This window comes from Cryptomeria japonica, chromosome 10 (genome assembly GCF_030272615.1).
Source record: "Cryptomeria japonica chromosome 10, Sugi_1.0, whole genome shotgun sequence".
Taxonomy (NCBI): Eukaryota; Viridiplantae; Streptophyta; class Pinopsida; order Cupressales; family Cupressaceae; genus Cryptomeria; species Cryptomeria japonica.
In genome coordinates, this window is record NC_081414.1 from 738,500,403 (window position 1) to 738,572,491 (window position 72,089).

General features: G+C 33.5%; 1 protein-coding gene across 1 annotated transcript; it reads right to left on the reverse strand.

Moving 5' to 3' along the window:
* Positions 1-24,373: 24,373 nt before the first annotated feature.
* Positions 24,374-25,999, reverse strand: LOC131859171 (uncharacterized). Its single transcript, XM_059212731.1, has 3 exons — positions 25,804-25,999; positions 24,956-25,181; positions 24,374-24,812 (listed from the first exon to the last, which is right to left on the reverse strand). The coding sequence occupies exons 1-3, from the start codon at positions 25,997-25,999 to the stop codon at positions 24,374-24,376; spliced, it is 861 nt and encodes a 286-aa protein (XP_059068714.1).
* Positions 26,000-72,089: the final 46,090 nt, after the last annotated feature.

Genomic DNA, 72,089 nt, shown 5'->3' on the forward strand with positions numbered 1-72,089 from the left:
GATTTTACCCTTTCTATCCTGAGATTTTTTTAAAATATTTTCCCTTACGACCTCTTCAAGGGCACAACAGTTCTTCACTTCCTTAGAGTCAGAAACCCTCCCCTGCTTATCCTTCAAAATATCCTCATGGGATAGCAAGGGAGAGGGATTCATCCCCTCATCCATACTCTAGTCACCTATAATTTACCCTTATTCTACCCCATCATACTACCCTGTTGACGAAGGGTTATCCTTAATCACAAACCCTCCCTTTTCCAAATTGAAATAAATATCTAGCTTAAGGATTTCTCTAGGGTTTCTTTTAGAGGGAAAAACTTCTAAGATCGGTTTGGATGCTAAGTCTAGATCTAGAATCCCTTTGTAAAATTTAGGGTAAATCAGGAAAGACAACTCCATAGTTCTGATTTCAATAGGGCTGAGTGAAATCACACTAATATCCATATTAATTATCAATACACTGTTCGAATACTTCCTATCTTTGTCACTAATCTCTACAAATTTTCTTAAATGATTACTTATTTTCCTAATAATTTCTATATCCATTAATTCTACTAGTAAGTTGGGGATCAAAACCGGTCTATCTACTTTAAATGACTCTAATTTTTTTGGATTGAAAGCAGGTTGCCATTCTAAAAATTTAATATCAAATCCTTTAAAAATCAGAGATTTACTTGTTAATAATTCATTCTTATGCCTTGCATTTCCGCAGTCGATATAAAGAAAACCCTTGGACAAGATAGCAATACTTACTATCCAATTGAAGGAAGACTTGAACTAATCTACAATTACCTCTGTCAGGACTCCAAGTCCGCACCATCTAGCAAAAACCCTAAATGTTTTGCAAGATTGTTGAATCCTTTCAACCAAATTGTCATTGATTTCCAACATATTTTTCTCTTTTGAATTAGGGTTCAACATCATATTCGGCTTAACCTTTGTGGGTTTGGGAGGAGGCAAAGTTTTGGGATTCTTGCCTCACGCCATAGAAATCTTAGGTCTGGCATAATTACCACCTGACCTCCAATTATCCAAATTTCCTTTATATTTATTTTTATTTGGCTTGATCTGAGGAACTAGTTTTAAAAAACCTTCCTCAAGATTTTGCAAATGGGTGAACCTGTTGGAGATAGTTGGCCTGATAGAGCCTTCCTGGCGAAGGGTATTCTGTTTGCCATGATCTCTATTTCTAAAAAATGGTAAACCTTCATAGCAGCCTTTTGATATCTCCTTGGTTTAACCATCTGCCATTTCGATTTTGCTTGAGATAGGGGAGCCCGGTTCCCCTTATTGTAGGCCGAAACCGCATATTTTGTTTGCTCAAAAAACCGTTTGTGTCATTCGATGTCTGGATGTTTTCGTGAAGGAAATCACAAAGCCATGTTTTTGGCATTTTTCACATACACTTTTGAGTAATTTATTAATATTTATAATTTAATAAATTACTTTTAATTTGTGATATATTTTATCTTTAGGTTGGATTTTTTTTTAAAATTTATTTAAACATTAATTGTAAAGATAATATTTTATTATTTTTATTATTGACCCCTCTCCTCTACAATACATATGAGTAAATTAAAAAGGTATAAATTTTAAACTGTAATATGTCAAATAGAATCTGCATCAAAAAAACTATCTCCTTTTTATTGGCACCTTCACTGAGAATTATTTAAAAATAAATATAAAAAGAAATTCAAGTGAATGATCGAATGTAAAGTGTTGTAGCCCAAAATCAGACACATACCATACTGAATCTCCACATCAGTAATCACCGCTTTGTGGGTCACAAGTGGAAGTGTGAGAAAGCAATGACTTAGTAATGGAAAATATTTTTCTAATTTACTATTCCAACAGTTAGAGCCAAAATCTGAACGTCCTTGTAACTTGTGGTGGGGCCCATTTGTCCTTTCGGCAAGTTACACTGTAGGAACAACTATACCCAAGGCTACAGCTTTTGCTCACACGTGATTTCTATAGCGGCTCGAAGGATTTACCGTGTGAGGTCATTCCCAAAAATGATGTGTCTCTTGGCAGGCCTCTCTTAAAAATATAAAATTTGAGTGTTACTAACACTTTTCTCTTGCACCTAGGACCATGAAAGCCAAGGGAGAAGATAGTGTGTTAGAAGTAGGACCACTTAACAAACTTTGCACAAGCGTGCCAATCAATTAAAACACTTGTTCTTTTTAACTGATTTTCATTGCAATGTGATCTAACTATTTGGAGATGTTGCTCCAACAGATATGGTGTTCTTTTTAACCAAGATATCAAAATGTTTGACACTTGACAAACTTTTGGAAAGCAAACCTGGTCAACAAAAATAAAGTCGTGTAGCCTTTGTAGCAAAAAAGGTAAATGTGAGGTTCTTTTTATGCACCAAATGAAAATTTGAGTTTGTTTTAGTTGCACCAAATAGAAAATGTGAAGTTTTTTTTATCCATTTGTGAAAAACAAGAAAGATGAAGTTCTTTGTTATGCACCAAATGAAAACTTGAGTTTGTTTTAGTTGCACCAAATAGAAAATGTGAAGTTCATTTTATCCCTTTGTGAAAAACAAGAAAGATGAAGTTCTTTTTTTTATGCACGAAATGAAAAAGTTGAGTTTGATATAGTTGCACCAAATAGAAAATGTGAAGTTATTTTTATCCCTTTGTGAAAAACAAGAAAGATGAATTTTTAAACCAAAGAAATTAAAATGTTTAAACTAACTCCTTCCAAAACCTGCACAAAAAAACTGAAAAATCTGCAACTAAAACATTACAAAAAAAGTTAGTGCACATGGTGGGCTCACAAGCCTAAAAAAAATGTCCTGGAAGTTACAAAAGTGTTTGATTCACGTCGGGTTCACCAAATGATGTCATGGAAATGAGGAAAAGGCAACACAAAATTTCAATGTTAATAAGTTAGTTTCAACCATAAAACCAAAACAAAGAACTAAAAACCATTCCAAACATATCAAAAGAGATTTCAAAAAGCATGAAAGAAGTTTAACAAAACAAAAGAAAGGAGAAGAGCCTCCCTAAGATGCTTCCATGATGCCTTTTGATGCTTCTTCCTTGTTTCTCCCCTCTCCAAGTCCCAAATGAGTGTAGCTCTCAGCTTTTAGCACTAGCCATGGATGTCATATGGAGATTCAAGATGGTTGGATGTGATAAACAAATGCTATGCAAGTGTAGCTAGTGATGCTATGAAAAAGTTCTATGCTCATACCAGTATAGCAACAATGCTCTAATGCTTCCTCCTTTGCTTGAGGATAAGGGTTCTATTTATAGAAGAAATGAGGAAATGAAGGGTTAAGATTGAGCAATCTTAACAAGGGTTAGGATTGAAAGATATTCAATCCATGTGAGACTTTCAACCCAATCCCATGTTGACAAGTGTCACCATGAGGAGGCTTGAGAGGAGATATAAGGAGCATAAAATGCTCGAGGGGACATGATGGTTACCCTAGGGGGTAGGGTTAGGGTTAGGTTAATGGATATTCCTTTTATCCAAGGGATAAATGAATGTGAAAGGGTTAAATGGTTACCTTAGTCAAAGAAATAAATGCTTTGAAGAAACCCATGGGTCAAAAGGATGGTTAAGTTAGAGGAAAGTCTCTAACCAAAGGTAAAAGGCAAGTTAACCATAAATGGTTATGTAAGAGCCTTTAATGGTTTGGAAGACTTTAGAGGTTAACCATTTGAAGACATAAAGCCTTTAATGGTTATTGAAGACTTTGGAGGTTTTTGAGAAGTGACTTCCTTTTATTTAGGAATGTGACAATGATTAGGATAGGATTAGGCTAATTAGAAGGAGTTAGAAGAATCTAGAAGGGATTTAGGCATGCAAGTGGATTTTGTAGGAGAATGCAAATGGGAGGAATTTTGAGATTTTCACTTAAAATAAAATCATTTCTTTCAATTAAATGGTGTAATTTGCATTTGGATAGATATTTAAATAAATATTTTTTTATTTGAATGTGAATGTGAATTTTGGATTTTATTTAAATAAATCTTAATTTATTTATATGAGAAAAAGGAAGATAAAGCATTAAATGCTTGAAGACTTTGAGGGAAACCATTAAAGGCTTAAGAAGACTCTAGAAAGAAGCCATTAAGTTTGAAGACTTTAAGGGAACCCATTAAAGGCTTAAGAAGACTTTAGAAGGAAGCCATTGAGTTTGGAGACTTTAAGGGAAATCATTAAAGGCTTGAGAAGACTCTAGAAGGAAGCTATTAAGTTTGAAGACTTTAAGGGAAGCCATTAAAGGTTTCAAGTGGGTGAGGATAAATAGGATTTTAAATAAATAATTTATTTATTTAAAATAGTTGTGCAACTTGCATTTGTAGGAAAATGCAAGTGGGTGGAGGATAAAGGTGATTTAAATAAATGTTAATTTATTTAAATGTGAGAGAAGAATTAATTAAACAAATATGATTTATTTATTTAATTAATTGTCTGAATTTGGTTAAGTGAATTAAATCAAATAAATTCAATAATTTATTTAATTAATAGGAGAAGAGGGTTAAGATGAATTAATTATTGATTGATGGTTAAATAATCAAATAAATACTAAATATTCATTTAATTAAGTGGACAGATTTATGTGTCTACAACAACAATTATGAATTTTGTCATAACCCTCTTTTTAGACTTTGATAGATCTTATTATTATTATAATTAATATTTATTCATATGACTACTACTACTACTATTTTTATGAGCAGTGTTAGTTGGAGATGAAAATTGAATAAAGATGGAATTAGTTACTACTACTACTACTACTACTTTTATGAGCAGTGTTAGTTAGAGATGAAAATTGAATAAAGATGGAATTAGTTTAAAAAGAAGAATTAAATAGTGGTGACACACACATGAGGTCATAAATCTATTTGGAAATTACTTATTTTCTCAATATTCTAATTGAGCACATGGTGTAGGAGAAATAAGAAGATTTTGAACAGGACACCTAGTAATGTACACAGACAACAAAAGACATGCATGTTGTGAATTACAACAATTATGGATTTTGTGATAACCCTCTTTTTAGACTTCGACAAAACTTATTATTAATATTATTATTATTATTAATATTATTATTATTATTAATATTTATTCTTATGACTACTACTACTACTGTTGTTGTTGTTGCTGTTGTTGCTACTACTACTACTATGAGCAATGTTAGTTGGAGATGAAAATTGAATAAAGATGGAATTAGTTACTACTGCTACTACTACTAGTGTTGCTGATGTTGTTGTTGTTGTTGTTGTTGTTGCTACTACTACTACTACTACTTTTATGAGCAATGTTAGTTGGAGATGAAAATTGAATAAAGATGGATTTAGTTTAAAAAGAAGAATTAAATACTAGTGACACACACATGAGGTCATAAATCTATTTGGAAATTACTTATTTTCTCAATATTCTAATTGAGCACATGGTGTAGGAGAAATAATAAAATTCTAGAAAAGAAATTTTTTAATTCAAAATATTAAGGAATAAATATTATATTTAGCAAATATATGACATGGGAGTTACAAATTATTCTATGACAAGAATAATTTTATTCATATTTTGTTTGTTTTTTTGTCGGTAATAAGATTATTTTATTAATAGATCCGGGATTGAAACTGGCCCAAACCAGCGGTGGCTACAATTAGGGAGCCACCTCCCTAGGAACACCTCCACCCTCCAACGAAGGGGAAATATAGACACTCCTAACCAAACCCTTCTTACCTTTCTTCTGCTTCACCTCAATCCATCCATCCGCTTGAGCATTCTTCATTAACTTCAAATTTTGAATCCCAACATAATCCATTTTCTGAATAGCATGGTGCCCCTCTCTAAAACCTGCCAAACAATCTCCATGAGAACCAAACCCATCCTCTAACTTTAGTTCAGCCACAACACCCTCCATCTTCTGCTCGGACACACAACCAGCCTGTGTAGGGCTGCAATCCAAAGGAAAACCACCATTATTTGCACACCCCAAACCACCGACAGCCCTTTGCAAAATAATTATTGGGTCCAAACCCATATCACTAGAGAGATTTCCCCTGATTTGAAAGGAGGGGAGGGGGGAGGACGGATCTCCTACCACCTTATCCACTGTATAAAATTATGGAGTAACCTTTTTCCACCAAGACGTTGAACACTTCACCCTAATTCTAGAGCAAGAATCAACAATATGCCTAGTCTTAAAATATCACCTACATCTGAAAGGAATCCCTTCATAATCTACAGACTAAAACCAGCTCCCTTTGGAAGATGTAATAGAAATTTCAGAAGGGAGTCCCATGGTAACATCCACCACAACCAACAGACAAGCATAAGTAGTATGCAACATATTTAAAGAGTCTTCATTTTCCATTAAAAACATACCTAAGGAGTTCCTGACAACTTCAAAACAGGAGTCAAACCAATACTGCATTGGAAGGTTTGGAAGTCTGATCCAAAGAGGCGTCTGATCGAAGGACTTTGAATCAGGGTTGAAAGCCGAATGCCAGGGTTTCAGCATCAATGTGTGTTTGTCCTCCCACCTCCACTGACCACCGCCAAGGACTTTGTTTCTGTCTGCCACACTTTGGAAAACCACAATGAAAAAGCCACGCGCATGTGGGTAAATCTAAACATAATCCGCCACCAAGGGTTCCCAATGAACTGAGATCCATTTGTGTAGATCACCAAGACTCAGCCATCTGCTTACGAAATGCCCAATAAGACCTAATTCTGAAAAAAAATACTTCATTATGTTCAACTTCCTTCTCAACCTCCTCTGAAAGAACAACAGAAGTAGATTTGGTCATGGGGACCAAAGCCATAGCAGCACTGGTCGGGTTACCCATTCCATGGGAAGCACTGCCCAATAGAAGACGAGAATCCCTCTAGATCAACGCCTTCCCAATGCTTCCCCCCTCCCACCTGACATTCTCAGCACTGGGCCAAAAGCGGGTTGGAAAACTAGAACCCTAGCAGAAGCCATCATCCCGAGTGACTAGAGGAAGTTGTTGTCACGTCGTTGCAGAACCACCACCAGCCTTCACACCTAGTCAAATTTAAAACCCACCTCCTTTTGCCATCGCCAACCAGCTTCGGGTCACTCAACCAAGGGATGAAGGAACCCTAGCCCACGGAGCGACTCGGCCTGACATCACAACCCAGAAAATTAAAGCTATTCATAAAAAAATTTTATGACAAAGGAGTTACGAAATTTATTTTTGATAAAATGGAGAAAAATTCAAATTCGAATTTTGAATGCATGGTCAAATGTAATCCCCATTATGACAACAATCATTTGTGCATGAAATTAATTTAGAAATTACTTGTTTTTCTCAATATGTTATTTAGCACATGTTGTAGGAGGAAATGAGAAGGTTTTAGAAGAGAATCTCATATTCAAATTTTTGCATGTAACCCCCACTATGACAATAATCATTTTTGCATGGGATTATTTTGGGAAAAGAATCTGTAAATCAATTAATTTCTTTTGTAGTGGGAAAATGATTCTCTTTTCTATATATTGAGTTATAGATTTTCGAAAGAGAGATCATTTTTATTTTTATGTGATGAAATATGTCTTTGAATTGTTAAGAAATTAGTTTCAAATTTATGTTAGTCGTAGGAGAAATTTTGTAGGAATCTTGCAGGATTTTTTCTTCAAGGATTTGGGAAAGACTTTCACCAAGCTACAAAGCGATGATTGAATCAATAGTAAAGTCTTCATTCATCTCATTGAAATCAAGTTCCCCTCTTCCATATTCACTTGCTGATTTTTTTTCAAAAAAAACATAAAGGGGAAAAGAGGGGAGAGATTTTTATTTGCATACATTATTCTTTTAGGAAAAAAAATTAGAGGATGAAAGTAGTCTTAAGGGATTTACATATTTTGTTTAAATCTGAAAAGTGGATTTTAAATAAGTTGGGTTAAATAGTGTAGAAATTTCCTCCTTTTTAAAAATCCTTTCTTTATTTTCAGAGTTAGATAGTAAAGAGATAATACTTTTCTTATCTTCTTCAAAATCTTAATCTTTAGATTTGCAAGTTTGTATTTAAAAAAATAAAAAAATATTTGAATATGTTTATTATTTATTCCTATTTTGCATGAAAACCCTTAATCTATTTATTTATTCAATTAATTATTAATTTTAAGATAATATAAAATACATATATACTGCATGCTATTAAACAAAATAAAGGAAAGTAATGTCTAATATCTCTTTTAAAATTATGAAAAAGGAAAAAAGAAAAAATAAGAAATAAATAAATCTAGATTTTGCTTATAAGTTTCTATAAATACATATTAAATGAGATTAATATGATACATGGAATATAATAAACATTTTTTAAGTTTTTTTTAATAAGTTATACGTAATATTATCTTAGTTCATATTTTAAATAAGAGCGATAATGAAACTATCTCGATCAACATGAAGTTTGAAAAAAAACACAGTTTCAAAATAGAAATAAAGTAAATATTGAGATTATGTATAATTAAATGTGTGCTTATGAATAATTATTGAAAATAATATTAAAATACTGGAAGTTTAATTTTTGTCTCAGAAGCTTTAGAAAATGTAATGCTTAAGATTTAAGAGTAATAAATAGAAGTTTACATTTTAATAGAACAAATCTTTAAAAAAAAGTAGAAAGTTTTTTAGAAGATAAGAAAAAGGAAAATAGATAAAATCCTCGATAGGAAAAATAAATCGGTGGTAGAAAAGCATTCTTTTTCGAAGTTTAATAGTCCATGATATTATTTACAGTCTTTTAGATGATTTAAATTATATTAATTTTTTTCATTTCTTTTCAACCAAAAAAAATAAAAATAAAATATTAATAATAATAAAACATAAAATACTATAATTATGACATTTAATAGTGATAGTGCATGCATGTTAGGCCTTAATATAAGCTCGATGCATATTTTAGACATAAATATATTTAATAGACTTAATTCAAAGTTTCTATTTTAATATATTTTGTTAATAGTAATAATTCATAGTTTTAATATAAATATTAGTAAGATTCTTGTTAATATTTTTAATATGGATTTAAATATAATATAATTGTTTACCATGTTTTTAATATTTAACATGTTAAATAAGAAAATAATTATGTATATATTTAAATAATACAAGTAATTTTATAAAATTTTAAGGACTACCATTAAAAATAAATAAATATAATTTATGAATACAAGAGATTTAAGACGAAGTATTGATTTTAATTCCATTCAAAAGCCTTGAATATGGAAGATGAATTTTATTGGATGAAATATATTGCATGCGACAACTTGAGAGATAGATGGGTCTTTAATATAATATTAATAAGTAATTACTGGGAATAGATGTAATACTCCAAGTAAATAATTTTAGACATATTATTTTATTAAAAAATTAATCAAATAAATGATATAATGGAACTTCTGATACTAGTATACCTATATTTTAAAAAATCTATGTAAAATTCGTTGAGAGATATCAAATTTCAAAATATGTAGCATTAAAAAAGTGAATAAATCATTTTCCTTTCTCTGTGATAAATGAGATCTATGCAAGAAAATACTTGCATCAATCAAAAGATTCACTATCAATATGTTATTAGATGCATCATGCAAGAAGATCAAAATAACTAGACACATGCTTTATAATCATCATATTGATTGTAGAAAATGTATTTACATATAGCATTTTCAAATAGAAATCTCATATAGTATTCCAAAATTAAAAAAATGATGAATAAATAAATCACCATACCTTCTATTTGACAAGTGATAAGTATGCAAGAAAACAATTGCAACAATTAATAGAATCACTATAAATATATTATTATAGGTATGTTGCAAGAAGATAAAAACAATTCAACACATGCATTATAAAAATCAAATTGATAGAAGAAAATGTATTTACATATAACAATATTGATGGAAACCTCACATAATATCTCACACAAATTGTACCCAAAAAGTATTATTTCTCTAATATCATAATATAAGTCAAACAAAATTGATAAATATTTTTAAAATGTGTAAATTTTTTGTGAAACTAAAAAGTATTGAAAGTCAAATACAAAGCAACTATAGTAGTAGCACTTCATTGTAATGGTGTAAACCCATTACAAATTCTTCGATGATGAGAATAGTATTACAATCTTTGTTTTGATAGTGATCATCATATACTTCTTTCAACATAGCTGGAAATCTAGCCACTATTGTATATGCATCATGAGTTTTTCTTGCAACGTCTTCCATTTCCAATATTTCAAGTTCTTTGACATCATCTATCATTAAGGCAGTGTTTTCAATTTTTCTCACAATTTTGTTGCAATACTCTAAAATGGTTCTCGCACATTTGTCGAGGGGGGTTTCAAAAAATCATTAGAGTTTATAGAAGCATGAGGGCTCTCGACAATGATTTCTGATTCACTATGTGAAGCATCCATAGTTTCAACCTTTTGTCAAAATAAAAAACAACAAAACTAAGATTAGTAATAAGGTACAGTGAGAATAATAAAATTATTAATTTTTTAAAATAAAATAAAATTAGAAAAACATAATATCAAGTAATATAAATTGTATATGAAATAAATAGTGAAAATATCTAATAGTCATTGAATAAAATTTAACCATTAGAATATGATGATAGTTAGCTTACTATGTTGAAATATCACCAAATTCATATGAAATACCACAAAAAAGTATAAAATCATAAGCAAATGACGTGGCAATAAAAAAATCAATCTTTATGTTTGATTATAAAACAACCAACGAAATAAAATTACCAACATATTAAATATTGACATTTTTTTGTTATTAAACAACCAACAAAATACAATTACCAACATAATAAATATTGACAATTTTTTTATTTAGTCATCAAGATTCATTAGTTTTGTTTGATGCAAGAAAGAATACATAAACCATAAAAAATCACATTCTTAGTAATTTTACAATAGTAGTTACGAAATATTATGAAAATTGAATTTAGGCATAAATACAATGTTTAGTGATTGATCTACAAATATTCATCAAATTATTTTAATTTAAAAATATCATAATTTTTTTATTTTTTTTCAACAAAAGTGGACATGCCACTAAACTATATTTTATTAACATTGAAAAATCTTTTTTGATTACAATGGGTTCAAAGGGCATACCGACAGGAAAGAACCCGTAAGAAAACCTCCGGTTGTGGCCCAAAAATGCAAAAATTTAAATACCCGATTATCCCAATTACATAATCAGATTGTAACTGCCCTCCCATTACATGGCTTTAAAGATATACATATAAATGTCCAGATGTCCACCAAAAAATGAAAGAGAACCACACAGCCTCTATGGGACATGCAACCATGAAATGTGATATGTAGAAGCAGACTCATAGCAAATGATCAGGTCGCATCAAAGCCTCTTAGGCTCGCAAAAAATTCAAACATATCAACAGTTAAAAACCTGCATCAAAAAGATATTAACCAACAGATACCTGCATAGAGTAAATAAGTTAGAAACCAAGAACTTGAGCTCTCAACAGGAGGCTCCCTGTCCATGCTCGAAGTAGGGACAATTTGCAAGGGGAATTCCAGCCGTGGAGGTGCTGAAGCCAAAAAGCCAAAAGAGAGCAGTGAATGTAAACCCATAAGCACAACCAATGCCTTATCCACAAAGTGAGAAGGAACCCAGTCAAGTAAAATTTCAAATGATTTCAAAGTATCCCCCAATCTATCACATATTAAACCCATTCTCAATTCAAACAATAATTCCCCACACCTCCCATTGTCCAAAAGATCAGAGCGAGGAAGAAAGCCCCCATAATAAAAAGAGCCCAACTCAAAATGATAACTATCCAGTGCAATCCTAACAAGATCCCAAGAGAAAATCGAGGGAGGAATGAATGCAGAAACCAAGAGTTGGAGTAAACCCTCATCAAGAAAAATGTCATGGCAAACAGTAAGAAATCAAGACAAAATCTTAGAGCCAAAAAAAGTAGAACTAGACTGCAACCAGAGACTTCCCACCAACCTACGTACCTCAAAATCCACCTGAGGAGAAAGCAAGCGAAACACTTTTCCAAGCATCTTAGAACTATTTCCCAAAACCTCATTGGATGCCTCAAGTTGGCATTCAACAATAACCCTATATCATGAAAGAGAAAAGGCACTCGACATATGAATATCCCAGAAAGAATGAGACAAAGCCTACTGTAGGATTCAGAAATACTATCAGCTTTTAAAGACAATAGCCACCAAAAACGTGAGCAAGAAGAACCACACCACTTCATGATTACAAGTGAAGGCAATTAAGCAGGATTAAAACTCATGCGAGATAATATCATAAATGAAATAATAATATCCAAAAACTTCTCACGGTGGTGGCGGCAGAAAAAGCAATACTTAATATCCCATCCAATGCAACTTAATGAAAAGCTTACCCAAACATGATCACAACACAAAATCCATGGCCGATTGCAACAAATAATCAATCCCTTCGTATAACACGAAACAATCAAAGCACATAAAGCACTTGTGCGAAATCAAAACAAATAGACCATACCCAAACATGAACGCTGACAAGACGCCACCCTAAAACCATAAAAGGTACCCACCCTTGCTGCCTATGCCAGATCGTAACCATACTTTGTAGCTAAAAAGAATTTCTCACCTACAAAGCATACTTGCCACCTGTACACATTCAACAAACATGATTGCCTCCCAAGGAAGAAGGGCAGGGAAAATTTCACAATGACCATATAAAAGGAGGAACCCCAAGACTGACCGAAGCAGGAATCTCTTCCATGCTTACTTTACGCAAATTGGCATTACTGTCTATAGCTAAATTTGCGAAGAAATATGCAATTCTATTTATTTCTCTGAAATAATGAGAAATCGAGAAGGAATAAAAAAACTCCAACTGTTGTAAAATTAAATCCATAACATATTGTAATTTCCAACAATTAGATTTCTTCTTCATAACATATTATATGATCACAATCAAATTCCCTTCAATTACAAGATCCTTAATTCCTAGGGATATAGCCATATCCAAGCCTAGAGACAAGGCATTAAACTCTGCAAAATTATTAGTCTTATGCCCAATGGCATGGCACCTAGCTTGGACAAATTTGGCATGATGATCAAAAATCACCATACCTACCCCTGCCAAGCCAGGATTTCCACGAGAGGCACCATCAAAATTCAGTTTAAAATGCCCATGAGGAGGGGGCTTCCAAATAGCTGAATTTCTCTTGGTTAAAGCAACATTCTTTTTCAAAATTGACCCATGAGAAGGCAAGGTAGATAACAACTTCCAAACCCTAGACACCCTACTATCCCAGTGCGAGAAAGAGGAAAGATTTTCTAAGTTCTTGTAGATATGAGACAAGACAACTTTTGAAATGGAAGATTCAATTTTCAATAAGAGCTCTTCAAGAGAAGAACTAGTTTTTTTAAAGATCATGTTATTTCGTTCTAACCAAATATTCCAAATTAAAATAGATGGAGAAACAATCCAAAGACAAGCATAGAAAGATGAGAAAAATAGAAAAGGTCAAGATCTAAGGTGAGATATAAGATCTTTCCCTATAACAAAAGTCAAATTCAATTTATCAAATAGCCACTGCCAAAATTGATATGCAAAATCATAGTGAAGGAAAAGATGGGAGGAGTATTCCAAATTTTTATTGCATAACACACAAGGAAAAACAATAGTGATACCAAGTCTATCCAAGCACATGCTTGTAAGAACCCTGTCCTGAACTGCTAACCAGGCAAAACCCCAGCTTTTGGTAGACAAGTCGAATGCCAAAAAAAATTATATGGCCAAGAGGATGAGTCTTTAACAAACATAAGAGAATTATATCCATCTTTGACCGTATATTTACCCAAGATGTTCTTTGTCCAAACGAGTTCATCCTCGGAATCAGATAGGATAATCATTCTTTCTCCCAAAACCTTTCCAAAATGCATTTTGAGATCTTGATCAACATCCAAAAACTCAATGGACTTCCACTTAGCCATCTCAAGATTTCCACTATAAACTATCTCAAAGTAATCTGCCACAAAAACCCCCCAAAGGGAAGAAAGGATAGATATCAGAGGGGACCAGTCCCTTATATTTAGTAATGGATTGTGACCATTCCACACCTCATCCCAAAATCTAACCTTCTTCCCATTATGATCAATCTAAGAGAGATGTGGCAAGATAACATTCCTACATTTGCATATAAAGTTCCACATTACCGAACCTGAAGGTAAATTTGAAATTTGAAAAATCTACTCTCTAGAACCATTATTTAAGTACTTTGCAAACATAATTTGTGCCCAAAAAGAATCAAAATGCTCATACAACTTCCAGACCAACTTAGCTCCAAGGGCCAAATTCTGATTTTCCAAGTTCGTAATACCTGTACCCCCAAGATCCTTAGGCAAACAGACTCTATCCCAGGCTACTATGGGTAGTTTTTTCCTTCCATCTTTATTACTACTCCAGAGAAAGGACCTAAGAGTGTCCTGCAAGCTCACAATCACAGATTTAGGGGATTTTAACACTGACACAATGTAAATGGGAACTGCATTCAACACAGATTTAATAAGAACAATTTTCCCAGCAAGGCTTAACCATTTGTGGTTCCAAGAGAAGATTCTCTTTGAAATGATAGAAATAAGCTTATCCGAAAAGATTGGTTTATCTTGTTTAAGGAAGAAAGGTATACCAAGATACGTACATGGGAGGTTACTGGGTTCAAAACCCCAAAAGGACTGCAATTTATGCTAAACTAGTTGTGATGTATTAAGGAAGAATATTTTTGACTTCTCAATATTAACTTTTTGTCCTGAAAAAGCAGCATACTTTTGAATAATTCCATTTATAGTATTTGCCTCCCTCAAAGAAGCCTGACCAAATAACAGAGTATCATCTACAAATAAACAATGTGAGATAGAAACTAGAACCCTCGGGATCCCAACCCCCTTCCAAAGCCCTTTCAATTTCGCAGCCTTAATAGCCCAACTAAAGGACTCAGCTAAAAGTATAAACAAAAAAGGGGACAGAGGATCCCCCTGCCTCAATCCTCTGGAAGAAGAGAAAAAACCACAAGGAGAACCATTGATTAAAACCAAGAATCTTTTAGAAGAGATGCAAGCATTGATCTATTTGACCCAAGCCTTAGAGAACCTTAACTTTACAAGAACAAGACCTAAAGCCCCCCATTCAACCCTATCATAAGCCTTCATCATGTCCAATTTAAGTATCATGGCCGGGAACTTCTGAATGGAGATAGAATGCAACACTTCATGAGCCACAATTTCTCCCTCTGTTGTTTCCCTACAGGGCACAAAGCCACCTTGCTCCAAAGAGATAATTTTGGGAAGGATTTTTGCCAAATGAAGGGAAATTGCCTTAGTAAAAATTTTATACAAAGTTTTGCATAAAGCAATAGGAAGGAAATCAACAAAGGTCTTAGTAACCTCTTTTTTAGGGATAATAGCAATCAACGTAGTATTAAGTTCTTTTAAAATTGACCTATTTCTCCTAGCCTCTTCAAGAGCCAAAAGGACATCTTTGCCCACAAAGTCCCAACGCTTCTGAAAGAATAAAGGGGGTAAACCCATCCGGCCCCGGGGCCTTGTCGGGATTCACATCGAAAATCGCACATTTGACTTCTTCTAGTGAAAAAGGAGACATCAACATCCTATTATCCTCAAGGGACACTAAGGAGGGAATTTCAGAAATACAATCATTCGAACAATAACCACCCTCCAAGGACAATAATAATTTGAAAAAGTTAACTGCCTCTAAAGCAATGTCCTCTAATTCAGTAAGTAATTTCCCATTGGGATCCTCTATACAGGATATCCTATTTTTACTTTTTTTAACTTGGTGGAAGAGTGAAAGAACTTTGTATTTCTATCCCCATCTGAGAGCCAAACCTCTCTAGATTTTTGCCTCCAATATGTTTCTTCTCTAGCTAAAACTTCCTCAAGTTCTAATTTTAAAGATTTTAATTCATCAAATACATGTGGAACCATACCATGGTCAAGTACATGCCTATTTAGACATTCAATCATATCTTGAATTCTCTGTTTCTCATGAAAAATATTCTTGAAATGCGAAGAATTACACTCTCTAATGTTCAACTTCAAGAAGCTAAGCTTCTTGACAATTTGAAACATTCAAGACCCTGGACAGAAAGGAGCAGAGTCCCACCATTTCCTAAGGAGGGGTAAGAAGGAAGAATCCCTGAACCACATGGGTTCAAATTTAAAAGAAGACTTTAAAGAGGCTTTAACCTCCAAAATAGATAATGAAATCAAAAAATGGTCAAAACCCGACAAAGGCAGAATACAGGAAAAAAAATCAAAATCTAACTCTAACCAAATTTCTGAAAGCAAGAAACGATCTAGCCTTTCTACTATTCGAGAAAGATCCCTTCTCATATTAGTCCAAGTAAAAACCCCATTTTGAGATTTACCGTCAAAAAGACCCATATCAAAGATAAAATTCCCAAAATCTTCCATAGTTCTTTTATTTGGTAAAATACCTCCACTTTTCTCACTTGAGTCTATGATTGCATTAAAATCTCCCCCAAAAATGATTAGGGACCCCTGCCTCAAGGGGGAAGAAATACTTTTCAAATCACACCATAACTTACTTTTCGCCTTGATCCTAGAAGGAGCATAAACATTGAATAACCAAACCTTAACCTTACAAATCTTACTAATAACAAAAAACAACATCCAATTTGCAGCCGTTGTTACTAACTGTACATCAATATTGTAATTATTCCATAATAATGCTAAACCTCCTAAAGCTACACTGGTTGAGCAAGAAACAAAATTCCACCTTTTCCAAGATGAAAAGGGCACATCAGCGGAAGCTTGTGACAATTTAGTCTCCTGCAACATAAAGATATCACACTTAATTAAATATATCTTAGATTTAATCAAGCGCCTCTTGTTAGGGGCATTTAAGCCCCTAACATTCCAAGAGATATCTTCATTGTCCTTGAGGGGAGGTCGAAGCTCCCCTCTTCTCAATGTCTAGAGCTTTATTTCTATCTCCAAAGCAACTTTGTAAATTTCTCTTTACAGCCCCTGACCTAGTCACAGGAGGACTGGTCATCACATGCTTCCCCTTTTTCTTTTTCCCCTTCAATGGGGTCGAGCTAGAATTTTTAGGTCTACCTAAAGAAAGAGACTTTCTCCCCTGACCAATGCCAGGAGAAAGGGACTGAGCCTTTTGTAAACCTGCATCAATTTCCAGTTGAGTTTGAGCCTTTTTAGGAGGTCTACCTCGCCTAGGAGAACCGGCATATGGAGTTAAGACCAAAAAAGTTTGGACAATTGGCAAGTTCTTAACAGATTTTGGAGAAGCTAAAATAACTAGATTGCTTGATCCCAAATCCTTAGAAGCCAGAATCTCAAAAGGGTTAGTTGTTATAGTAATAGGAAGGGAAAAGTTAATCCCTCCTAAATCATTATCAATTGCACAGATAACTCTATCCGCAACCTCCCCTTCCAACTGAGGGGCATGTTTAATAAAAACATCATTTACTTGTTGAACCAACTCTATGTCAGGAACAATTACTTCTAGCATCGTATTAAAACCCAAATTCACCTCCTTATCTAAATTAACTTGACCCTGATGAGAAGGAAAAGAAGCAAGATTCTAAATTTTAGTAATTAAAGACGAATCATGTGGTGCTACAACAGCAAGAACCTCAAAGATAGATTCATTAACTATATCCATCTTAGGAGGATCCAAGGGCTTTGAGTTAGAAGGCAGAACATTAGCTTGCTTAAGATTCGAATGTAACCCATAGTCAGAAGCAGAAGGTAAACCTAGATCAGAACTAGAAACAACTTTCTGAGGGTGTAACAAAGACTCAAGACCCCCCATGTTAGAATTTGGTGTAATAATATTGTTTGGCTGAATAGGGAGCTGATGGGAAACCCTTTCGATAGGGTTCTTCTAGGTATGACACAGATTATTCGCACTCAACTGACCCACAGATAATAATGCAAGAGAAGACTTAGGAACAGACTCATCTATAATACAATACTTCTTAAAATCCATAAATAACGGAGCATCTAAGAGAAGAGGGGATTGAAGAAGTTACAAGTCCAACCTTTAAATATTTTGACTCCATATCCCCTCCCGAGACTTGATATTGCATGTACGGGGATGCACATTCCCAAATTTAACCAAAACACAAATTTTTACCAGAACCTCCCCCTCTGAAAAATCCATTCTGGATGTGAGAAAGGTGCCAAACGAATTGCCAATTTGTTGCAGAACATCAGGATCCATAAATTCAAAAGGAATCCTTGGTAAACCATACCAATAAGGGATTAGTTTCTTTTTCGACCAAGCACACAAATCTACAATCTCAATCTATAGATTATAAAATCCGACATCTAAGTTCATCTTGATCTTCGATTCATATAAGAAGTTAAAATATAGAGCATAGTTGTCAAATTTGAATTGATTGGTCCTTAGTCCATTGTTCTTAATTTTTTTACCATCCTGTCTCTGACCCAATAGCGAACACTCAATTCCTCTATACGAAGGAGGACATTGAGTGGTAGATACGGGTGATACATTGACATCCAAGTGGATACCCATTTTGTACGTATATTATCTGACATCTTCCTGACATGCATGAAAGGTATCATTAGCTCTTAAATTACTATTAAATAGCTAAAGGAATATACCTTCCAATTAAATTAGAAAATCACATAAAGGGTAATAAACATTAAGCAAAATAATTCTATCAAAGTAACAAATATATATATATATATATATATATATATATATATATATATTTAATCATGCATTTTTTAAGGTTAGTATTCTGACAACTCCGACCAGACCTAGGGTTTGGACTCTAGGTTGCAGGGCCGTAAGCACTGACGTGGGGGAATACGCTAGTCCTCCTCCACGTAGGTAAGTGCCTAGTGGATACTTTGGTTTGTGTGTAGGTTAATTCCCCACGTCCTTCTCTGTCATCACCTTTCCTTTCTCTGTGTGAGCAGTTAATGCAAATCAATGGAGAGCTCTTTTGGAGGCGCCGGAAAACCCAATGAAGGAGCAACATTTAAACCCAAATCATTCAAAGATGCGGTTAATATTTCCTCTCTCTCAATTGACGAAGGTGCGAGGTTTGTTAATAACTTTAATGGCATCCCCCATGGAGAAGGTAAGGGCCCTCACTCTGCTCGGGATTCCATCTCCATTTCCCCTAATGATTTAATGTGTAAAGAAATTAACATGGAAAAGAATAGGCTTAAAGATACAATAATTTTCTTTCCGACTGTAGATGTAGATAAATGTCCTGCGCGTAAATTTCTTGATGATTGGATTAGAAATGTTTGGAATATTAAACTAGGTTATTTGGTTTCCTTTTGTAGACTCGTTCAAAAAGGTTTGTTTGTAATTTTTTTTAAGGGTCATAAAATGCAAAGAGAGGCGCTTAATAAACAATATTGGACTGTCGGGAAATGCACATTTTGTGCCCTCGAATGGTCGCCAGAAGCGGTTAATGAGGAAACACTTGCATCTCGTGCCCTAGATGAGTTTTAATTCAAAATGTGCCTCTCTTGTTGTGGAGATTTATACCTCAAATCATTGAACCGATAAGAAAGTCTATTCAGGTGGATAACTCGATCTCTCTAATTCCGCACTTGGATGCTAGGGTTTTGATTTCAATCAACCCTAGATGTGATTTCCCCAAAATGGTTAACATTAACCTAGAATCCAAAACTGTCATATGCCCTATTGAAGTCCCTGGCGGGGTGAATGTGTGCTTTCTCTATAGGAAAGAGGGACATATTCATAAGAATTGCCCTATTATTAATAATTTTAAGGGAGTAGATAGACCTCTAAGTCAATCTAACAACCCGCCCCCTGTTCATGCGAAGCATATCCCAAACATGGAAAACCTTAATGCCATTAGTAAAAAAATTAATAATCTTTTAACAGGAGAAAATTCTAAACCCCAAGAACTTGATAAAATCTTCAATTCGGGTAATTCTGGAGTAGTCCACACCCCTCATTCTGCGATTTCAGATGCTCTAAAATAGATGAATGAAATTTTGTAGGATGGGTTTCAGGCTGTGGGAAAAAACCCTAAGAAAAGAAGGAGGAAAAATTCTCAACAGTTAGCCCTAGAAAAAATCAAGGCAAATGTACCCAATAACTTGAATTATGCTATAAATAAAATGCCTATGGATAGAAATTTAATATCGCCTATGGATGACAATGTGCAAGAGGTTCCCCCAGAGGTGAAATTCTTGAATTTAGCCTCTAGTCTGAACAACCCTGGGAATCAGAATCCTAAAGATAGAGAACAAATTGATAGGATTTGGATAGAGAACAAATAATTAAAGGATCTGGAGGATATCAAGGAGGCATTGTTTCAATTCTACAAAGGTTTCTTCACATCTGAAGATTCCACCAACTCCCGGGAGGCTAGAGAAAAATGCAGAAGGATTATCCCCTCTAAGATTACAGTGGAGGATGCGCAGGCATTGAGGGGTCCCATCACTGTGCAAGAACTAAAAGGTGCCATTAAAAGTCTGAATAACGATAAATCCTCAGACCCAGATGGTCTTCCGGTGGAATTCTACAAAGCTAATGAGGATTGGGTTTGTTAAGACCTGCAGGAGCTTTACTTTGAGGCATTTGATACTAGTTCCTTAGGAGAACGAATTAACAGTGGGATTATCAAACTACTTCCCAAAGATGGAGACAAGTCTCTTATCAAGAACTGGAGACCGATAACACTTCTTAATGTATCCTACAAAATATTGGCTAAAGCTCTTGCAATCCGACTGGAGAATTTATTTCCTAAGTTCATTTGCTCCACACAAACAGGCTTTATCAAATGAAGATATATCCTTGAAAATCTAATTACCAGTTGGGAGGCCATGGAATGGGTGAAGACTTCAGGACAGAATGCGACCATGTTTCTCCTAGACTTTGAGAAAGCATATGAGAGGGTGGAATGGGGATTCATTCTGATGATGTTAGAAACATTTGGTTTTCCAACTGAATTCTACAAATGGGTGATGGTTCTCCTCAAAGATGCTTCGGCCCAGGTGGAGGTTAACGGTTCCCTGTCATAAAATATAACTTTGAGTAGATCTATTAGACAGGGCTGCCCCCTAGCCCCTGCTCTCTTCGTTATTGCAGTCGATGCTCTGTATTACATTCTAAGGGACTTTACCATCTCTCCTAATGTTCAGGGGATAAAACTTCCAAATGGTGAGGAACCGATCAATGCTCAATTTGTTGATGATACGACACTCTTTATAGAACTCAACAAACTGAATATGGAGGCCTTGGAAGGAAAAATCAAATTCCTAGGAGTAATATCAAGGGCTAAAATCTCTCAGAGAAAATCTACCATGCTTGGGTGGGAGGATCGTCCTCCTGAGTGGCTACAACAATTTGAGGTCCAATGGGGAGGGCCCAATAAAATAGTCAAATACCTAGGAATTCCGTTTTCCATCTCTCCATCCCTCAAAGAGATGTGGCTTTGGGTTAGAAGCAAGATAGACATAAAGCTTAATAAATGGGATAATAGGTATCTCTCTCTCATTGGGAGAGTGCAAGTGTGTCAAAAAATTCTTTCTTCCTACAACATTTACTATTCCTTAGTATGGATGTTCCCCAATTACCAGATCCTAGAAATTCAAAAAAACATTAGGAACTTTCTTTGGTCTGATGGAAAAGGTAATTAAAGGATGCATTCTGTGAGATGGGAATGGTGTCATAAGGACAAGATTCTGGGAGGACTAGGACTAAAAGATTTGAGAATCCAAGGGATTGCTCTTGCAGCAAAATGGATCTTCCAGGCATTTGATGGCAGTGAACCCTGGAAGGTTCTGATTAGGAATAACATCTTGAGGGTTGTACCAAAAAAGGCCAAATCTTGGAAATCCCTACCTTTTTGTGACCTTGTGGTTGGGGACTTCGCGGTCTCGGTACAGGTCTCAAATGTCTTCAAGTCTATCTAGAAGGCTTGGGAGAGTATTAAGCCTTTCATCAGCAATACTAGAGTCAACAACAATGAGCTATTACATGGAGGTAGATCCATTTGGTGGAACCTCTTGCACTCCTCCAAACCCCTAGCACTAACGCAGGGGTGCTCTGCTAAAGCATGGATGGCAAAAGGCATTTGCTGCTTTAAAGACATTATTGAGGATGACAGGCTGCTTGGCTGGGATATCCTCAGAGTTAGATTTAACCTTCAAGTCTCCCATAAGCGAACTTATAACATGTTGGAAAAAGCGTGCAAGAAACTTTATTTGCCCAAAAAGTGTAAGAATGATATTGACTGTTGTAAGGAATTTTTGTGGAATAAAACCATCTTTGTATCTAATATTAAAGCTAGCAATATATATAAGACCCTAACATATGATGAAGCAATAATTTTTCATGTTAATAAATTATGGTTCAAGACTATGGAGTAGTCATGTTGTTCCCAAAGAAAAGTGTTTTAAATGGCTTATGGTTATCAATAGGCTGCCCCTCAGAAAAGAACATAACAGTTGTGATATTTGCAATATTTGCAGGGTTCCTGAATCAGTTAGACATATTTTTTTTTAATGTAGCATTGCTAGAGAAATCTGGTTATTATTTGGCATTACTATTCCTAACCAATTTACTATGCTTGATGTTATAATTGGGTATATTAAAGGCCTAAAAAAAGACACTAACCTCTTTTGGAATATTCTTACTTCTGAAATTTTATGGTACATTTGGAAAATTAGAAATGAGGATAAATTTCAGGGCATAGGTAAGGCCCTTACTGAGTCTTTTCGTAGACTCACCCTTCACCGAATTCTTTTGCAGGTATCCGTGACGATGAATATTGAAAAGAACAAATTCTTCTGGTTCATTAAGGATGGAAATGCGAAGATGTATCTCCCCGAGATGGAGAACAAATATAAATGGAAGGAGGCAATAAGAGGGAAGCAGGATGTTGACCTAACACTGGAGTGCCTAGGAGTAGAGGTTGCCTAAGCTAGAGATTCTGTTAAAGATCAAATCCAGCTACTTACAGAATTACTCGACGGAAAGCAAGTTGTGTGGATGGAGGGTCCCCGGGGATAGACTACGTGGGTAGATGCATCGCAGGAGCAGATACTGTTTTGTTATCCGGTCGATAGTTTTGAGAATAGTGTCTTTTTTGTATCAAAGCACTATATTTTTATGTACTCAAAATTGTATATCTCCATGTATATATCTTAGTAGACAATCTGTTTAATTTTTTGTAAATCTGGACCGGTGGTCCAAGTAGACAATCCGGTCACTCTTTTTGTAACAGTGTTTCGTTCCTTATATGCAATATATAAAAGAAAAAAAAGGTTAGTATTCTAAGTAAAGTTTTAGAAAATTATTTTACATAAATATTAAAGTATAGAGTGAAACACAAGGATGGCCATAAAAACACATACATGTAGGAATTTGTGTTACATTGATGATATAAAAAAATGATGCAAGATTATATTTGGTGCATCTAAGCAATATGGTTGTCAAAAAAATAATAATTTTAATCAAAGTGATACATATGTACATAAATTTTTTGAGGTTAGTATATTAAGTAAACTTTTAGAAAATTATTTGACACATGGAAGACCATAACAACACATACATGTAAGAATTTGCTTTACCGCGATGATATAAAAAATGATGCAAGATTATATTAGATGCATCTAAGCAACATGGTTGTCAAAAAGAAATTTGAAACGTTTCAAATGAAATTTATATTGAATGTGGAATTAAATTAAAAAAAGACTTGTTTAAATTTATGTAACATTAATTGATAATTTATTTATATTTGTTTAATAGATATTGCGATAGCATTTAGTGGTGTATAAAATATTCCCAATGATTTGTGGTGGCAAAAAATAACACAAGTATTAGAGCCATGGAAGTAATTTTGAACAAAAATATATATATATATATATATACATCAATTAAATCTTCTACAAATTTGGGTCTATTTTATTTAGCCTTGTTCTTGGAAAGTTGTCTACCCTTTTTCATTTTCTCATTATAAATGGTAATATTATTTAAAACCCTCTAGAGATTTTATGGAAATAAAAAATCTTTTCTTGATTAAATTCATGTGATATTTTCTTATCGTTTATAATTATTGAATAGACACTGTGAAAGCATATATGATATACAAAATATTAGCAATCATTATAGTTGCAATAAAGAACATAGGTGTCAAATACATTGAAAAAAAATTCAACAAAAATATATTACATCAATTATCTTCTAAAAACTTGAGCCTATTTTCCTCAACCTTGCGCTTTGCAAGTTGTCTACCATTTTTCATTTTCTCATAACTGTCATATGTGAATGGTGGCATTATTCTCAGACCCTCTAAGAGTTTACTCGAGATACTGCAACAAATATTAATCCAGTTCTTTCCCTCGGTCCTATATCGATAGTTGTTTTTGGAAGAGTCAATCCTTGAGATTTATGTATAGTCAATGCCCATGCCAATCTCAATGGTAGCTGAAGTGTTCTTCCCTTTTGTATTGCTATTATTGGAATTGTATTTGGATGATGATCTTCAAATGGTAATCCTAAATAATTATCAAAGTCAACCATCACATATGTCAGTAGGTTAGGTGGAGCACTTCCTGTCTTGTAGACAATTTTTTGAACATATCCCAAAGCACCATTTACAAGACCTACTTGTATCCAGAGATTTGAAGTTAGCATGACCCTTGCATTCTTACTGATCAATAACTCTAGATCAAATTCATCAGTTGAACAATCTTCTGCTACATTAACACTTCCTGCTTTTGTTGCAAGACTACGTGCAACATGATGTTTCAATGAAATAACATTTTCTTATTATGACTATGAACATTGTCATTTGTGGAGAACAAATGGACAACATTTTCAAACTTAGAATTGCTTCCAACATTTATGTTAGTAGGGGTTCTCATCATTAACAGCTTCCAATCATCAATTTGTGGGTTTGCATCCCTTAGATTTGTCAAAAGTTGACGAAATATTTGTTGTTGGATATTTTCTCCATCTTGTCTGAATATTTTATCCAAAGTAACCACAATTTTGAATTCCTCCCATAGTAGCTTTTCTCGTCTATTACTGGTATATGTTGGTTTGTCATTAACTGGAGGCAATTGGCCCAAATCTCCTACAAGAATCATAGATACACCTAAAAGATAATTCAAAATAATTATTATTTTTCAAAATATATAGTATTGTTATTGAAATATAGTTTTCCTCATTAGTCAAAAACAAAATTTATACCTGCAAAACTTATGTGTTCCCTTTGGGGGAATGCTTGTCAGAGATGAGAATCTATGTTTTCCAACATGTTTTGACCAATGAAGCTCATTTCATCAATCAAAATGTACTTGATATGCATCATTTCTTCTTGAAAAGTGGCAAGTCTTGTTCCTTCTAGCTGAGTGAAATCTCATATTGGGATTCTCAATTTTGAATGAATTGTAGAGGCCCCTATATTGAATGTTGCAACTCCTGTTGGTGCAAGTAATAGAAGGGGAGAACGAGATGACATTGCAACATTTTCAATAGCTTGACTAATGACACCAATTAAATATGGTTTTCCTGTACCTTTTGTTCCTTGAATTATCATGAACAATGACACTTCATTTTGATTCCTCTGATAGTGTGTAATAATTATATCAACTTGTTTTTTTTCTTATCACTAAGGGTAGTGTAGTTGATGCATTGGGGTATATCATCATATATAAGGCATCCATGATCCTTCATGCTAGTTATGAAATTGATCGTTGTTGTTGTGTACTCTTCACCTTGATAATCAGCAAACCAATCTGTATGTCTATCAATGTCTCTTCTCCCCAACATATCTATTTCTAAAAATTGTATATTTTGACCATGATGCAACCTAGATATGATTTCCCATTCATACTCTGTGTTATTTCTCTTAATGGCTTCATTCTCTTCAATTTCTGAATTAGTAGTAGCCTCATCATTTTCTATAGTCATTGTTCATTCGACACGCCAAGGATTGTAATTAAATGACTTCCATATTGCTATTATGGAGTCATCATTACAACCACTATCCCTTTCTATGTCACGAAATGGTTTGTAGAGAAATAACTCTGATAAACAGAAGTCAATCCATTTGTTTAACTTACATGGAGGAAGGGATACAAATGGAATAAAAACTCTAACAATTTCTGCTCTTTCTCGTGGTTCCCATTTTTTGTCTTGTCTTCTTTTAGGATTATATATCCATGATCTAGCTGCATCAATTAATATGTCACCTTCCATAGAAAAAGGCCTTGTTTTATATCCATCAATGAAAGATGTTGTATTCTCTTCATTATTTTTTTCATCATTTATAATTACACATTTGAACACCTCACGCGAGAAATTTAGATTAACAAATCTTCTACTACTCTCTACCAATGGAAGTTATAACAACATGTGACATGTTTCTTGAGCTCCAATGTTTCTTTCAATAATCATTTCAGTGAGAAGCCTTCTATATGCTTGAGCAGTTAAATCATTAGGGTCTTCCATATTGGAAAGGCGCATCAACATCTGGTGATATGTTTTAGAACTTTTCTTGGCTTTTGCTGCATACTTGGCAATATATTTGATAACTGCATGTTTGGAAAGAACAGGTTGCCAATCTATATTTTCTCTCCATTACTACAATATATGACGATTATGTGAATTCACTCTATCATCATTTCTTGCAGGTTCAAATTTTTTTTCACCTATTTCTATATCTTCATATAATTTAGATCCCCTCAGATTCAAAGGCCAAGGAACATTATACCTATAATCAATATCAAAACCTGTCATAAATATTTGGTTACCTTTCTTTTATATAGTATTTAATTCTTATACAAATATTTTATTTGATAAAATATTTACCTACAAACCATATTTCCTCTTTTTTCCATAGGCATGCACCCTCCCTACACAATGTATGTCGTTCTATGCAATTGAGGATCTCTTCATAGTCCTTATCAATATTTGTCTCTACAAATTGTCTTGTATTTTTTAGGCATGGATGCAAAAGAAAATTTTGAAATGCCTACATATGAAAATAAAAACAAATATGTTAGCTACATCATAAGCTATTAAATTCTTTGTGTCAAACAATAAACTATATATATGTTGAAATCTTCATAGACTTGCCTATATATTCCGCTGATGTGGATCTTCTCTAGGATTCCATGCATGAACAATGGAATGAAAATATTTTTCTGCATGTTTTCGTTGCTCTTCATTTGACTAGTCAATATTCTCCATATTGGGTTCCCCATTCATCCATATGAATCCATGAACATGTGGAGACCCCCTATGTTGCCACTCATATCTAGACCAAAAATATTTAACATTCATTCCTTTTTCTAGGATTTATTTTCTAAATATTGAATGCCTCAAGTGCATGTAATGTGCAACTATGTGGGGGTAATTGATAACATTTTGTTTTCTCCAATTTTGAGCTTCTTGTGGAGTAGTTGGTGATGTTCCTGGCATCAGTGCATGCAAATCATGCCAATACATATTTGTTGCACTTAATGTGAAGAATATCGTAGGGGAGCCTATTTGATGAAGCATGTTCATTAATTCTGCACGCCATTTGGCCCAATATGACCTTGTACCCCTCAATTATGTTCCAAGCCGCATCAACCTATCTGCCAAATGGGATTGTGACATATTTTCCATATGTTGTTGCAATTCATTAATAGTGATTGGCATTTTCTGAAAACCTCTTTTTACAAAGACTACAAATGAATTTTGTGCACAATGTCTCATAATCATGTTCATCATAAAATATTTGAATCTTGGGTTTTGACCAAATCGATGATCACTATACCATAGTAGATGTAGTACCCCTCCTCGATCAACCTCTTTTTGTATATTTGATTTAATTTAGTGACTGTTCAATGGAATATTATTGTATATTGATTCAGATGTTATGCGATGTTATTTCATGCTTTATCTGGATTTATCTGTGGTGTATGATTTTATGCAGTATCTCAGTGCTTATGATTAATGTTATTTTATGGATCATTATCATGGACTGACACTTTTACCTTATATTGTGATGTGTTATTTATATGTTGCATGTTTGCAAGTGTATTGTGATGCGAGGGGATGATTTTCCTTCACGCACTCTGATGAGACAGGGAACGTCATGATTCTCCTTCATCGATGTGTGTGTCATGTCTGTAAATATATATATTGGTTTATATACACATGTGGTTCTTTGGTGCAGGACATTGCAGGTACTAGTACTAGGTAGGTACAAGGTATCGACTCCACCTGGTTTCACAGGTCTGAGCATGCCTTTTATGTCTGATGGGAGTGGAGGAGATAGTTGTTGTACCCTAGTTTGACCCATAGTTACACTCATGTGAGTGTTGTCAATCGGTTGTCCTTCCCGTTTGGCTGGTATGCGAGTCATGGTGCCTTGGTTTGGTCATTTGAGAGTCATCATTTGATCATTCTTGGTTTTGCGTGTTTCTATTTATTTAAATGGTTGTTTAATTAAATGGATGATGTTATCCTATGTTGGCATAATTAGTTGATTATTATGCTCTGTGATTATTGATTTAATTAATTAATGAATTGCTAGATTAAATGGTTAAATGGCTTATTTCATTGTGTAAAGTGGCATTGATATATTTGTGGAAATAAATAATTGCCTAGCCATTTAAATGATAAATGATTATGTTGAAAGAAAGTATTTTTGAAATAGAAAATAAATAAAGCTTTTCCATTTAACTTTTGCTTTTTAATTTGTTGAAAAAGAATTGTTTTTGGATAAAAATAAATCTGATTGCCTTTTTCATTTTAAAAATATTTAAATCTGATTGGATGGAAAAAATTTCAACCTAGAAATTTTAGGTTAAAACATATTTTTCCCATCTATTCCTGGGATTCACGGGAAGAAGAAGAAGGGAATTTTTGGGAGAGAAATTCTGGAAAAAACTTCCTAAAGGAGCTAGAAATTTGACCTTCTTTGCAAGACTGGAAAATTCTTCATCTCTTTGCTTGCTATTGCTTCAAGGTGGGAGGATCTCTTCTTGTTTGAAATTTGACTTTGAATATTTCAGTTTCTTCCTGTGTGTAGAAATTATGCAAAATTCCTTGTAGATTCATGTGGAATGATAGGAATGGAAGAAAGAATACATGTGGTTGTTGGTTTTGTGAATTCTAAATCATATGGTTGCTTACAGGAAATAAATGGTTCATTTCTCTATCTGTTGTGTGTTTTGTTCTTGAAAATCAATTTCTTGTTTTACCTCTTCTTTTTGGAAATGAATGTTTTAGATTGGGTTTGCTATGCACATCCTTGTTTCTAAATTATCAAGAATTGGTTAGCTATTGCTTCCAGTGTGTTTATTTCATCATTTACCTTGCTGGTAAATTTTCCTTGAATTTTTGGATTTGGCACGGTATGTGTGTGCCTGTGAAATAATCTAGAAATGAATCGCTTTTTTGTGTTAAACAATTTTGTGGTTTATTATTTTTGAGTGATTGGAAAGCATGTGTTTTTGTCTCTGTTTGTGGAAATTACCACTCCCATGATGGGCTTGTCTCATCATGCGAGTTGGTAGTGTCTACCACCCGTGAGTAGCAAAACTACCGATCGGCAGCACCACTATGTAGTAGCAGTGCTACCGGTCAGTAGCAGTGCTACCGGTTGGTAGCAGCTGCTATCAGTTGGTAGTGGCACTACCGATCGATAGCGGCACTACCGATCGGTAGTACCGCTACCAGTTGGTAGTAGTGCTACCGGTCGGCGATACCGCTACCGGTCAGTAGCAGCACTATCAGTCGGTAGGGTTGTTACCAGTGGTAGCAGAACTACCGACAGGTAGTGTCTGTTGCCCTGGCAGCAACACTACTACGGGTTGGCCTTGGCCATCGCTTGATCTTGTACCCTTACCGGTAAAAACCGGTTTATGCTAAGAACTTAAATTTTATAAATGAAATATATTGTAAGTGGTTTTAGTGTATTGAAGATGGTGATTTTTCATGTGATTTTATTATGTGGTTTGATAAATTATCAATGGAAATCAAGGCATGAATGAGGAATTTAAATTGTTTAATTTGGATATATTCTAAAAATGAATTAATTGCCTATTCGGAATTCATGTTATAACCAGTTGAATGTTTAATGTGGATTTCATTCCTAATGGAATATTGATTTGGAAATTGATTAGATATGACTGTTATAAAGAGTGTTTTATTTAATTTCCAATCAATAATGTTGCAAGTTCTTATGATGTTGATATTCTCAAAGATTGTTTGAGTGCGGACTGATTGAATTAGTTGTCCTTGCAAGTGTATATTGTGTTATCTTTTGGTCTGTGGTTCAGTCGTCCTATTGTGATGTATTTGGTACCTTTGACCAAGTGATATATGTTGGCTTCGTTGTCTTAACCATGTAGTGTCTTTGCCTTATGGTTAACCAAGAGTCAGTATGTCCTTGTTAGACCACTTGTTTCTGAAAGTGGTGGTTATGGATGTCTGCTTCGCCATAGGGTCCTCGGGGAGTGACCATGGTTGTTTAGTGTCCTCTGAGAGAGTGGCTTTCGCTTGGGGGTTGTGCCCAAAGTGGTAGGCATTATGACCTAGCGAAAGTCAGATAATAACTCGTAATCTAATGAATTGATTAGGTGGGTAGTCTTATAACATTAATAAATATAAGTGTACCTCGCGCCTAGGTGAGTTCTTGTATTGAGGCTCATCATGTTGCAAGAAGGCCTGGAATGGCAAACCAACCACCTTGTCTTCATGAAAGGCTGGTAGGGTCCACATGAGACTTAGTTGGAATCGGAGGTTCGAGAGAGGTTGTAACATTGTATCCATCTTAAGCTATGTGATGACACTCTCTCATTTGGTTCACTTGTATGTTTGTAATGTTGAGTCACCTAGATTTTGTGGAGTCATATTGTGTTGTCATGGTGTCGTATTGTTTTGTCGACCATATTATGCTTATGCTTGTTTGAGGGTCCTCAGCTATCTCCTAGCACAGTGGGGTGATTCCATTTTGGGAATTACATGGTTGGGTGGTAGTGCCACTTCCCATCGGATGTTCTAATTTGTACCTTCATGCGAGGATTGGCTTCGTAGGTGTTTCTGTGGTTCGTGGCTCATGCTTCATCTCATGTAGGAGATTATTGTTATTTGAAGACCTATGTGGTCATTGTATCATTGATCTTATGTAACCTTGTAATTGGTTAAGTGGTATCTTTATATGTATATTGAGAAGCTATGTATTGGAAGAGCATTGTAATCCTATGTTTGGGATGTATTTTATCAGTTTCTTTAATGTTGTGTGTAAATTCTTATTGAAGTGGAATTATACTACATCCTTTCAACCTTTCAATGGTGTATCTGTTATTGCATATGGCTTCTTGTGATCATTGAGTTAATGATGAATATTTGGATTAATGGTAATTGTGGAATTTATCTTGTGGTTTTAATTTCTTCATTGGTAATCCTTAAGGAATTCTGGTGTAAGTCTTCTGCTTGTGTTATCGTGCATGTTGTGCAAATGTACTTATTATGTTTATACTTTAAAAAAAAAAATTGTTTCACCCTTGTGGGTTTTCCTTCGGGGTTCCTAGCGGGGCATTACAGTAGATGTTTCACAAATTCATGCAGATGCACCTGCCTCATTTGTGGCTCTAACCAGTCACATCTACCATCAGGAAACAATGTTGGAAATGCCATATCAAGTAATCCTAATGTGACATACTCATTGATAGGAGATGTACCAATTGTTGGCCAATCAATCAACGTTGTTTGATTTGTATCAGGATTATTAATCCATACATGTATTAATTTCATTTCTCTTTGAGCATTAGGTAGTCTAGAAACCATTGAATTTGTATGGTCAATTATATTACCTTCATCTGTCTCCATGATTGGACCCATAAATATGATTTCATTTGCATCAAAATCAAATTCCATATGCACTGTCTTCAATCTATTGAAAATGTTTTCATCAAAATTGGTAGATAGATCATTGAAAACATTCTCATTAATTATGACATCAGATTAATATTTATCATGCTCAATTTTGTATTTAAGTGCTCTATACACACGATCCCTATTCACTGTAAAGTTATAATTTGTGTCATGTTGGTCCCTTCTTTGAACAATAATGATTGGAAAATGATCTATTGTATGTGGAATTTTTTTTGAAATGTGTTCCATATTTTGTGGAAAACTTATTGTGTGTCCTTTGTATTTGTATTGACCACATGTTGCATGTGTAACTTGTAGTAGTGGGTTGACATGTGCAATCAACATTTCTTCTACTTGAGTCAGACTTTCAAGCTCTTTTGGTTTTGGCCCAGGATCCATATTGTTTGAAGCTGAAAATATATTGTTTTCTCTCTCTTGCCTACATCTAGTGCATACAGGACCTTGTAAGCTACGATTTACTTTGATTCTTAGATAACACTCTTAACAAATATAACACATGTCTAGCATTCTAAAGAGATCTAACTAGTGTTGAAATAGCATTTGAAATCTTTGAAAATCAACATGAATTATTCTATTTGTATTTTGTCTTTCTTGTGCATCAGCCCCTTCACCCAAATTATTCTCAAATTGACTTCCTGGTCGAGGTGTCTTTGCAACTCATTCTATTGACCTTGAGATTTCATTCTGAAGACGCAACTCAATATTTTGATTTGATGGTTGAATGTGAATCAACCTGTTGTCTTTGGTCTCTTTCAATATGAGAGACTTGTTGAGAAGTTCTTTGATGACCATTTGTAATAATATTAGTTTCCTCTCTATTTAGAAATTCCAACTCTTGTATTGTTACTTGTGCTCTACGTCTGGGATTTCTTTGTCTTCTAGCTTCACTCTGTCTTCTTCTTTCTTTTTCCCTTTGATCATCTGTCAAACGTTCTCTGTAATGCTCTGCCAAGAAACCCTGAAGGGATTAAGCTAAAACACAAGAATAGAGTGCAAATAATTTATTTATTTTTAAATTAAACACAACACAATGGTACAACGAGTTATCACACGTTCAGATACTACAGCGAAAGACTAAATAACACCTAAAGAGTTTCCCAATGTGATTATTAATTCAACATTTTACTCAACTCGCATTAATTAATCCAATTAAGTTGATTAACTTAATGACAAGATAATACTTAAACAAGGATAATTTATTTCGGTAAGATAAAAATATAGATCACATGATAAGGTTCATCCATTGAGGTTAAAAGTATAGGTGACATGATTAAGTTCATCCAATAAAATTTAACCAAGCATTACGTACAATCTTACATTAAACATATGCCATGCATCTAATTTCATAACATACTTTAATTTCATCATAAACTAATGAATACTTTCCATGCATACTTAATTGCATAATCAATAACTGAATGCATTCCATTATTCAAATCTACATCCTTCATGATCCAATTTACTGCATTTAACAAGATGACTACATACATGCATTTAAGATTAACTTTATCTAATCCACATTATACATACTAACATAATGCCATCCATGCATGCTAAATTAAAAGGAAACATAAGAATGTAAAACACCACATAACATCGAAATGATCTCGAAGTTCACCCCTAGTGGGCTACATCTCTAGGTCTTCTCAACTACAAGACCCCTCTAATAATTAAATAATAGAGAAGAATACATAAGGTTCACATCATTTACAATCCTGCCATCAAGGCGAACATAACCAATAATACATACGACCCCATTGGTCAAATAAATGCACGAATGATCCCTCAATAGGAAAGGATCCAACTGAACATAATAAGAAGCAATTACAAAAGATCAACTGGAGCATCAACGAAACTAAATCTTTGCAACCCAAGGTCTAACATGATATCAGGTTCTCACGAGGGCATAAACATCAGGATGACTCCTCAATAATGCACTTATGAAGACAACAAAACAACACACTAGCGAACATAAGGGACAAGTGTCATCACATAACCTGGTATGGTTACCATTGCAGGTCTTCATAGGTTCTGGGCCCATCCACTAGTTTACCCTGACAACCTATTCCGAACCTCCGGCCCATCCAAGCCTCATGTGGACCCAACACAACCTTCTGTGAAGACAAGGTTGATGGTTTGTCATTTCAGGCCTTCTCACTTCATGTCGAGTCCGTGCTAGCACTCATCCCATGCATGAGGCACAATTATCTTACTTAGTGATTCACTAACTAACTCTCTAATATGCTATTAGATTATCACTTATTTAGACACACTTTCGATGGGTTACCCAACAGCCACTTTGGGCACGACCCCCAATCGAAAGCCACTTTCCCAAATGACACTAGACTATACTCAAATGAACTCCTAAACCAAGGAATACACAAGGTCAAGTAAATGGAGTTCAACATGGTAGGAATACCTACTTGGTCAAACAAGACTTCATACGAGGTGTACTGGCTGACAGTACTCTAACTAGAGACCTGACTAGCTATGGTCAACCACAAACCAACATTCAACACCCGCATAAGGGACATGACCGGTTACAACACCACCACAAGACAACAGTCAAAACTCGAGATCGAGGACAGAAACAGGTACCCAATTCAAACTTACGACAGGATCCAACAAACAAAATCAAAGACTTGCCATTTCTTAATCAAATGTGAATACAAAAAATTAAACATGCATAGGCATAGATTGGAAAAGACAATCTTCTTTCCTATTGTTTTCACACAACAATCGATTCAGTTTTCTAAAGGATCTAAGTTTTCAAAAAACAAGAACAGAAAATCAACATACAAGATAAACTCAATACCACAATTGGAATAGTACAATTTTGTCTATTTCCCAATACAGAGAGAAATATAAATTAAACAATTTATTTTACTAAATGAAAATATCATTTACTTGTCAATTTTCCAAACGATACATTACTAAATTTCCAATGTTTCCAAATAATACATTATTTTATCGTTTTCCTAAAAAAGATACTTCCTGCGTACATAAAGACAAATACCAAAATTAAATATTAATTAATAAATATTTATTAATCCGCGATTAATAAAATATAAACAATTAATAATTAATAATAAAAATTTACCAATTAAATATTAATTTATATATATATATATATATATATATATATATATATATATATATATATATATATATATATATATATATATATATATATATATATATATTAATTCTCATTAATAAAATATATATTAAATAATAATTAATAAATAAATAAAAACTATTAAAAAAAACTTTTTAATAAAATTAAATTAAAAACCTTTTTTTTTTTAACAAAAATTTCACTTCCCGAAACACAAAGCAAAACTCAGAAATTTATGAGTTTTCCAACAAACTCATAAATTTCTTGACTTAATATTTTAAAAGTCAATTTGATTTTTTTTATTTTTTTTATTTTTATATATTTTCACAGGCTATGAATTTTTTATTTCTTTTTCTTTCTGTAAAAATCAAACTCCCATTGCCAAGTTTATTTGGAAAATTTTCTAAGTGAACTAAGCAGGGATTGATTTTTATTTTCATTTTTATTTTAAATTTATTAAAACTAATAAATTCAATACCCAAACTTTGGGTATACAAGACCCAGCAAAACATATCTTTTTTTTTTTTAAATCAGAGATTATAAAAATCTCTTTTCCCAGAGATTATAAAAAAATCTCTTTTCCCAGCACTCTAAGAAAACAGAGTTTAATAAAATCACAGACAAATTTATTTTTGTTTACATAAAAATGTTTAATAAACTACAGCCATCCATAAAATTATTTTTTGAAAAAGAATATATACCAGGAACCAAAAAAAATGTCTGTGACAGAACAGAGATTTGAGAAAAACATAAAGTTTCCTAAATCTTTCTTTCACAAAGCCTTAAGGGAAATTTATTAAACCAAAATCTCTAATTTTCTCCATACACAGGAAGAACACAAAAATACACAGAAAGAAGAAATTCCCAAAAATTTTACCAGCATGACTTTTCCTTTCACCACAAATTTGCAAATTCATACAACAGGAAAACAAAACCCTTTCCCAAACCAGGAAACACTTTCTCAAATTTAAACAATTTTAAAAACTCTCCAAATAGGGATCTTTCAGAAAAATCAACATACAAAGAAGATGAATACTCTGCAAATAATCTGAATCAAACCTCCAAGCTCCAATTCTGGTTTCCAATCTGGCCTCCCAAATTTCTCCAAAAATATCCCTTTTTTCTTTCCCGTGAACTCACAGGCATAATATAGAAAAAATTTCAACCTAAAATTTTTGGTTGAAAAATGTTTTCTAATAAATCATAATATTTAATAATAAAAGAAATTATTTTACTAATTTCAAAAAAAGTAAATGGGAAAGTTATTTGTAAAAATCATTTCTTTTATTTCTCTTTTCTTATGATATTTAATTAACTTTTCTAAAAGTAATTAAGGCAATAGTTTTAACTCTATTAATTCTTAAGGTCAAACAAAGGTCTCACGACCACCTAATACAATTTCTAAGGGCCAATGAGGAACACTCAAACCTGCGAATCCAGGTGGAGATGAACCTCGCACCCATGCGGTATTGTACCTGCAATCTCCTGCAACCATGAATCACACATGCATACATATATATATTTAATAAAAGTGTTAGCCGAAGATTAATAACATGAATTAGGAGAACTAATAAGCTTACATACAAATTGATACAAAAACCATATTAACCGGTATGCACAATAATCAAAACATCTGACTATAACATTATAACATGATAAACTAACCAAGGTCAAACTGAAATTAGAATATGATTAGGGCAAGGGTACTACATTCTCCCCCCCTAGGTTCTGACTTACTCCTGGAAGTCGTAAGGCTAGACAGAGAACATGTCGCACGCATTAGCCCTGAAACTCATTCAACAAATATCAAATTGCACATAGGAATCTTTCTACAAATAAATGAAACATTATTGCTAAATCCTCTATGAATTCCATTATCCATTGGCAAGATACATCTAAATCCATACTTTTCTTAAAATATTCTAAGAACTATCTATAATCATAGCAGAGAAACAAGAATTTTCTCCCTTTCATCATACCAAATTAAAGCATAAAAAGAGGTAACCAACAATTACCATGCTCATCTACTAATATGACAAGAAAACATGCCATCATGATCAATTTCATTTACCAATCCATCTTTTCATAAAACTTTATCGCATAGAACTAGCTTCAAAATTCAAATTCTACAATCAAGTTAGCTTTCATGGAATAAGAGCAACATATAGAACACAATTGCTTACACTTTCCAGGCATATAAGATCCTTTCCAATGACTATGTCCCATAACATAGTGACAAGATAACACAATTTTACTCCATGATTACACATAATAACCAACCACATAACTGGAATGCACAACTCAAAAGGCCACATGTGAGCATGTCTAATGCTCGATCAAAGATAACATGCACGATCAACATCTCTATGCCTGATCTCAGAACAATAACATGATCGTAAATATCCAACATCTCACTCAAGGCTCGATGGTGCTAGGGCACACCAAGGCGGTGCTACCTTCCATACAAGACCTTCGTGAACATCCCTTGTTGAGTAAGGTGGTTAGCCTCCAAGATATAGTCACCACACATAGGTAGGTAGTGGATCCTAGTTGCATCACAGCCTCACATACCCCTATCCTCAAGGTTCCCTATGTTTACTTCCTCGTACACACTCAACCAAGACCGTCTCATACGTCCTTGGAGAGGAATTTCACATTTCAACACAAGACTAGCATATGAAAACAATAAGGATAAACTAGTTTAGCCACCAAAGTACAAATGAATAAAGATAATAAATCATCAATTCCAGCAGTAAGGCAAGAAAATAATCCGGAATTTGCAACACCAAATCAAGAAGCAAAAGATCACAAGATCATGGCTAAACCTTCAAAGTCAAGTAGAATAAATTGCTGGACCACAAAGAAATAAATAAGAATATCACAACTGCACATAAAATCACTATGTGACTAGCATCTAGCCACCAATGAGGAAGGACGGAACAATCGCATAGCTGTTGCAGTAGCTCATCATGTGGTGCGGCCTAGTCACACAACCACACAGTATGGCAATGTGCACCTCGACATCACCCTGCATCACGTCATCACGTGGCATGGCAATACTCCAAGTGGAGAGGACACGTGATAGACGTATTCTGCATGGTAGTGTACCTCACAGAAACAAGCACATCAGGTCACATCGCACATAGCTACATATCTCTCAAGATACTTGTCGTAAGCCAGAGGTATACATGGCTAAGGCCCACCCACATGTCTACCAACACCTACTAACTAGAAGCTCATGTGGACAAAACCTACCTTTCATGAAGACAAGGCAAAAGATCCTCCAAGATACACCAACATTATGCTCAAGAACTACCATCAAAATGCTCAGATAAAGGAGAGGAATAGGTTGGCACACAGAAACCTTATAAATTGGTTCATCAAAAAGGGAAAGTATTGAGTACACCTTTAATACAGTTTCATTATATAACTATATTTTTCCTCAAAATAGAGAAGCTAAAGTTGCTTCGCGCCTATAGACACCTAAAATTGTCATGTCTAATTAAATAAATATTTTATTTATTTAATTATCTAAGTCTAATTCTTCTATTAATTAAATAAATCTTTATTTATTTAATTAATTCATTTATCCTCTTCTAGCCTTATTTCTCATTTAAATAAATACATTTATTTATTTAAATTATCCTTTTCCTAAATTAAATAAATATTTTATTTATTTAATTGATCCCACTTCTTCTATTAATTAATTTATTTAATTAATTCATTAACCTTTTCAACCCATGACACATGTCATTCATCTCTTAATTCATACACTACCTACCCCTTTCATTATTTTATTATTTCTTTTACCTACCCTCTAATCATAGCCGACCTCATTTTACACCTCTCAATCTTATCCCTCCATTTCATATTGTGTCTTCTATATAAGGAGATGCTTCCCTCATTATCAAACCCTAATCACTGAGTCTAAGGAATCAACTTATGCAATTGACTACACTACGATCCTACTTGCAACCACATTCCGTTCTTTGTTGAGCTCTTGTGCACATAAAATCTGAGAGCAAATATATCAAGCAAGATCAATGGAGATAGGAAGAATGGAGATCAAAACCCTATTGGACATGTGATGGTATAATCTTTGTGATTTCATTTGATTTGCATTGTCTTAGGTAATCTTCATATGTTATGGTGGATCTTTGTTGTTGTTAGGCTAGGGTTTTGTGGTTGAATTCATTTAGCCTTTCAATATTGTTATTATTGTTATCCATTTTCACCATATACAGTGCCAACATTACTCGTACACCAATCCATACTATTCAAGGAATGGTGACTTCTAATATTACCCCTTAACATACTGAATTACCAACAACCCAATGTTTGGTACTCAATAGGGTAACAAATAAGCAACATCTCATAAACAATATGGTTTTCCCCTACTCATAAGTAAACATATCCTCCATGGTTGATTACTTCACCATCCCATGGGCACATAAAGCAAGCACGAGTTTCTTACATTACACAAAGAAAGCACCAGTATTGATTTAGTCACATTTACGGGGAGTACTTTTCAGTACGCTATCATCTACTCAAGGAAGGTTTTAATTATTCTTTCCACATGAATAACTGAAGAAAGTTTATTCTAGATACAAGTACTGAAATTCTAAACAATTCAAAATTACTTAAGTAATGTCATTCCTATATCTTTCACTAATTCCACTAAGCATTCATATTCACATTACTAGACATGCAAATTTTCTTTCTAAAGCTTAAGACTTCCATCTTTCAATAAGAAGTCAAAATGCAAAAATACAATTTCATATGCTTTATAAACATTCTATTTAAATCAATGCATCCTTTCTTTGAAAACCTAAGGTATGATAAGAAGGTAACGAGGAACTATCAACTAAATAATATATATTAATGCATGCACATCAAACAAGCTTTTTCTTTTTGCACTCTCTAGTCAAGCTAAGTCATTATATATATCCAAAAGCAAGTTTAGTGTAGCAATGTTAAAATAGGTCCTCAATCAAATCGGTATAATGAAACACATAAAACAATCTTTCATGGAACACATTAATACACTCTTAGCCACTATAACATGTTCCTTTTTATACCTCTTTTACCCACAAGGCATTTTTGCATAACAACTATTCGCACATTAATGCACATTACTTAAGATAGAATTTAATTATGTTACTCCTACAATACACATGGAGAATCCTCTTACAAAAACATAAAAAATTTCCTCCCAATAACCATTATGATCTTTTAAATACATAGCCATCTTATTATCTAGAAGCACAAAAGTATCATAAGGTTCACACAAGGGTTCAAGAAGTCACAACCTTTCTCTTACAATAAGAAAACTCACATAAGAGATAAATACACATATAACAAACATTTTAATTTCTAGAGAGAAAGAGGAGGAAGGGTGATAATTGTTCAATTTGCTACAAAATAAGCCTTCAATATCTACCATACATGTCCTTCAAGTCGACAACACTAAGCTAGATCATAATCTTAATACAAGCACATTTCATACTTTCAAATTCAAGACAAGCACATATAATCACTCAAAAAACACCAACATCAAGAAGGTGAAAGCAAGGTGTGAACACACACATTAAACGCAATTAAGGTTTTCTCTAAAGAATATGCAAAAGAAGAGAGCACAAGTCCTTAAGATCTTCAAGATCCTATGCCTCAATCACACACATACAAAAGGAGGACAAGCATACAACATAAGGTCGATACACCTCACACCAACTAAGGGCACAAGCGACACTAGAGATCCCAGTGTTTGCAACATGGGCTCTGATACCAAATGTAATGCCCCGCCAGGAAACCCCGAAGGGATTAAGCTAAAACACAAGAATAGAGTGCAAATAATTTATTTATTTTTTAAATTAAACACAACACAATGGTACAACGAGTAATCATACGTTCAGATACTACAACGGAAGACTAAATAACACCTAAAGAGTTTCCCAACGTGATTAATTAATTCAAAATTTAACTCAACTCATGTTAATTGATCCAATTAAGATGATTAAATTAATGACAAGATAATACTTAAACAAGGATAATTTATTTTGGTAAGATAAAAATATAGATCACATGATAAGGTTCATCCATTGAGGTTAAAAGTATAGGTGATATGATTAAGTTCATCCAATAAAATTTAACCAAGCATTACGTACAATCTTACATTAAACATATGTCATGCATCTAATTTCATAACGTACTTTAATTTCATCATAAACTAATGAATACTTTCCATGCACACTTAATTGCATAATCAATAACTGAATACATTCCATTATTCAAATCTACGTCCTTCATGATCCAATTTACTGCATTTAATAAGATGACTACATACATGCATTTAAGATTAACTTTATCTAATCCACATTATACATAATAACATAATGTCATCCATACATGCTAAATTAAAAGGAAACATAAGAATGTAAAACACCACATAACATCGAAATGATCTCGGAGTTCACCCCTAGTGGGCTACATCTCCGAGTTTTCTCAATTGTAAGACTCCTTTGATAATTAAATAATAGAGAAGAATACATAAGGTTCACATCATTTACAATCCTGCCATCAAGGTGAACATAACCAATAATACATACAACCCCATTGGTCAAATAAATTCATGAATGATCCCTCAATAGGAAAGGATCCAACTGAACATAATAAGAAGCAATTACAAAAGATCAATTGGAGCATCAACGAAACTAAATCTTTGCAACCCAAGGTCTAACATGATATCATGTTCTCACGAGCGCATAAACATCAGGATGACTCCTCAATAATGCTCCTATCAAGACAACAAAACAACACACTAATGAACATAAGGGACAAGTGTCATCACATAACCTGGTATGGTTACCATAGAAGGTCTTCATAGGTTCCGACCCCATCCACTGGTTTACCCTGACAACCTATTCCGAACCTCCGGCCCATCCAAGCCTCATGTGGACCCAACACTACCTTCCATGAAGACAAAGTTGATGGTTTGCCATTTCAGGCCTTCTCACTACATGTCGAGTCTATGCTAGCACTCATCCCATGTGTGAGGCACAATTATCTTACTTAGTGATTTATTAACTAACTCTCTAATATGCTATTAGATTATCACTTATTTAGACACACTTTCGATGAGTTACCCAGTAGCCACTTTGGGCACGGCCTCCAATCGAAATCCACTTTCCCAAATGACACTAGACTATACTCAAACGAACTCCTAAACCAAGGAATACACAAGGTCAAGTAAACGGAGTTCAACACGGTAGGAATACCTACCTGGTCAAACAAGACTTCATACAAGGTGTATTGGCTAACGGTACTCTAACTAGAGACCTGACCAGCTATGGTCAACCACAAGTCAACATTCAACACCCACATAAGGGACATGACCGGTTACAACACCACCACAAGACAACAATCAAAACTCGAGATCGAGGAAAGAAACAGGTACCCAATTCAAACTTACGACAGGATCCAACAAACAAAATCAAAGACTTGCCATTTCTTAAGCAAATGAGAATACAAAAAATTAAACATGCATAGGCATAGATTGGAAAAGACAATCTTCTTTCCTATTATTTTTACACAACAATCGATCCAATTTTCTAAAGGATCTAAGTTTTCAAAAAACAATAACAGAAAATCAACATACAAGATAAGTTCAATACCACAATTGGAATAGTACAATTTTGCCTATTTCCCAATACAGAGAGAATATAAATTAAACAATTTATTTTACTAAATGAAAATATCATTTACTTGCCAATTTTCCAAACGATACATTACTAAATTTTCAATGTTTCCAAATAATACATTATTTTATCCTTTTCCTAAAAAGGATACTTCCTCTGTACATAAAGACAAATACCAAAATTAAATATTAATTAATATATATATATATATTAATTCTCATTAATAAAATATATATTAAATAATAATTAATAAATTAATAAAAAACTATTAAAAAACTTTTTAATAAAATTAAATTAAAAACTTTTTTTTTTTCTAACAAAAATTCCACTTCCCAATATTTTCAGAGTTTATGAATTTTTTATTTCTTTTTCTTTCTGTAAAAACCAAACTCCCATTGCTAAGTTTATTTGGAAAATTTTCTAAATGAACTAAGCAGGGAATGTTTTTTGTTTTTTTTTTTAATTTATTAAAACTAATAAACTCAATACCCAAACTCTGGGTATACAGAGACCCAACAAAACATTTTATTTTTTTTAATCAGAGATTATAAAAATCTCTTTTCCCAGCACTTTGAAAATACAGAGTTTAATAAAATCGGGGACAAATTTATTTTTGTTTAAATAAAAATGTTTAATAAACTACAGCCATCCATAAAATTATTTTCTGAAAAAGAATTTATACCGGGAACCAAAAAAAATGTATGTGACAGAACAAAGATTTGAGAAAAACATAAAGTTTCCTAAATCTTTCTTTCACAAAGCCTTAAGGGAAATTTATTAAACCAAAAATCTCTAATTTTCTCCATACACAGGAAGAACACAAAAATACACAGAAAGAAGAAATTCCCAAACATTTTACCAGCATGACTTTTCCTTTCACCACAAATTTGCAAATTCATACAACAGGAAAACAAAACCCTTTCCCAAACTAGTAAACACTTTCTCAAATTTAAACAACTTTAAAAACTCTCCAAACAGGGATCTTTCAGAAAAAATCAACATACAGGGAAGTATTTTTTTTAAAACTAAATTTCAAATCAACAAAGAAGAGTGACAAACACCCAACCTGTGATAGCAATCCTAGATGAATACTCTGCAAACAATCTGAATCAAACCTCCAAGCTCCAGTTCTGGTTTCCAATCTGGCCTCCAAAATTTCTCCAAAAAAATCCCTTTTTTTCTTTCTCGTGAACTCACAGGCATAATATAGAAAAATATTCAACCTAAACTTTTTGGTTGAAAAATGTTTTCTAATAAATCATAATATTTAATAATAAAAGAATTTTTTTTTTCTAATTTCCAAAAAAGTAAATCAGAAAGTTATTTGTAAAAATCATTTCTTTTATTTCTCTTTTCTCATGATATTTAATTAACTTTTCTAAAAGTAATTAAGGCGATAGTTTTAACTCTATTTTTTATTTTATTTTTTAAAGCAAAGAAATTAAGTTAATTCTTATTTTTTGAATTTAAAATACTTTCTTTTAAATAAAATTCAAAAATCATTCTTTTCAACAAATCAATATATTAAACTTGTTTTTTTCTAATTAAAATTGATTTTTTCAAATAATTGAAATTAACCTTTCTATTCCAAAATGCCAAAGAGATTAAATTAATTCTATTTCAAATAAATTTAATCTTTCCTTTCAAAAAGCATAACTGAAAATATTTATCATTTAAAATTAACCATTTAATTGAACTTGCTACCAACTTGCATTGAGCAATTCTAATTAACGATTAATCGCATAAAGGGAACCTATTTAATTTAGTCCCTTAATTACTAATGCGTAAACACACATTAAATCAAATTAAACATTAAGGATTAATTACTCAATTTAACCACACACAAAACACGCAACCCAAGAAAGCCAAACAGATAGACGACCTACATACCCCATCAAAGGGGATATCAATGGACGATTAACGGCGCTCACTTGAGCACGACTAAGGTCAAACGAAGGTCTCACGACCACCTAATATAATTTCTAAGGGTCAATGAGGAACACTCAAACCTGCAAATCCAGGTGGAGATGAACCTCGCACCCATGCGGTATTGTACCTGCAATCTCCTGCAACCATGAATCACACATGCATACATATATATATTTAATAAAAGTGTTAGCCCGTGATTAATAACACGAATCAGGAGAACTAATAAGCTTACATACAAATTGATTCGAAAACCACATTAATCGGTACGCACAATAATCAAAACATATGACTATAACATTATAACATGATAAACTAACCAAGGTCAAACCGAAATTAGAATCTGATTAGGGCAGGGGTACTACATTCTCATTGTCGTCTCCTATATTCTCTTTGATATTCTCTCTGATACTCTCTTCTTTGTGCTCTTTGATATTGCCTCCTGTCCTCTTCCGATTCAAAATTCAATATCGGTTGATCCATAGCTACACAATAAATTAATTTTTTAATTTATTTAATGTTATAGGATCAGAGTAGATATGAAGTTAAAAAAAATTGTGAAGAAAAAAATAATTATTTATAACAATTGAATATTGGAATCATCTATGTATAGAGAGAATAATTGAACTCTTTATGAGAGTGTATGGTGATAGATACATTATTAACAAATTTTATACATAATTGTTGTTAAATGCATATGGTGGTATGGAATATACAAATCAATATAAACTGATACCAAGTGTAGATGAAATGTAAACGTGAAAATAGAGTAAAAATAATCTCTTATTATTGATAAGAAAAGTTTTTATATTGTAAAGCAAAATAAATTTTATTCAAAATGCATCATGGTGACATATAAAGGTTACATGGTGAAGTGGAGAGTGTTCAATCTGAAGTCAAGTTGTGATCTTTTATTGGTTCCTCTTATGTTTCTTTAGTCATCTGAACGCAATAACGCGTGTCTCTATTTTTGATAGTCATACTTGAGATGTCATTTTGATATCCAATCGATTCCTCTTATATTACTTGATTCATCTTATTGTTGTAGCTAGAGTCTTTGTATCTAATAGCCATACTTAAGATGTAGGTGGTTTCTTCTGTACGGTAATTTTGGGTAAATCTTCAATCTTAATTAATTATTCTCATAAGTTTTTCAATTAGATAGATAAAAATAGCTTAAAAGTAAAATAAAGTATCTCTTCTATATTTTTGAAATTGTTTTCATTATATTTTTTTCCATTATTTACAAACTATATATAAATAAAATTAATTGTTCTCATATGTTTTTCAACTATATAATTTTAATTTAAAACTTAAAAAGAAAGATTGGAATGTGTTACTAACCTGCTTTGATAAACTCTCTTTTTTTATGACAATGGTTGATGGTGAATCCTTGTAATCCTTACATAGCATAAAATTTGTATTAATAAATTCAAAAATAGATATAAAATAAAGTTTTAATACCAACACAACATTAAATTAACAAATCTCTATCAATATAATTTATTAAGAATATTTTTAAATTCATTATATATAAATTTATTCAATAGTTCATATACTTTCCTTGACAAGGTGATCCAATATATGGATAGCCTTATTCTCTCTTTTTAATGGGTGATGGCTAAATAAGGATATAAGTTACAATGTAATTGGAATGAAATAAACCAGTTTATTTCCCTCTCTAAGATACCTTTGGCGTTTCCTAGTGAGAAAAATTTAAAAAGTTCGTTCTGCTTTGCAAAAATTACTATTGCAATTTATGAAGCGATGTTGCTATATGGCGAGGATGTTAATTCAGGATCAGCTCAAAATCTCTGTCTTTAGCTAAGGAGACCAAAAATATTCTAAATAAAATAAAGTTGCATTGAACCCTGGCAAATTTTTTAGACTTGGTCATCATGCAATCATGACAGCCTGGTTTTAACAAAATCACCCAAAAGAACCACCGAAAAATCTCTGTAAAATTTGACTCTCTATTTCGCACACAGTAAAGTTCTATGATTTTTGAACAATGTGCTCTACATGTCAAAAGAAATCCCATTTAGAGGGTTCATTGCACTGCTTTCTCTTGTTGTACATTTTCTTGAGACGATGTCATTTGTATTGGCAACCTCTTGTCAGGAGAGCAACCCAAAATTGCTCAGGAAAATTCCAATAGGCAGGAGCTAGTGGACATCCTTAGAGCAATGTATGAAAGGTTCATGTTGAGTCCATACTCAATGGTAGACCAGCAATCCTAGACCACTGCAGGTAGTGAGTGAGGCATCTCCAGAATGGGTGAGATTTCATGTTATCAATATTGAGGAACTTATGCAATCACCAAGTATGATCAGGAACCCGACTCAAGTGACTGAAGTAAGAAAGAGGAAAGAGAGAGAGGTCACCAAGGTGCAAAAGGAAGAGCTCTGGCCGAATACAACAGTAGATGCTTTGCTTAGGAAGTTTGAAGATCTTTGTTTTGACAAACACTGTGGTAAGCTTGGAAAGAAGCATTGGGATAGAATTGTTGCTGCAATGAATTTTGTATGTGGCACTGACTATACTGGCATGCAATGCAAGTACAAATGACATCGTCTCAAGAAAATGTACAGCAAGGAAAAGCAACACAATGAACCCTCTAAACGGGCTTTCTTTCAACATGTAGAGCACATTGTTCAAAAATCATCAAAATCTCCAAATATGTAGAATGATATTCGCAAAGATTCCAATGAAGAAGAATGTCCAAATGATGTAGATACAACATGTGATGCAGCATCCAATGAGTCAAACCAAGAGGAACCTTCCATATAGACAAAATCAACCTCTCCATTAAATGGAGCTAGGGGGGAAGACAAACATCCTAAAAAGAAAAGGGTCCCTTTGAGGTCACCTGGACAAAAATTGGAAAGAAGCATGACACAATAGGCCAATGCAGACACAAATATGGAGAAGGCTAGAACAGAGGAAATAAAAAAGCTCCTTGATACTCGACTTCAAGTTGCATAAATTATGGTCCAAGGCATTAAAGAGGTAAGGCATGGTGCTTCACTTTGTATTTGTTGCTCTATCACAAGTATTTTTGGCTAAATCCTTTTGTAAATTTTCTATCTTTTTAAATCTTTTCCCGAATATCATTGAGTTGGAGTTGTGTTCTGGGAGAGTTTTTTGTGATTCATGGAGCATATCTTTCATTACAAAGTCTTGATTGGAGGATATTATCTCTCATCTGCATCCAGTGATCATAGAAAAAATGGGCTAAATGAGAGGGGCATTTAAACTCAAGTTTTTTGACTATGGATTCTAGCATTTCACATTTTAGTTTCATTCTGAATCAAATGAAAAAGAAATAATCTACTTAATGGTTATACTACAGTTGAGACAGGGTGGTGGAATGTCTAGATGCAATGAACACATGGCCAAAGAGGGAGACTTTGTGCCACACCAGCTTGAAGGATACAATGAGAGATTTGTTCCTCCCATGAATTTTGCCATGGTTGATAAGAGAGCTTATAGATCAAGTTTCCCAAATAGAAATAACTTTCCATTTTTGGAGAACTTACATCTCAATTCTATCCTGAGTATTTTGGGGAAAAACTGCACATTCCTATTCTTGAAATCCTATTATTTTCTAAAACTACCGAGATGCGTATGTTACAAATAAGACAAAAGAAATGAGTTGTATTGTCATTGAGTTTATATTTAAGGTTCATTAGGGATTTTAGTTTATACAGGCTGAGGTTTTGTGCAATCCAATAAAACTCCTTTATATTGAGAAGAGAAGAGGATACTACATATTGTTAGTGCATTTTCTTTCCACGTCTATTCATATGTCATTTCTGTCCTATGTCATTAATAATCTGCTTTTCAAATCCGTGTAGTATTATTTTCTTTATTTTTTCTGAGATTTTGAAATATATTTGCGTTCCATGTACACATCAATAAATAAATATAATCCACACTTCTAATTGAATTGTTGGATTTGTTGGGTATTCTAGTTGTCTGTGTCTTGAATCATATCCAAAAGATAATTTGGACTTTCTATGAGCTCATGGGATTCAGCTATTTCATATTGGAATGGAGAGATACAAGGTCAGTTTTTTGTGTATCTACCTTTTGAGTTCATGCTTTTTGTGTTTAAGTTTTGGACAAAAGTTCTTGTTATTGAGAAGTGGGGTAGCAAACTCCATATATGATATGTATACTTGAAAAGCATTTGAAAAGAAAATGAGGTGAGCTTCAGAACCCAGATCATAATTATATGTAAGATTACTGAGTTGATTAAATTTTATCCACACTTCTGATTCTCTATTTTTACTAACAATCATATGTTTTGTGATATTTTATGTGTATTTGAAAGATTGGTGTCTTGTATATGATAAATTTTAGCTCAGGAATTGTTTCTTCTACTAAGAGGTGTAGCTTACTTTTTTCAAAAATATCAACCTGAGTATGACTTAAATTTATTAGCTTCAGATAGAGATGTATCCACTTATAGATGTGATGAGAGAAGATAAAGGAACTATGAAGCAACTTTAATGAAGATTTCATATTACAATTCAACAGATTTTTGAATGCTCTTCATAGTGTCCAACTTTACATCTGAAAAGTATGTGAGAGTCAATCTTAATGGTTGTTAATGGTTGTTTATATGTCCGTGGAATACTAAACGAGATGTGTGTATCTGTTAATGTAGACATGCAAAAAACCAATGATGCCACTTACTGTACAGGGTACTATATTACTTCTATAGTTTGAAAAGTTTTATCTAAAATTTATTGTATTTTTGTGATTGTTCATAATGTGGCGAAAAGACACAATATAGGAACCCTTGCACACAGCGCGGCGGCCTTCGGTGTATCAGAACTCATTCTCATTGGCAGGAAACACTTCAACGCTTTTGGCAGTCATGGATCTACTCTTCATGTAAATTTTTGCCATTTCTATTCATTGTTCTTACTAGATAAATTTACTTAATACTTCAGCCTTTTTAAGTCGATTTCTGAACAAATATTAAACAACAGGAACGCATTGCATAATATTCTATTTAAAGAGAATGGTACACAGAATAGAGAATTGAATTCCTAAGTGCGCATTACAATCCGTTTTACAGAATAACTACACCCATTGTTTTACAGAAAGTGAAAAAGTGAGATCCACCGGTAGGGATTGTTACCATGGCCATCATGAAAGCTCTTGGTAATTTATACTTGTTTGGGTTATGTTGAAACATGGACCGAGAACTTAACCTTTAATGCAAGTCCGAGTGATCTCCCACTAAGAAATAATTCATAATTTGTTCTATAGAATGAGGAATGTCATTCTGGTGCAAGAACATTCTCTCGTAAATATGAATTCATACTAAAACACCAAACCAAGGTACCCAAACTTTAATGACAAATCCTCTATACTTTAAGCAAATCAAATAAAAATTGTAATATGTTGATCAATTGATTACGTAGAAGATTAACTCTCGGTTCCAAAAGTATGTGTTACTGGTTGTTTATATGTATGTGGAATACTAAACGAGTTGAGTGGTATGGAGCACATGTATGAAGTAAAGACCCACATTCAAAGCTTCAAGTAGGTATGGATAATGCAAGACAAAGGTCCTGGGTGATTTTGATGCCACAAATATTTCCCTTGTCATTCTACTACTTAATAGAAGGATAGAATCTGTTAATACATGCAATGCGCAATAGTAGAAAGAAAGCCTGGAGAAAAGCCAGAGTTAAGATGGCGTACCAGGTGAGATGTTCGCAGGACACAAAATAAAACCAAACCGCAGGGAGGCAGTGTATGTTGTTTATCACTGCTAGTTCTGAAGCCTCCTTCCTATTTACAGTTGTGAACATTACATTACAAATACCATTAGACATGATTAAAATTAATTATAAAATAAAACGCTGCATGGTTTTACATACCTGAAGTTTACTATAAAGGAAAAGACTATGTGAACAATAAGTATACGTATTTGAAGATTTTACACAGTGATGCCTTGCTCTCAACAATGCCAAATAGAATGGCCTTAGAGAATTTTTGTTCCCTTTCAAAGATGCAATGCCATGAATCTTTCCATGTCGTCGACTCATCTGACATATTAATGTCCATTCTATAATGGTTTTCACAATGCCAACTCACGTTATGTCTCACCTCATGCATTTCTTTTTCATTTATTTTAGATAGGTGTTACTCTACCAAACCACTAATATACGTCAGACAGGCATAGACATTTCAACCCCATTCTTCAGCTATAAAAATGCAACATTTCTTCCACTATCATGCCAGCATCACTATACTATCTAACCAACATACTCTGCCAACTCACGTTATGCCTCACCTCATGCATTTCTTTTTCATTTATTTTAGATAGGCGTTACTCTGCCAAACCACTGCTATACGTCAGACAGGCATAGACATTTCGACCACACATTCTTTAGCTATAAAAATGCAACATTTCTTCCACTATCATACCAGCATCACTATACTGTCTAATCAACAAGTCCATTTTTTGCGAAATTAACATCTTAGACTCTTCAAATGATTAATTCATCCTTATGATGAGTAAACAAATGCTTAATTTTTCATTAAAAAAATTTATTATTAGTTATTTTATTTGATAAGTATGTTTATTTCAAAATAATAATAATATAATAAATTAGACTACATCCAAGCATAATTGAGCTTAGCTTCCAAAAATAATTATATTTAGTCCAAAGAATTTAATCTAAGAAAATAAGTTATTTTTGGAATTAACCAATTATTTTAAGTAATTCAAGCTTAGTTGGACTAATCCCAAATAGTTGATTCTTTTTTTTTAAATGGTACTTGTTAAATTTAAATAAACCTTCAATCATTAAGTAATAATTCACAAGGGTAGTAACTCATTAATTATTTATTTCCCTTTTAAACAATGGTATCAACACAATTCTTTGTTAGACTTATTTTAAAATCTTATCTCAAATAAGCAGTGCTTTTGAAAGCAATTAGATTCATTTCAAGTTTTAATACTAAAAGAATTTTATTTCAAAGAATTAGTACTCTACAACTTTTATTCTTTCCTTCAAATACTTATTATCTTACATGTATTAGATTTATTACTAAAGATTCATTCTTGATGCGATTAGTACCTTTCAAACATTTGGACTCATTTCCGTTTTGAAGCATATAGTACTGTGGGTTTTACTTTCAAGTTCTAATATTTTATTTGCTTTCATTGAAAGTAATAGTTAGTTTATATTTTGCAAAGGATTTGGCATTAGTCTAAGAGCAACTAGAAATAGATTGATTCAAAATTATTTATTAGGAGTCTTATTATTATTTACATTGGTTAACTAGGAAGTGTTTGGACTCTTTTCTTCTTTGTTAAACAATTAGTATTTAAAAATAATGTGGTCATTTTGAAGCTTATTGTTAATGGTTTTTCCCCTTCAAACAAGTAAGTATTAAATTCATTTTCAAGGTATTATTATTTTGATAATTTTATTTTATTTCAAGCAAATTTAGTACCTTTCAAGTATTAGGGTTCACATTTAAAGTAACGTTATCATTTGTAGATGAAATTTATGTTACTTCATATGGAAGAATTAGTTGAGCTTATTATTAAATAGTTTTTCCCTTCAAACAAGTAGGTGTTAAACTCATTTCCAAAGTCTTGCTATTTAATCATTTAATTTTGTTTCAAGCAAATTAGTACCTTTCAAGTATTAGGATTCATATTTAATGTATAATGGTTTGTTCCAAAACAATTATATCTTGCAAGTTTCAAAGTTTTAATTATTATCATAATCTTTCCTTCAAAGAAAATACTATTCCAGAATAGTTGATTTGTTATGTTCCTTTCATTTACATAAAATTTACACCTTAGATTTTAATTTTAAGCATATAATAGTGTTTTTTTTAAGTTGTATTAGTCTATTATTTTTCTTAAGTTTCATGACTACAAAGTTAAATTCTTAGATAGACAACTAAACAAGAGGAGTTGAAACCAAAAACCTTAACAACGTTCGGTATCTATGGTGCCTCTAGGTCATGCTTACGGGTAATGTCGTCATGTTGAACTACTGCACTCAACGCCAAATAAATCTGCAACAATGACGTTTGTGGCATCATCCCTATAAACTGTCGAGGAGAAAAAAGGGTCATTTGGAAGTTAAAATCCAAGGGGTGGGTGATCCCCCTTGGATTGATAATCTAAAAAGATAAATTTTAAATGAATTTACATCCACTCAGTTAAACCTTAGAAAACACCATTAGGGTTGGTTGTGTGTGATGTTTTAGAATTTATTTATATTGATAGATTTTGGTGGATGGTAATGGTTTAAGGGTGACGTATTTAATAGGAAATAGGACCTAGTTGTTTTAGGCCAAAAGCATGAGGTCACCTTGAGCCTTTTTTCTATAGAGTTACCATCGTGGGTAGCAACTGCAGAGAAACTATATGGGACATTGACCCTAGAAATAATTGTGTACCCACCATATAGTTTACGTTAAACCATAGTTAGACACCAGAACTATAGACTTTACGCTTTGATCCCATGCCGAAACGGGTATATAGGCAGTGTAGGGATGAACTTGTCCCTTGTCCTCCGGCATTTGGGGATGGTGATTAGGATTTGGTTAAGGGTGAGTTGATCAAGGTTCTCAAATCTCCTTAAGTCCCTCAAACAAAGGGTATAGATGATACTAATTGGAAGTTAAGATTAATTAAATGCATACTCAGAAGGAATCCTGTATGGATTCGCTTGACTTATCAAGACTTTAGGCTGAATTCTGAGGCGAAACTCAAGCTTGTTTATGTAATTATTTTTATACTCCTAAGGACGGTGACCTCGATGTGCTCCTAGTAGGGGAGTGTAGTCTTTAGAGAGTGACTCAAGATCTGGATGGTCCTAATGAGTCTAAAATCTCTGGCCAAAGCATTTCCTATTCTTATGAATAGATGCCTACACCATTTGGGTAGATGCCTATCCTAGATTAGATAGATGAAACTTCCTGTCTCATATGGATAGATGCCTAACCCGTATGGTTATATGCCTAACCGGTATGGTTAGATGCCTAGTCCCGTATGGATAGATGCCTAACCCGTATGGTTAGATACCCATCCCAGTTAGATGGATGCCTATCTCATTTCCATAGATGTACCCGAGTATGCGATTGAATCAAACACAACTAAGAATAAGTGAGAATAAGAAATCAATATTCATATAGCAAAAAAAAAAATCAGTTGAAATTTTGGGTTAAGTATAGTGGGTTATTACAGATTCTGAGCTCACAAAGATTAATAATTGAGTTATGTATAAGAACATTCATCCATCAAATGAAACTCCAAATAGATCACAAAATTAAGTAATACCTGTAGCATCGGAATTAGGAACCATCAAAGCAAGTAAGTATATCAAAACACTAGACATGATAACTCAATCATGAGAGCACTCATTGCAAATGAACCTAATCCTAAGCACACTCAATAGAGATATGAAAACAAAGCATTCAAAATGAAAGATTATGCAAACCAAATGCAAAATTGAATGCTCCTTCCATGCGGCTCCATTGTTCTTCTTTCTTCTTCAAATAGGTTTGTTGTGGATCTCACCTTCAAGTGCATACACCTAATTATGAAAGCAAGATTGACATTCAAGAATACTCGAAGCGTAAGTTCAATAATCTGATCAGGGATTAGGGATTAAGGATCAAGGGATTTGATTGAAGAAAATCATCCAATTTATAGAGAAATTGGAGAAATGAACAAATTAGCATGATAGTGATTCGAATGGAAATTCAAATCAAGAATAGCAAAATTATGACATGTTTATGACAAATTGCTATGCAAGGATTTATGACAATTTATGACAAATTCTATGACAAATTTCTATGCAAGGATTTATGACAAGATTTTGAAATAGAAATAGACATTTAGGAGAAATTAGAAAATTTAATTGGAAATAATGACTTGGAAATTAGAAAATTGATGAAAAATAGGTAAATTAATTAATAATTTCTCATTCATTAATTAATTTACAAAAATAGGAGGAATTAATTAGCCAATTAAATAAACATTTAATTGTGACAAGAAGACTTAGGATAAATAAATAAATTATTTAACCTAGAGGGAAAATCCCAAACAAGATTAAATGAATAAATCATAAAACCTTAGAAGATGAATTAGAAATGCAAGGATGACAATTAGGTCTTGATGATAGATAATTAATGTCGATTCGATCATGATTTTGAATTTGATAAATGACCAGCGCGACAAAATGATTTGATTAAGAAAATGCACCAATTGACGAGGAACAATGATAAATTGATCCAAATTGACATAATTGAGACAGACAACGATCGATGACAAATCGGTCGCAAAATGACAAAATTGATAAGAGGACAACGATCGATGACAGAATATATTGCAAAACGACAGGATTGAAAATGACCACGATCGATGATAAATCGATCGCAAATGACAAGATCGAACATGACAACGATCGATGACAAATCGATCGTAAAACGACAAGATTGATAAACCGATCGCCAGATGATAAGATTGAAAAGAGGACAAAACCCTAATTAGGATTGACGATGTCCAAAATGATAAGATTGATGATAAGATTGATAAGAGAGCAACGATTGATGACAAATCGATCGCAAGATTGACAGGAGGACAAAACCCTAATTAGGATTGACGATGTCCAAAATGATGACAAATTAGCACGCACATTGATGCAACGAGATAAGTTCGATCAAAATCATGATTGGATAATGTTGTCGACAAGACCAAATTTGAGGACGAGATGATTGAAGAATGTAGAAGAATGACTCAATGTTCGCAAATGATAAAGACCAAGTGCGAATCATAGGAGAAATGTTAATGCGACGCAAAAACCTAAAATGAGGCAATGCGCAAATGTTAAAGTATGACCTCGCAAGCGTTGACCATTTTTAGGTGTCTACATTTTGCCCCTCTTTGAGACAATGCGATTTTAAGCATTGTTTCAAAGAACAGTAATGAAAATGCCCCAGACAATAATAATGACATATGCATGCCCCCTCGAGGAATTGGCCGGAAACATGCAGAAAAGAGGCCAATTGATCGATAAGAATGATAGAACATGATAGGATCAAACGGACTACCAAGACTGACAGAAGAAATGTTAGTAAGAAGAAATGAGACAGAAAACAGTTAGAGATGAAGGAAAACTTGCTTTCAGTAATGCACTTTGTAGGTGAGAACCTTTATTTAATGTAGCAAAACGGATGCTTAGCATCATGGCATTGAAGGCCAGAGTTGAAATGCAACCCTTTTTTGCAAAAGACAGACACATTGCAGACAAACAGCAATCACAACAAAAAAGAAAGGAACCATGAACCATCCTGGTCACTCTAAATCACTCAGTGACATCATCGAGCAACATAGGAACATGACCGAAGCCAAAGATAAATCAGTAAAAAGATAAGATGCACAAATTCCAACAAATCAAACAAACATCTTGATCTTCATTGTCAAAAGTTGAAAGTGTTGATAGGACGATCATGCTGTCTGGTTTCAGGACATGCGGTACCCCATCTAAGACAGGACACAGTCTGGTTTCGAGTATACCACACCCTGTATAAGACCCATGATAATGTGCCAAGGACGAATGATTTTGAGGTTGATATTTGATTGATAAGACAATTCGGATCAGTTTGAATGTCTGGTTTGATTGAAAGAGTTCATCTGTTAACGCATGATTTTAGTAAAGCGCAGTGTATGATTGCTTGTCGTTGGAGGGATGCTCAATGATCTGTCTATGCACAAAGGGGATATTTATTAACAAAATGCAAAATTCCAAAGAAATTGTTTTTGGATTTTGAATGTTTTGAAATGTTTTTTTGTGTTCATTTTTTTCAGGACTTTATATGACTTTTTAGGGATTTTCTCAGGACAGTTTTTGAATTTTTATGATATTTTTTCAGGACATTTTTCAATTTTTTATGATTTTTTCAGGACATTTTTCAATTTTTTTGGATTATTTTAGGACATTTTTAAATGTTTTTTTTTTTGGATTATTTCAGGACATTTTTAAATTTTTATGAATTATTTCAGGACATTTTTCAATTTTTATGATTTATTTTAGGACATTTTCAAATTTTTATGATTTATTTCATGATTTTGCCCCCAATGTCTAGCAAGGCAAGGAATATGATAGGTGAATAAATAGGCTTGCCAAAATGATGGTGGATAGAAGGAAGACAAAGGCCTTTTATCATGGAGACAATATGGATGCAATTTTCAAGGGCTATGGCGTGATGGGACAAAAGACTGGATATGACAATGTAAAACAGGAACATGGCATGAGGGACATGTCAAGAGGTTTTTGAAACCATGTTTAAATTTTGCGTCCTTATGTCAGATCAAGATCAAGGAATGAAAAAGAGTGTATGGATAGTGATAAGATATGGATAGGATAAGCAAGACCAAGAATGGATAAGGGACATGGACTGAAGGTTGGGGTAGGATACGGGATAGTGGCAGAAAGTTGCAATAAGACAGGGAATATGGATGAAAAGTTATAATAAGCAAATGGATAAAGACCAAAAGCTATGATAGACTGAAAGCTACAAACAATATGCATGATGCTCATGATGATCGTCAGCCTTGTCAAGATCAAAGGAGGAAAGGGAATCTGGACATGAGGGACAATAGGATAATGGAGGAGTATGACATGGTATGATAGGACAATGAAGGGCAATAGGATATGATAGGATAAAACCTGCCCCCAAGTGTGATTGTGCAAGAAGTTCATAGATTACGCATGATGCCTGTTTGCCAGGTTTTCATCACAGTACTTGCCCAAAGCGCCGGTTTGCCAGGTTTTCACCAGTGGACGAATTATTTTTCTTTACTTTTTTTTTTCTTTTTTCTTTTTTCTTTTTTTTTTTCACTTTTTTGTTTTGTATTTTGACTTTCTCAATAGAAGATGGACACATGATAGGGGATGGAAGAAGGACTCAAGCATCTTTTTTTTTTTTTTTTTTGGATAGTAGCCTTGAAATAAATGGACCATGACCTTTAAAAGTATGCTCAAAGACGTTGGTAGGATAAGGACATGGAAAATGAGATGAAACTAAGGCAAGGATTTATGCAAAGGATTGGATCAAAGGGATCGAAGGATGAAACATATGCATTGGATAATGGATAGGGTATTGGAAGAATTGTGCTTCAGTGGATGGAAATGTTGGCAAGATCGACATTGGCACACACCTTGAGGGGTGATGGACTGATGGAGGAAAGACGTATTTTGGATATTGAGATTTGGATGGAGGAATAGTTTGGGATTTTGGGACATAAGGGCCCAAAATGGATGAAGAAGGTGATGGAGGAACAGACTTGGAAGGTTTGGATGGAGGAATAGCAATTTTGGATGCCAAGTTGGATGTTTCTTTAGGCTTTTGTGCTTCAAGGAGCCTCTTAGGGATCCACGTGGTTTTTGATTTTTCATGCTTTTGTGGTTCCTTGGAGTGCATTGCTTGCACAAGGGATTTAGGAACCCATATATATTTTGACTTTGCTTTATTTTGCTCAGTGGGCCTTTGTGACCTCTTGGATTTTTCCTTTTCTTTTTGGATCATATTTTTCTTCATTTTGACATGTTGATTATATTGAACATGTTGATCCTTGAATACATGTGGATTTTTAGACTTATGACTTTTATACTTGGCATCCAAATTGCTTGGAGAGGGAAAGGAATGCATGGATGGATAGGAATGAAATGGATTTCTTTTGTATGGATGGAATTTACTCAAGGATGTGTGCCTTTGCTGATGTTGCATAGGAGATGGAGGGATATAGGGACCTAGAATGGATGGAAGGGATGATGGGGAAGGGATATGTTTGGATTTTGAAGGAGGGATACCAACACCTTGAGTGTGAGCTCTGTAGCCATGACCATTAGTATATTCTTTGATATGAAGGGGTTCTTGCTCATGGAGGTCTACTCCTTTGCCTTTATGAATATCTTGACTTGTAGGAGACTCTTTTCTTTGGGATGAAGACGCGAGTCCATTATGAGGTGGATATGATATGAGAGAAATAATGAGATCTTGAAGTGGATCGGATTTCACCAAAGTGGAAGAACCCATTATGCATGTCGAGGGTTCATGAACATCTTGCACTGACACGTTAGAATCGTGAGGGGGATTAGGATCATGAGGGGGACTAGGATTGTGTAGTGGACATGGTTCAATGACAGGCTCTTCAAGAGATGGAATGGGAGACATAATGGGATCATCACAAGAAATGTGATCTTGGAGTGTATATGTTGGATTAGGACATGGAGATGGAGGGACAAGTGAATCTTGTGGAGGATCTGAAGGAATAATTTGATCTTGACAAGGAGGAAGATCATTGGAATCCTCTTTAAAGGTGCTTTTCTCTTGACTTTCAATGGGATCATCAAGAAGGATGGAAAGGATATCTTGATCTTTCTCAGGAAGTGGAATGTCAATGGGATTTGAAAGGACATTGTGTTCATGAAATGGAAGGGGATCATTTGGGATTGGATGGACTGGGATATCTTGATCTTGCTCGAGGAATGGTGTGTCAATAGGACCTTGGATAGGATGGACAAGAATAGGGGAATCATCGTGAGTTTCTGGGAAGATGAGATCCTGGTCAACAATTGGATGGGATGATAAGGTTTCAGGATCTTGATCTTGATCTGCTTTAAGACACGTTTCTTCATGCTCTAAATTATCCTCTTGACATGAGGTTGGACTTTGGATATGCATGGAGGATTCTGACAAGGGATCAATGTTTTGGCATGAAGGAAATGCACTTTGAACATTCATGATGGATTCTGGCAAGGAATCAACGCTTGAACATGAGGAAGAGGGACTTTGACTGGGGTCCTCTAAAATAGGTAATGACAATAAAGTGCATGGTGTCATTGGGTCTTGTATTTCTGAAACATGACAAGGATGTGCATCATGAATTGGATTATTGATTATGGATAGCTCTTGGATAATTTCATCCTTGGGTGTATTGTTTGATGAGGACAATATAGATGGTTCTTGTGAAACTTCTAAAGGTGTAGGGATAGATGCCACTGGAGAGTCAACTTGCTTGTGAGGGGATGAGGCATTGCTAGACATAAGTGTATTATCTTGATCTTCCTCAAAGAACTCACTTGGTAGTTTCCTTAAGAGCATTGCAATAAAGCCACCTTTCTTTTTAGGTTTTGACATGATGGGATCTGGAATTTGAACTTGTTTTTGGTTTGATGTCATGTTTTGATATTGAACTAGATGTTGATCATTTTGGTTTGACATGTTCAAAATTTGGCTTGGTGTGTGTTGCAACCTTTGTTTTTGAATGTTTGGTTGTAGTTGTTGACATTGATATGTTGATTGAACTTGTTGATATTCCACCATTGGTTGAACTATTTGTTGACATTGTATTGTTGGTTGGACACATTGGTCAAATTGGACCATTGGTTGTATTGGTTGTATATGTTGAACAATTGGTTGAACCATTGGATATATTGGTTGTATATGTTGGACCGTTGGTTGTGTCTTTTGGAAATGTTGGACCATGGGTTGTGTCATTGGTTGTGATGGTTGAAAATGTGATTGATAGTAAACACCTTCTTGTTCTGGTTGTGGAGGCACATAATGTTGAAATTGATGTTGTCTCTTTTCTTGAAATTGTTTCATCATCTCTATTTGGGAGAGGAGAGCTGGTATGTCTGATCGTTCAAGAAGAGATCTTACATCAATTGGCTCAATCTTTGGATTTTGACCTGGAAATTTTCGAAGCATTTTGGACATTTGTGATCTAATTTTCTGAATGTTTTTCACTCTTTGTTCCAAAATCTCATTTTCTTGAGCTAGTCTCTCCTCTAGTTTTTGTATTTGAAGACTTGTTTCATCATAAAGAGTTTGATCGATATTGCCTTGTTGTTGGATTGGATAGAATTGTGATTGCATTGTCGGTTGATATGTCAAACTTTGTTGCATCATTGGTGCTTGGCACCTTGTTTCAATAGACATGTCACTATGCAAATGCAATATTTTTGGAATTTTTCAAGGATAATATATGATATGCAACTAAATGCAAACTGAATGAATGAGAATGCAATCTATGGCAAGAATGCAACCTATGTTTTTGGTTGCTTTTGAAGATTTTGACAAACTTTTGAAATGCAAATCTAAAAAGAGACCCTTAGGAAATTGAAATGATGTCTAGACCTCAAAGGACAAAAGGACTTAAGTGACAAAAGGACAAAATGACAAAGTCTCCCCTATATGCTTGGATACTAAGCTAGGTTTGACCAAATGATATTGATGACAAAAGGACAAAAGATTTAATAAGGTCTAGATCTCCTAACAATGACTTAGGGTTTATCAAAGATTTGGATTACTCAAGTATGGCAAAACCTAGTTTTCAGACTATATGCAAAAGGGACAATCAATATGCAAGTGACCCTAATATGATATGATAATGACCCAAGCTTAATGAAGAGACCTAGGGTATGCAAATATGAATGACAATGGTATGACTTTAGTGCAAGAGGACATATGCAAATGGATAACCCTTATTGAAAAGAGTATGACTTAGGTGAAACCTAACCTTGGTACTTGACAATGACTTTTGCAAAATGCAACCTAGGATGAACCTAAATGTAAGTGACATGCTTCTTGAGACAAGATCTTGAACAATATTTGACAACCATGTTTGAAGATGAGTTTTAAACTTTGTTGAACCTTTGTTGGATGAATGTCTCTTGTGTTTAATCTTATGTTGGATCAATTTGTTTTGCTCTTTGAAATGGGATGCAATTCAACTTTTGACAAGCAAAGAATGCAAGATATTGCAACTTAGACTCAAGACAATCATGCTCATTTCCACATTTCTTATGGTAGGCAAGGACATTAGGTACTTGAGAGGTAGACTCATTATGGGATTCAAGGAGAATACATAGATGCTTGACCCCACGGGCTCCCCTCCACGGCACTCACTTCTCAGGGCAGCCAAGCATCAGTCCCCATGGAAATCTCCCCATGGCGAACTTAGTATCTCTTCCAAGTATCCGAATTTGTCCTTCTCAAGCAACTAGAAGGGTTTTTGGCCTCTAAAACAAGGTGTGTAGTAAGGATTTCTGTTAAGCGTTACTCCTTGATGTCACACAAGCGTGATTGAGACATTAAGCCCATCAAGATACCAAACAAATGTAGTCGCGCAAGCACGATTTAGACCAAGAGGCCCTACTTAGATGTTGATATGAGAAAGAGTCCAAGGGTCATCACTTCCCAAGTAACTACAATTCCCACGTAACACTTCCTTCAAAGCTTTCGCTCATCGGGTATTTTTTTATAGTGAGTTAGAATGCCAAGGAATTCTAGCCGTACTCACTTTGGGTCATTCCGTTCTCACGATTATCACTTGCTTGCAAAAGCAAAGTGGTCGGGAAGGCAGGCCCTCTAAAGGAGACACATAATCAAAGACACGAGCATGGTATCGAAGATCTGGATTTTTGATCACCCTAAAAGGATGAGAGCATACTCTCCTACTCCAATGTCACACTCAACAATCAAAGAAAAAACATGTTCATTCCAACCTATTTAGAAATCACTAGGTGTCTAAAACATTAATGACAAACACCAAGTTTAGTTGTTTCTCCAAGGCAACCTACAAAACCCAAGTTAGAAGTTTGAAGTATTTATTCTTTGACTATCGATTCTGCATAACACATGTTAGTAGTTTCATTTGTTGTCTTTGCCATGCGTATGCCAAGATGCTACCAACAATGTTAGAGAATCAAGAGAAATGAATCACCATCAAAATTAATCCATAAAAGTTGTGATTCTTTGTCCTCTTAGATTAATCTATGTGAAATTTATCAAATTTACCACCCTAGATTAATCTAGATAAAATTTGCATGAATGCATGATTAATTTGCCAAGCTAAATTAATCTAGATGAAAGTTGCATGATTTTGTTTTTGAAAATTTTGACCATTTACAGCAGCATAATTAAAAATGTCATAACTTCCTCAATATTTATCCAAATCACAAACCATAAAATGATTTGGAAAGGTAAAAACCTGATCTAATATACCCAGAAATCGTTTATTTTAATTCTACACGAAATTTTTTACGTGATCAATTGGTTATGACTGTTTTTTTTTTAGATCTGCAATTTCCCCACAAAAAAAATCTGCAACTTCACAAAACATTCAAAAAAAAATTAGATCCAAGTCTTTCACGTCAGGTTCACCAATTAATGTAGCATCGGAATTAGGAATCATCAAAGCAAGTAAGTAGATCAAAACACTAGACATGATAACTCAATCATGAGAGCACTCATTGCAAATGAACCTAATCCTAAGCACACTCAATAGAGATATGAAAACAAAGCATTCAAAATGAAAGATTATGCAAACCAAATGCAAAATTGAATGCTCCTTCCATGCGGCTCCATTGTTCTTCTTTCTTCTTCAAATAGGTTTGTTGTGGATCTCACCTTCAAGTGCATACACCTAATTATGAAAGCAAGATTGACATTCAAGAATACTCGAAGCGTAAGTTCAATAATCTGATCAGGGATTAGGGATTAAGGATCAAGGGATTTGATTGAAGAAAATCATCCAATTTATAGAGAAATTGGAGAAATGAACAAATTAGCATGATAGTGATTCGAATGGAAATTCAAATCAAGAATAGCAAAATTATGACATGTTTATGACAAATTGCTATGCAAGGATTTATGACAATTTATGACAAATTCTATGACAAATTTCTATGCAAGGATTTATGACAAGATTTTGAAATAGAAATAGACATTTAGGAGAAATTAGAAAATTTAATTGGAAATAATGACTTGGAAATTAGAAAATTGATGAAAAATAGGTAAATTAATTAATAATTTCTCATTCATTAATTAATTTACAAAAATAGGAGGAATTAATTAACCAATTAAATAAACATTTAATTGTGACAAGAAGACTTAGGATAAATAAATAAATTATTTAACCTAGAGGGAAAATCCCAAACAAGATTAAATGAATAAATCATAAAACCTTAGAAGATGAATTAGAAATGCAAGGATGACAATTAGGTCTTGATGATAGATAATTAATGTCAATTCGATCATGATTTTGAATTTGATAAATGACCAGCGCGACAAAATGATTTGATTAAGAAAATGCGCCAATTGACGAGGAACAATGACAAATTGATCCAAATTGACATAATTGAGACAGACAACGATCGATGACAAATCGGTCGCAAAATGACAAAATTGATAAGAGGACAACGATCGATGACAGCATATATTGCAAAACGACAGGATTGAAAATGACCACGATCGATGATAAATCGATCGCAAATGACAAGATCGAACATGACAACGATCGATGACAAATTGATCGTAAAACGACAAGATTGATAAACCGATCGCCAGATGATAAGATTGAAAAGAGGACAAAACCCTAATTAGGATTGACGATGTCCAAAATGATAAGATTGATGATAAGATTGATAAGAGAGCAATGATTGATGACAAATCGATCTCAAGATTGACAGGAGGACAAAACCCTAATTAGGATTGACGATGTCCAAAATGATGACAAATTAGCACGCACATTGATGCAACAAGATAAGTTCGATCAAAATCATGATTGGATAATGTTGTCGACAAGACCAAATTTGAGGACGAGATGATTGAAGAATGTAGAAGAATGACTCAATGTTCGCAAATGATAAAGACCAAGTGCGAATCATAGGAGAAATGTTAATGCGACGCAAAAACCTAAAATGAGGCAATGCGCAAATGTTAAAGTATGACCTTGCAAGCGTTGACCATTTTTAGGTGTCTACAATACCTTCTTCCAATCACGTTGAACACATGTACCTTTTTGCTTCTCCAAACCCATGTCATGAATGGTTGAAGGTTATTGTCATCCTGCTCTTTAATGCAAATATCAAACATGATAGAAAATAAAGTGAGCATTTATCAAAAATATTTATTAACAAGAGAACATTATAATTTTTAATGGAATAGAGACTTGTCCAGCATAAATGCACACCTTTGCTTTCATCCTCAAAAGCATTCATTGTACAATTTAAACAAATATCCAAAGTAAAAAATCTTATTGCATATGTGCAGTCGCGTTCCAAAATATTTTCATGTATACAAGTCACTTGATTTGCAATTGGAAATATTAGTTTTAAATATTAGATGGTATTAAACTTTTGTTTATTGATTTACTATTGAATTGATTATTGATTAAGTAAAATGATTTGATAAAAAAATATAAGAGAAATTTTATTTTTTATCTAAAATATTAGAGTAAAAATTAGGGTTAGAGTTAGAGTTATGATGAAAATCAATGTTATATTTATTTCTAAATAAAAAATGATTAAAATCATATAGGTTTACAATAATAATAATTACTGAATGATTTTCTATTTTTTGCACACCTTATTTGAAATCAAATTAACTTTTTATATGACATTAGCTTGGCTTTAATTAAATAAATATACTTAATCATTATTAAAATAATCTATATTGGTTCAAAAATTGCTCTAAATTTATGCATGTGTTCCAATCCCACAAGTTTTATATTAAAAATGATTATTTTTTTAAGATTTAAAGTTATAATTTTTTTGGCATAATTTACTTTAAGTAATATAAATTTACAATACTTAAGGTTGTAAATAATGTGATATAAATTTAATTCAAATAATATACATTTATTATTAATAATAAGAATTAACAATTTTGTCTTATAATGATTTTATTATCTATCTAAGTATAAGAGTAAAGAAATCAAGGTTAAAATAATATAAGTTCACAATAGTAATAATAATTAACAATTATGTTTGAGTAAATCTGATGGCAACCAGCAAGACCAAAAAAAATTTCACTGCTCCTTGTTATTATCAGTGTTGGTCTTTTCATTTTTATCTCCACTGGTATAACAGTAGCGGTAGCAGAGTCACCTTCTTAGCGTATCGGCTAGTACTGGTAATGGAGGGTTTTTTATGAACCGGTCAAGAGGACAACATACTGGTATCAAAGCTCTCATATAACACAACCGGTATCTGGTCGTGGTAGCTTTACAGTATTCCGACAACCAGAATTCCGCTTTCCAAGTCCTCATGATAACCGATTGTGGGTGTCATTTTTCAAGTTTTCTTCGGGACTCGTCCCGACCCGCTACTTTTAATTTTGACCTCTAAGAGGCTTGTTCTATGGGCAGGTTCTATCTATCTCTTCGGATCTTTGGGGGGCTCCTTCTCATAGACTCTTTTCCTCTTTGTTCATTGTATCTAAGCAAGGATATAGGGTTTTCTTCCTGATTCTTTCCCTATTGAGCTCTTGAATCAGGTATCTTATAAATATATATATTAGTGCCTTGCCACTTTTGTTCCCAAAAAAAATTAATTAATTATTTACAATTTGAATTAGAATTTGCATTATGAATATAATTATAAGATTATAATTATTTTTATGGTTAGTATCAAAATAGAATTAGAGTTATAATTAAGATTAGGCTTACAAGTAAGATAAAGTAAGTGATATATATTTGGGGTTAAAATTAGGGTAACCATCAAGACTAGACTGAAATTAGGGTTATAATTAGATTTACAATTATAATTAGGGTTAGGATTACAATCAATGTTCTAATTATAATTATTAATAGTATTAGAATTAGAGTTACACTTAGGGTTAGGGTTAGACCAAAATTTTGGTAAGGATAAATCTTAGGATTACAATCAAGGTTATAATTACAATTATGATTGGTGTCAGAATTAAGGTTACACTTAAGGTTAGGGTCAAGGTTAGTTAGTGTTAGCCCTAGCAATAGAGTAGAAGTAAAGTTTGAGTCACAATCACAATTTTAACCATTTTAAAGACCTAAATTTTTATGATGATTTTATTTAAATAAATATATTTAATAAAATATTAAAATATTTTTTTATATTAATTCAAAAAATTATTTTAAATTTATGAGTGGGGCCAATCTCATAATGTGCATATTAAAAAAAGGAATCTAAGGTTATAATTTATTTTGCATAAGTTACTTTAAATAATTATAGTTATAAATAATTTGACATTATTTTAATTTAAAATATTTTAATTTAAAATATTTTAATTTAAAATATTTTAATTTAAAATATTTTAATTATAATAATAATTAACATTTTGTCTAAAAGTAATTTTATTATTTATCCCAAATATAGATTTAAGAAATCAAGGTTATTATTACTTTTGCATAAATTTGATATAAATAATATAAGTTTATAATAATAATAATTGACAATGTCCATGAGTAATTTAATTATTTACAATTAGAATTAGGATTAACATTATAAATAGAATTAAATTATAAATATTATTATGATTATGATCAAAATATAATTAGAGTTATACTTAAGATTCGGGTTGCAACCAAATATGATTTATGACACGTCAATCGCACCACTGAAGAGGAAACAACTTTAGAGGAAGAAGAAGAGAGTGATAATGCCATGAACATGCAAGAAACAATAGAGTTGAATGAATGGCAATTGATTTCACAAATGGGGCCATCTAGCAATATTAGCCTTGATGAACTTCAGATGCTTGTAAGGCATGAGTTTGATAAGAGCAACATATGGGATCAAATTGCAATACCCCAACATTTACATTAAATTGAAACATAGTTCATCAATATAAAAAAAGCATGCAATCATGATGAAAACATGTTATCTAACTTGGTCCAAGCTAGACATTGTCATTAAAGCAAAGAGTATCACTCATGATAATTAAAAATCATAGTAAGTGTCCATCTACTCAGCCACTGCACATGATTATTCAAGGAGCAATAGGTACAGGTAAATCCTACTTAATCACCTGCATAAGAAATGCACTCAAAAGTAAGATACCGCAACAAAAAAGTCAAATGCTCACACTAGCTCCTACAAGAGTTACCACATTCAACATACATGCATCCACTATACATTCAACTCTTAGAATTCCTATTAAAGAAATGCAACCATTGCAAGGACAAGCATTGACAACATTCCAGGAAGAGTTGAAGGACATAAGATACATACTCATTGATGAAATGAGCTTCATTAGGCCAAAACTGCTACTAAAAATAAATAGTAGACTATGTGAGGCATTGCCCCACAGGCAACATCTATGCTTCAATGGGGTCTCCATAATATTGGTCAGTGACCTCACACAACTGTCGCCAGTGATGGAAAAGCCTATCTACACATCACATTCAAGTGCTAAAACAAGTTGTTGTGGGACCAATTTACAATAATTGTCACACTACAAACAATGTTTCAACAACACGGTGAATCTACAATACAAGCAAAAATTTTGCAGATGTTGCAGAACATACGTAATACAAAACCAAATCAAGAAGATTGGAAACTTTTAATGACATGGACAAATAAACAACTTGAAAAAGAATAGTTTGACAACTCGATGCACCTATTTTCTACTAATGATTTGGTCAAGGTACACAATGAAGAATGCTAAAATTGTTGAATCATCTAGTTGCATTAAGTATTGCGACAAGCACTAGGATCATAATAGAAAATGGAACTAGTGATGATCAACTTGAGAAACAAGTACTACTTTATAGATGTCAATGTGTCATGTCATAGCCAACATATGGACACAATAAGGCCTTGTAAATGGAGCTCTTGGCGAAGTAATTGAAATTGTTACAACATTGGTTCCAAGCCACCTGATATCCCAATGTATGTTGTAGTAAGGATCGATAATTATAGTGGGTCACCATGGAGCCAAGATGACCCCAAAAGTATATCAGTAGTCCCTATATCTCTATGCAATCATAGACAAATACCCCTCACAATGACATTGGCTATAACCATACACAAATCCCAAGGCCTAACACTACAAAGAACAACAATTGATATAGGCAAAGTGGAGAGGCAAGGGCTAACACTCACAGTCATATCTAGAGTCAAGTTGTTAAATGACCTATGCATTCAACCAATATTATATTTTGAGAGGTACTCCAAAATACAAAATAATGCATATACAATTATAAGGAAGAAAGAGGAAGCTCGGCTACACCAACTCTCTATTTGAGAAATCAAGGTATGCAACTCTTAGCTATATCTTCCTCAAATTTCTCATAGTTATTTATGCTATATCAACTCCACTTCTACAAATTCCCCTTTTGTAGGAATGTACTCTAGGTAATTTCCAAAATCAACTATAAGGAGACGACCTCAACCCACAACAATTGACCTCTTAAGGCAATTATGCTCATACATTGTCAAGCACATTTTTTATATTATACTGATTCTCCTTTCTCCCCCACATCTCTCCAAACTATTCTTCAAACATTAATACCATAGTTACAAACTCCTCTTTTACAGGTATCTATTTCGGTCCATTGCAAAATGAACTACAAGGAGGCAATATCAAAACCCAAGCATGCATATCAATCAATGACACCAACTGCAGTCCACTCAACCATATGAAGGCAACATATTGCTTTTGTTCTTTTGTTCTAAAAGATAAATGTCATATATGAAAAAAAAAAACTTGTGATAAAATACCAATTATACATTAACCATCATTCCATATAAAATAACCAATACCATTTTAGAGAACCACACTATCACTACTTTGGGTTTTTTATAGGGGTATTTGATTCTTTAACCCTAAATATGCTCACCAACTCATCACACAATTTATTTATATAATGATCATTTGTAGCTCAAGAATATAGAATGTATTTAACTAGATCATTAAAAAAATTATAAAAAGTGTGATGAACATATAGTTGATGTTATCCAAATTTTATGACATCAAACACACATGAGATGATGCCCAAACTATTTTTACATAATTTCCTACTACAAATTATTTAATTTTGGGATGATTATTTAATTTTGTTACTTTTTAGTTCGATTTATTAAAATATTTAAAGTCCATGTCTAATAATTCCTCTGGATTATATTTGTGATGATGTGAATGTAGAATTGATGGTCATGGGGTTCATATCTCTGCTACTTACAATTGGGCAGAGACCAATTTCAGAGATCTGTATATCCAAAATCTTACGAGACACATTACTTCCCTATTCTAAAGAGGAGCCTCAACATACCATACAAAAGTAAAGTTTTAACCAGAAGGAAACAACAGAAATCTCGTGCATTCAAAAATGCTAATGAGGAATATGGTGGAGGCTGCAGTGGATCAATCTAGATATTGTGCCAAAAACGTATTCACATTTACCAACTCACTCATAACTTTCATTTCAAAACAAAAGTAAAAAATAATCAACACTGCATTTAATAACAACTTAACTCAGAGCTTATTAGTGTGCCCTTTGTTGGTTTTGTAGGGAGTGGTGCCTCTTATTTCTCAAGATGGTCTCCATCAACTACCTATCTTCATCTTTGCATCGGTGGTCTTTTTTGATTTTTATAAAATTGAGATTTTTGAGATTTCTACAATTTTTTTGTTTTCAAAATAAACTTGATGGAATAAAATTACAAATTGAGATTTGTAGAATTTTTTTGCTTTCAAAATAAACTTATGTATGCTCTAATTTTTTATTAAATATAATGTGGAATAAGAGAATTGCATTCATCGGTATAAGTGCTTTGGTTCCCCTCTAAATTCAAGTTCTATCACTGAGAAGTTAAAATTGGTTGAAACCTTTTTGTGTCTCAAGTACAAATCCAACAATTTTGTTTTTGCAAGATATAGAGATCATCATGGATAGAAATGATAAAGTAGCTTTCTTGACCAAAATTGATTTTAGACTTAGAGTTTTGAATTTAGATAAATAGAGTTATGGAAAAGATTTAAAACAATGAAAGAATGTCACTATTGTTCCCATACAACATTGACATAAAGTCCTTCAAGATAATACCCAACTTGGGGCTGAAAGATCAAACTTAAAGAAGATATGAAAGCAATCCAGTAACAAGATAACAAGAGTAATGTATTAGAGTTTCTTGCAGCAAATTTTGTTGAATCCAATAATTTGGATACCATTTGCTTTGGCCACACAAATTTCAATGTTTCTTAATAATTATTCTAATTGAATCTAGAGTCCCTTGGCAACTCGTAGGTCACAAAGATAGAGTAATTGAATTCAATGAGACATGAAGACCATATTGGTGAGACTGTGCATGTGTCTTGGCAACAAGCAATGATTTAAGGCATGACATAAGAGTTCGGTGAGACATGTCAAGGATCCAGTCGAAGTGATATTTTACGTCGATGAAGACCATATCAATAATATTGTTGTGTGGTCTTGGCGAAAACCTAAGATTTCAATGAGACTTGGATATTTGATGAGGCATGCTAAGGAGATTGCAAAAGTCTTAACTCTTTCCAATAAGCCATGGGATGAAGGAAGGACCATGTTTGACGCTTGTTGATCTTGCAAGATGTTTGTTGATGACTGATCAAGCTGGAGCTTTGGAAATCTGTTGTGAAATTCTCTTGAGATGATTGGGCAAAAAGACAAATTGGCTTTGCTAGGGCAAGTGGATTTTATCAATGGAGGATCGTCTGACTTCAATCGTATACTGTACATTCACATCATATATGGAGACTCTCAAATGTGATATAAACTGATATTGGCATTACACATTGCACCTTACCCAGGTTCAAGCCCTAGATGTAATATAAAATAATATGTTGGGTTCATTAGGATTAAAAAAATAAATATTTAACATTAATGTGCATTGGCTATATAAAACTACCAAAACTCTCAACAACTAACATCTAACTATTATGTATTTAGCTACTAACATTAATTTTTATTATATTTATTTACTAACTATGATGTAATAACCTTCAACTTTCTTCATCATTACATTAATTCAAACAAAATATAATACTCTTAACTTTTTCTTCTATTATATGCTCAAACGTTGCATGCAAGAAATAGTTGTCTAACAACTTTCACAATAATAGTGGTTGACATTAAAACATGCACTATCCAGAATGTATATTCATCTTCAACTACACCATTCTTCATATCAACCGGGTCACGCAACAATGTGGCACATTAGTAATCTCTAAATCTCTTACAACTTGTTCTTGATATTCTCAAATTTTTATGCCATTTTTTCCATGTGGTTCTAATTCACTTCAAAGCTATTTATCCCATGTTTTTAGAATTTCACAATTGGTATAGTATAAGATCTTGGGCAAGTCCAAAAGATTCAATTAGCCAATAGGAGATCGCAGTTGTAGCCATCCCTAGTTTGTAAGAAACACCTAGCCACTAACAAAATTAATTTTGGTGTTTGCAACATTAATTGCAAAGAGCACAACTGAGAATCAAAAGATCAAGTGATGCAAGTTGTCCAAAATGGAATCACTTCCACTTGAAGAAAAGAATGTCGCTATTAGAGGA

Excerpts from the sequence above, each read along its gene's own strand:
- LOC131859171 (XM_059212731.1), bottom strand. The coding sequence starts at position 25,999 with ATGACTATAGAAAATGATGAGGCTACTACTAATTCAGAAATTGAAGAG. Across the intron at positions 25,182-25,803 it reads TTGGTTTGCTGATTATCAAG|GTGTATCTATGATTCTTGTA; the intron begins GTGAAGAGTACA and ends ATTATCTTTTAG. Across the intron at positions 24,813-24,955 it reads CAAATTGATGATTGGAAGCT|TCTTGCAACAAAAGCAGGAA; the intron begins GTTAATGATGAG and ends TGTTGCACGTAG.